This window comes from Erythranthe guttata, chromosome 11 (assembly GCF_056151865.1).
Source record: "Erythranthe guttata isolate IM_541 chromosome 11, IM_541, whole genome shotgun sequence".
Classification (NCBI taxonomy): Eukaryota; Viridiplantae; Streptophyta; class Magnoliopsida; order Lamiales; family Phrymaceae; genus Erythranthe; species Erythranthe guttata.
Window position 1 is genome coordinate 13,107,005 of NC_142543.1, and position 63,965 is coordinate 13,170,969.

Consider the following 63,965-nt stretch of genomic DNA (forward strand, 5'->3'; position numbering starts at 1 on the left):
ACTTGTTTAATTTCCTAAGGGTTGTGTTCATTAATCACAACCATTGGAAACTTATAAATAGAAACTCCACATGTTTGATTCAAAAACAACATAAAAATCAATTCAATTCTATAATTTTGTTCTATGGAATTCTTCCTTCTTTAGCCCGGAAATATTCTTTGTAGAATATTTTCTTCCGTATTCGATTCGAGAGTTTGAGACACAAAGTAACGTTCGTTGTACTCGGGATTTTAAGTGCTCATATGCCGAGTTAGCCGTTGTATCTTGGGAGACCATTGCCAAATAACCGTAAGCACCGTAGCGGGGCAATATTGTCCTAAGGAAAGAGTTTTCTCGCCTCGGCTAATCTTTTCGTATTTCGACTAATTTATTTGATCATTTTACTAAATCACTACCCGTTTTATGTATCGGGAACAACAGATTGGCATCTAACAACTACGCGTCATGATTCCCTATATACAAATGAAGTGTTTGTCAGAACCATGTGGTATAGTTCACGTACAGTACGATTTTTTCGGGTTCCTTGCGGTTCGGTTCCTAACCGGTTCGGTTCCCGGTTAGAACCGGTAGAACCGCTTATATATATTTAAAAAACTTCAATTTTTTTCATACTTATATATATATATATATATATATATATATATATATATATATATATATATATATATATATATATATATATATATATATATATATATATATATATATATATATATATATATATAGAGAGAGAGAGAGAGAGAGAGAGAGAGAGCGAGCTAGGAAACTAACCTTTTTTTTTAAACCGGTTCAAACGGTTAGAACCGCGGTTCTAATCGTCGGTTCCCGGTTCCAAAAATGAGGAACCGGAACCGAACCAGTTTTTTCGGTTCCGGTTCCAGTTCCGGTTCCGGTTTTGTTCCGGTTCTAACCAAACCGGTGGTCAGGTCCATATATATATATATATATATATATATATATATATATATATATATATATATATATATATATATATATATATATATATATATATATATATATATATAAAAGCACAATGGGGTCTTTTATTTCTATTTTTTACTATCGTCTAATTTATGTATAAAATTTTAAATTATCCCTACACACAAAAAAAAATATTTAAAAAATCTATACTTAATTTGATTACGAAATTTTTAATACTTTTTCAATTTAATTTTTTACTATTTTTAATAATATTTTAATTTCTAAACAATCAAATTAAATAAGATATATATATATATATATATATATATATATATATATATTATATATATATATATATATATATATATATATATATATATATATATATATATATATATATATATATATATATATATATATTCAAAAAAAAAAAGTGAAAAGTATGCCATTTCTACCACCACCATAAGATTCAATCTCATTTTATCTAGATAAAGAAGAACAACACCAAAAAAAATTCCACATAATTCAATGTCTCATTTATCCAAGTCTAAAAACAAGAAGGAGGGGGGAGCTTTGAACTTCAAGCTTGAAGGTAGAAGTTGATGGGGATTAGGGTTTGTGCAAGGATTTATGAGAAATTAATCAAATTACATATAAATACATTTTTAGGGACAATTTAGTCATTTCACGTGTAAAAATCAATTCTCAGCCACACTCCCAGCGAATGAGCCACACGAAAATGCACCAAGAAAGTTTATGTCTGACTAAATTTCACATGAGTTTTTTTGCTAGTTCACTATCACAAGGGTTTTTTTCGTTATTTGGTGATTATACATGGATATTTTTTGTAGTTTACTCGATAATATATTTATATCATTTATAATTATGTAAAATATTTATTTAATTAAACAAGTAAAGAGAGTTTCACTGGAACACAAAAGGAGATAGATCTACTCTCGTATATCCAAATGAGTTAAGAAGGTCTCACTAACAAGTGATAACCCCAATAATAATTTCTAACAAAAACACTTGTGTTTTCCCGTTCAAGCTATTGGGTAGTTGTGATATATTGGGCCTCCCTCTGTCAATTCATTGACACAAATAATAAATAAATGGTGAGTGAGTAGTGGTCAACCCTCAATTCTCGTGACTTAATTTATTTGGCAAATCATTATACATTTTCTTCTTCCACCTGCCCGGTCACAATTTAATCCTCTTCTCTGCAGTTTTAGCCGGCATGCCGGCTTTTATTTTTAGGGGTCATTAGCAATACACCCCTCATTTAGATAAAAACTAGTGATATGTCCATACCATAATTCTTTCTTTGTGAAAACCCCCTACAATATTTATTTCCAATCTTACCCCTCTAGTAGTGTATCACGTTTTTTTTTATAATTATCCAGTAATTTCGAAATCCCTATTAATGAGGCACCTAATCCCGCTAATTAGACTTAATTATATATTTTCCCTAATTTATCTCAATTATTCCTTTTTTCTCTCTTTCCATAACAATTTAATTCCTAATATCTGTTCCAAATTCCTAAAAAATTGCTACGAAATCAAAAAAATAAAATAAAAAAACAATCGGATTTTATTATTTTTATTTTTTATTTTTATATTATTTTTGGACTTTATTTAGTCATTTTTAATTTATTTTTAATTTTAATATTTTTTAATAAAAATATTATTTTAAATTTTTTTTAAAACTTTTTTTAAACAAAAAATTGAAATTTTTCTCTAAACAGGTTTGCAACGCCGAATATGACTATGGTTGAATATGACTATATGTGACTATAAACTGTAGTCATATTCTTTCTTTATATTGTTGTTTTTTACATTTTGAACTTAAAAGTTCCGATTATATGACATAGTCATGTTTACCAAATCATATAAAACAACGAATATTCCCTATTATTTACGAAAACTATTCAATCAACATCCACACAAAAAATCACAATTTGAATCTTGTTATTAGAAGTCAACTTGAATAGTCATATTCGAAAAATACATTAAATATGACTATAGTCATATTCGAATATGGCTATAGTCATGTTACTACTGCTGTTCAGATCTGGAAAAAAAAAATCGAAAAATACATAAATAAAGATAGAAAAATAACGAGACAGAGGGCGAGGTCTTCATACACAAAATCACCCCGGCATATCTTCACCCCAAACGACCCTCCATACTTTAACAAAGGTTGACGACATGATGTGCAGCCCTACAAAAAAAACATGAGAATGTGACTACAATGTGACTACCGAATTGTGATACTTTCACAATTTATATCCGGAGCTAGGGGGCACCAAATTCAATCTCCTCCGTACAGTATATATAAATATATACTCTGAATACTCTATCCAAATTTAGGCCACATCCAACGGTTCAATTGTACAAAAAATGCGTCCAATCTAGCTGCCATGAATTATTCAGTAACAAAAACCAGCAGCGAGTTTTAAGATCCGATCTATATTTAGAGAAGTCTGATTCCGATCTCCACCGTTCATAAGTTATATTTATGTGTTACGAATCATGTGTAAAAATATCAACCCGATCCGATGGTTAGATTTTCCGATCTGGCCTCTGCACGAAAACTGTTGCATCTCAAAAACTTGATTTTTCTCCCTTTTTTTCGTTCGCTCTTCGGAAGGACAATCAAACCCGGCGCCGGCGCCGTGTGCGGCTGAGTGGTGTCCATTGGCGAGTGATGGAGGATTATGGGCTGAAGAAGAAAAAAAAAAAAAAAAAAGAGAAGATGCGTGAGAAAGAGAGAGAGAATGAAAGAGAGATATATGGAGAGAATTAATGTAATCCTACAATCACGTGAGACGGTTATGGAAAATAAATATTGCAATTATTTTAAAAACTACTGATAAGGGTAGTTTCGTCTTATCAAAGTTGTTGAGGGGGGTTTCACTAATTAAGATTGGACTTTGGGTGTGGGCAAAAGTCTTAAAAGTCAAATGGGTTTAACTCATAATATTTATGGTTTGAGGGGGGTTTTGCATATTTCCCCTTATTTTTAATCACAAAATAACTTTTTAACGACACCTTGCAATAATTAATTTTATCCGAGTCATTCTTCTTTTCACGCATAATTTTTTTTAATACTGCAATCATAAAAAAAAAAAAAAAAAAAAAATCGAAAAATAGATGTTAAATTATCCTGAAAATTTTGGATTGGATGCAGTGGGGAGTGCAGAAATTTGGTACAGGGTGGCCTTAAATTTTCGGGGATATGGGGGCAACATTTTTTGAGTATTTTTTTGTAAATAGGAAAAGAAGAAATGGAAAAAAAAATAAACAAAAAACAAATTTTAGATTTTTTTTGTATTAATAGATTTATGACTTTTTCTGCATTAATTTGAATTTTGAGTGGGCTAATTAAAAAAAAAAACGGGGGGGCTTCTTTTGCATTAATTGAATTTTTAGGTGGGCTAATAAATAAAAAATTGGGGCTTCTTTCGCATTAATTGAAATTTTAGGTAGGCTAATTAATAAAATTTAAGTGGGCTAAATAAATATATAGTATAACATAGGGGGGATTTGTAAATTGAGGGTGGGCTTGAGTTTGCCCTTGCCAACAATTGGTCAACAACCTAATAAATTGGTTTCCAATTTTAACTTAGGATAATTACTCTCACATCCCTGAGGTATGCTAAAATAACTTTAAGGTTTATGTGGTATTCGTAATTACACTCACCCCCATCTGAAACATAGTTAGAAACTATGGGATAATTCATTGGATACGTTATTCTGATAGAATTATAACTGACTTTTAGTTTCAGGAAGTGATGGAAACAACATAGGGCTATGGGTGATTTAAGAAATGTTGTAGGAGTCATGTCACCTCGTAGTTTTATGTTGTCTCCACCACTTACTATATGTAATAGTCCGTTAGAACTTTTACCGGAATAATATATACAATGCATTGTCCCGTTCGAGTTTCTAATACTGTTTCAGGGAGTAATTGTAATTTCCGATAATACATAGACCTTATAATTATTTTAGCATACTTAAAGGGTGTAGGTGTAGTTTACACTTTAATTTAATATCGCGTGCCAATAGGACCTCAAATTCTTTGACCAGGTACGGTATGGAGTAGCTGCCAATTGTCGATTAATACAAATAAGAAGGGAAAAAGGGATAATAAAGGAACAATGGGATTTTAGTTTTAACTACCTTAGTGTGTGAAACATGTGAACTCAATAAATGACTTTGGTTTCACCAAATATGAAATAAAATCATATGACGATTTAATATAATAATTCCTTACTCAGAAAACCACAATATTTTTCATTTTCCAATAAATGACTTTCCTCATGTTTGTACTATTCGTTCATGGATCGGTTTTAACCACCAACCAATCCAATTTCAACCCATATTTTTCTACGAATGATCAACCATCAACTAGCCCATTTATGTTGGGTCGATAATATCAAACAACATATCAAAGTTGGGTCGATAATGACTTTCAATATTATCAAAGTTGGTAAGTTGGATTGAATTGGTTTAATGGTTGGTAATCAACCAACTCAACCAACGGACAGCCCTAATTAAAAGGGGTGACCATTTTTTTTCTTCTAATATCCATCTGTAATGATTATATACATAAATATTAAATTTGATACAAAATTTACATATATTTCTCTATTTTTATATAAAAACTAACATGAGATCTCAAATTTTGCAATGAATAAAAATACTAGATAAAAATATATTTTTATAAAAATAGTAATTTAAAAAAAAATCCACAACCCCTAAAATCATAGGCCCAAACTATGGGTATGTCTACGACCGGCAACAAATAAGAATTGTGTAAATTACAACCACCTCTTTGAGGTAAGTTAATTTACAAGAAAACCCCCATGTTTTAGAAATTACATTCAGACCCATGTGGTTGTAAATTTCTTTCACCTACCCCTACAAAAGGGTGCTAATGTAAGAAATTTACAAATTTGAAGGGGTAGATGTAATTATGGAAATATAAAAGTTTTTTTTTTCTTAAATAAATCTTACCTCAGAAGTACGGTTGTTATTTACCTAATAAGAATCTATAAACCGAATCCTTTTTTGAGTTTGTAATTAAGGGGTCTTTACAAATAAGTCCATCAATGGGTACTTATTTATAAAGAGATCAAGACAAAAAATTTATTTACCAATAAGTCCACACATGGTCCAGATTTTTGTAAAAGGCTTAAATAACCCCTCATACTTTAGTATGCTCCAATTTCATCATTAACTTTATTTAACCTCAATTTGACCCCAAATTTCACAAATTATTCAATTTTGACCCAAAACTTTTATTTTTTCAAAAAAAAATATTTTTTCAAAAACTTTTTTTTTCCCGCCGGATTCCGGCGTTGACTTTTCAAAAAAAAAAATTTTTTTCTTCTTCCGAATTTTTTCGCCGGTCTCCGGCGTTGACTTTTTCGATTTTTCTTTTTTCTCTCTTCTTTTCTTTCTTTCTGTAACTTTTTTTTTTTCGTTTACACAATAATATTGCTGTGATTGACAGTAATATTAACTATCTTACTGTTAAACACAGTAAAATTAACTAAACTACAGTTTAACACAGTAATATTGCTATATTAATCTCTAGCACAGTAATATTAACACAACAAAACTCATTATTATTGTGTAATAGAGTAATATTCCTATGTTGACCGTTCAACAAATGTAAACATAATAAAAAGCCAAAAGAATTAATATTATTGTGTTAAATTACTGTGAGTGACAGTAATATTACTATAACAACAATAATATTACCGTCAACCACAGTAATATTATTACGTTACTCCGTGAATAACTCAAACAAACAAGAAAATACAAACGAAATAATAATATTGATGTGGTTGACAGCAATATTACTATAACAACAGTAATATTACCGTCAACCACAGTAATATTATTGTGTTTACAGTAATATTACAATAATAGAGAGTAATATTATTACGTTACTCCGTTAATAATTCAAACAAAGCAAAAACCCCAAGAAAATAATAATATTGATGTTGTTGACAGTAATATTATTGTGTTTACAGTTAATTTACTGTCAACGACAGTAATATAATTACGTTGACTTGTCAACAAATCAAAAAAAAAAAAAAAAAAAAAAAAAAAAAAAAAATAATAATATTACGTTAATTTACTGTCAACGGCAGAACAATTACATAAAATGTATTGTCAACGGCAGTATAATTACGTTAATTAACTATCATTGACAATATAATTACGTTAATTTACTGTCAGTGACAGCACAATTACGGTCAATGTTTAGCGACGGACGTAAAAAAAAAACAAACAAACAACACAAACAAAAAAAAAAAACTTAAAAAACTCTAAAAAAAGTCAACGCCGGAAACCAGCGAAAAAATCCGGACGAAAAGAGAAGAAAAAAGAAAAGAAAAAAAAACGAAAAAGTCAACGCCGGAAACCGGCGAAAAATCCAAAAGAAAGAAAGATTTTTTTTTTTTTTTTGAAAAGTCAACGCCGGAATCCGGCTGAAAAAAAAAATTTGGAAAAAAAAAAAATTGGGGTCAAATTGAGGTTAAATTAAGTTAAGGATGAAATTGGAGCACATTAAAAATTGGGTATAAAGGATTGAGGGTAATATTGTGATATACATGAATGTTTCCTTTATTTATAATAAATATTAAAGGGATGGGCTTATTGGTGAAAGAGATATAGCCCCTAAACCTAGAATAATAAACATGCTTGGTTGGGGACTTTATCACAAAAACCCCTGTAATTAATATTGTTATTTGGAAATTATATGAACCACAAATTTCATGTGTTATATTTTATTTAAATCCATTTCCAAGAAATGGAGGACTTGTCTCACATCTTTGTCACTATGGATGCCTTTATCCTCAAATTCAATTATTTCTTATTCTTTTTTGGGGGGAATATTTGTTCCCTATATATTGATAATTCTCGTAAGGTAGTCAAATAGTGGCGTCCAACTAACAATGCCTAACTCAAGGTTCTATGTCATTACTCCATATTCCATATTTCCATTATTCTTAATAAAAAAATTCATTTTATGCAAGAAATAAAACATTATTATAAAATGCATACCGAAATGTTTCGAATGCATGATTGTTCAAGCTCGTTTTAATATTCATCAAGATTTTTTCAATTGTGTTGAAACTTGATTTGATTAGTAATTAATTAGAACTCGAACGTACTTGAGTAATTTAACTAAATGTGTGTGTGTGTGTGTTTTTATTTTTTCTAATTAAACTCAAGTTTGAGCCGAACTTCATATTCATTTTACTGAAAATAATTATGTTTTTTTTATTAAAATAAAAATTATGTTCAAACAAATCTTTTGATGATCAATTTGGAATCAAGCATCAAATAATCTGATTTAATTTTTATCCTTTATGTGTATCAATTTTTTTTTACTTAAGAGGTAATAAACAATATTTTCATAGTATTCAATTGATATAAGTAATAATTTTAACTTCGATTGACTATTTTACAATAAATCTATGCAATGTTGCACATAGGGGTGAGTCCATTCCCAAGTATAGTAGACTGAAGCCTATTCTCAATTTTTTTTTTCACTATACGATACTTTCTTTCTTTTTTAAATTAGCCACACCCATTTAAAACTCAAATTAATTATCTGATATTAAGTCGCTCAGTTTCCCATTTACCCTCTTATTTTCTTTTCACTGCATCATATTCTCAGTGCTATTACAGTTGTATGTTGTTGCCTTATTGAAATTTGTCCCTGAACGCTCGAAATTTTTATTAACAGATGTTGCCCCAAAGCCCTGAAAAATTTAAGCCTATCATATATCTTTTTGTAACTTCTTGAACATATATATTTTGTTATAATATTACATGTAATAATGCAACATATTTTTAATTTTCCAATCCTATATATTCAAAAGAAGGATTGGCAAAATTGAAGTCATTCATTGTTTATAATAAATTTAACAAATCTGAAGTTCTACGTGGAGAACTTATAATATTTTCAGAAACAAGATTGTTAAGGTAAACAGTAGGCACAGAAATAAAAAATCACCAAAATATGAACACAAAAAATTATGCGCATATTTAATTTGGGGGTATTAATAAGAATACACATATATTTAGTTAAAAACATTTAATAGTGACAATGGTAAACAAGTACTAACATCAAATACATTTATTTGGTTAAGATCAATAAATGTTCTCCCACGAGTTTATATAGTAATTCACCACCACATACAATAAATTTATAAACACTAGTATTTTTCCTTGTGCGATACAAGGAATAACATTTTTCCCCGTGCGATGCACGGGATATTACTCAAAAAAAAAAAAAAAAAATCAATTTAATATATAATAAGAAAATATAGTACATTAACATAGTAAAATTTAATAATGCAATATTACTCATATTTTATATAACATTAATTTTTTTAAATTTTACATATTAAGATTTATAATCCAAATATATAGGTTTAGATTTAACAAATCGAAATTCTATCTTTATATATTAAGAGATGAAAAATAAGAGATTGATAATTGTTGAAAATTAGTACATAAAAATATTAAAAATAAATAATTATAGAAAAATACAATTAGGGTTTTTTAGGGTTGCCCAACGTTTATTTCTTTTATATATAAGATGTTAAATCTAAGAAACCATAATAACATGTTTATAATGTTTTAAAAAAATAATTATTATTACTTTTTCATCTTTTATTTTCGGCTTAATTCTACTTTGCACCCTTGAAATATACTATTTTGTCACTTTGCATCATTGAAAAATAATAATAGCACTTTGCACATTTACAATACACCCTGAATTGAATAATAAAAAAAATATTTTTTAATTGGTTTTTTTTTCTGGGGTGCAGAATAATAAATGACATTGTTATTTTTTTCAACCTCCAACCTAATTTCGAGCGCACAAAGCGCAAAAAAAATAAAAATCACACCAGATAATTGAAAAAAATATATTTTCTCACAAAATAAAATCAAATAAACTTTTATCACTAAATTATTCGATTAGTAGATCTTTTATTGTAATTGGTGGAAATATTGGGTAGACATATTTGAAAGAAAATATGATTTTCAGATAACTTGATAATGAAATAGTTGAAGGATTTTATTTCGTAAAATATTTATTTTTATGATAAAAAATATAATTTTTAAATATCACTAAAAATATTAAATTACCTTTATTAGCTTTAAAAAATCACATGGGGTGCATTATACATGATATATTGTGTTTGGATGGTGCAAAATGTCAGAATGATATATTTCAAGGATGCAAACTAAATTAAACCTTTATTTTCCAGCCTCTTTTAATTTCCATTGCAACTCGAATAGTTTTTTTATTCCTTTTTTTTGTAAGTTTTTAAATTTCTTTGTAAATCTATCTCTTTCACATATGGTATGCAAATTTTTTTATTTTAACTATCGAGAGAGTAAAGTAAAATCTCTCAAGCTCACACACACATCAATGTGAATTTATTTTATTTTAATTAGATACCATTTTGATAATTTAAATTTCACAATTAATTATTTCTCTATTGTGTAATTTATTTTTTTAAATACAATTTAATTATCATATATTTAAATTTTCTTCTCTTTCGCAATGCTACTTATATATTTAAAAAATTGTCTTCTCTTTTGCAATGCTACATGTACATCGTACAAGGAGAATTGCTAGTAAAGTGTAAACATTATATTTATAAAAACCCTACAAAATTTATGCCAAAAAAGTCTGTGTATTGTAATTTGTAAATAATCATTATATGTAAAATTAGTATACAACGTGTTCCATATAATTATAAAATCATTGTTTTAGATTAAACTCTGAATTAAAATAAATGTGCATACATACTGCTAGGGAAGAGGGTGGGTGGGCCCCGGGGTGGCTGAGGCTGGGGTTTAAACTTTAAAACATCATGGCACGATTTTGTAAGAAACAGACAAACACACAAAACAAATACATTTTTCCTTAATTTAAAATTAAAATTAAAAAAAATAAACGATTAATATTAAATCGGAAATAAATAAAATTGCTAAAATTTAAAAAAAGAAAAACTCTCGTGACCCCCCCTTACTACCTCATTTCTCCCTCCTTCACTCTCTCTACTCCATTTTCCATCTCTCTCTAGCTGGTCAGATTATCGATTCACTTCTTTTGGTATTAATCGCTCATAGATTCCGTTACACATTGTCTCTACATTCTTGTTTATGCTTTTTATTTACTTGATTTCGCCTCTTGAACGCTGATTTGCTTTTAGTATATGTTTTTTTTGGGGTTAATTAATTCTGGGTTTCTTCTGAGCTTCAATAATTGAAGTTCGATGATGTAAATATATATATATATATATTTTTTTTTGAATTATTTGCGCTGGATCTCGTGGATTGGGGTTTATTCGCTTCTGATCTTTGCTGGAGTTTTATTTAATGTGTGAGATTTTGTGTATGGTATATTTTACTGTTTATGGCTTTATCAAATTTAGCTTTACTGTGTTAATGGCTGCATTTTCTTTTTTCGAGATTTAAATATGTTAGAATTGTTTTTAATGATACAGAATTAGTTCCACAAATTGATTGTGGTAGAAAGAGTAGAGAAACAAGAAGAAAAGATTAGTTGCAGAGAGTGGGTTTTGAATTGGGGATTTTGATGTTGTTGCTTCGTGTAAGGAAATGACGTCGGATATGGCTCAAAGCTTGAGATCAAGTAGGTCGTCGTTCGGGTCGAGTAATGGGATTGAAACCCCTTCCCACAACTCTTTTGCCACCTCAAACGGCGATGATTACGATTCCGATGGTTCCAATTTCGCACCGCCGTGAGTTTTTTCGTTAATTTTAATTTTAATTTTTGTTCTTTCTTTCTTTTTGGGGCTCGACGGGCAGTTAATGTAAACGATTTTTTTTCTTTCTAACTCACAAATTATTATGCATTTTTAGCACGCCTAATACACTGTCTTCAGTTATGCCGCCCGAACTTGCCGGTGCTATACCATTGATCGACAAATTCCAGGTGGACATTTTACGATTTTCGTTTTTAAGAAATTGCAACCGAAACACCATTAATTTTGAGTTATTAGAGAGCATTGGGTTTTAAATGATTTGTTTCTACTTTTAGGTGGAGGGATTTTTGAGGGCAATGCAGAAGCAGATTCATTCAGCTGGTAAACGTAGTTTCTTCTCTAAAAAAACAGCCGGAATGCAAGTTCGAGAGAAGTTCACCTTTGAGGATATGCTGTGTTTTCAAAAGGTTACGAGTGCGATGTTTAGTTATCCATTTTAATTTAATTTAATTTTAATTTCTAATCAAAAGTGTACCTCTTGACAGGATCCTATCCCAACTTCGTTATTGAAAATAAACAGTGATCTGGTCGGTAGAGCAGTTAAGCTATTTCAAGTTATTCTAAAGTATATCGGAGTTGATTCCTCCTCCGATCGAGTTGCTCCAACCAGCTTAGATGACCGAATCGACCTTGTTACCAAACTATACAAGCATACTCTGAAGCGCTCTGAACTTCGAGACGAACTTTTTATGCAAATTTCAAAGCAGACAAGAAATAATCTCGATAGGTATGTACGGATTGATTTTTTTACCTTTTCAAAGTCGATTCCAAAACCAACAATGTAATTAATTATTGATATTTGTTGTGAATAGGCACTCTTTGATTAAAGCGTGGGAGTTAATGTATTTATGTGCATCGTGCATGCCACCTAGCAAGGAAATTGGTGGATATATGTCCGAGTATGTACATACTGTGGCACATAACCCTAATAATGATTCCGAAGTGCAAGCGCTTGCGATGAATACATTAAATGCATTAAAGCGTTCGGGTAAGGCCGGACCAAGGCATATAATACCCGGGCGCGAGGAGATTGATGCTGTTTTGACCGGTAAAAAACTTACAACGATAGTGTTTTTCTTGGACGAGACATTTGAAGAGATTACGTATGACATGGCGACAACTGTAGCCGATGCCGTCGAGGTACTGTTTTTTAATTTTTCTTGATGTGCTTATGCGTCATTAACTTTGTAACTGTCGTTGTATTATTTTTTTTTATCTACTATCTACTATGGTCTCGTTTGGTTGCCAAGGTAAGATTAAATAATCTAATGAAACCCAATTGTACTATTGAACCTTAGAAGATCCAACAAAAACATGCCTTGAAGGCAAGATAAGCCATGATAACATAATATTTGCGGGTTGACCCGGCAAGTTATTGGGGATACCAAAGTACCAAACATCAAATAAAGTTCAATTATTTAGTTAATCATGACTAATCTCCCCAACCAAACAAGGCCTATCTATATAAAAGTCTGGATTTCTTGTAATGTTCATGTAATCTAGGTTTTCTCTCTACTTCATCTTCACAATTGTTCAATGTCACCGGGAAGTTGTTCGAATAAATGCAATTAAGTGTGTCGCATGGCATCTTTCTTTATAGAATTTAAGTACCGTTTTCGAATAATGCGAGACTTTATTAGTGCAGTGCATCTAAGGAGATCCACTAAATATCAAAAAAACGAGAGAATTTTCTGATCTGATGATAAAAAGAGGAGAACTCGACTGACTTACGTATAAATAGTTGCTCTGTTAACATAGCCTTTGGTCAATTAAATATCATTCTGAATATGATTCCTAAGTTCAAAAGCATACTCAGGTGACATGCTGTAATTTGCATGCTTAAGTTGTTGCATGCTAAATGGTCCTCTAGCTGCAATATATATAATATATATATATATATATATATATATATATATATATATATATATATATATATATATATATATATATATATATATATATATATATATATATATATATATATATATATATATATATATATATATATATATATATATATATATATATACGTTGTTTTCGACCGTCGGCTTCGTGTCTATTTATATTGATCTTAGAGAGGAATAAATGTAACACTTTACTGTTAACTTTACTTTGTTTTCTTCTATCAATTTTTTTCTGTGAGTGACTGAAACTTTGTGCGAGAGGAAACCGGGGTTTTAACTGAGTGTGAGAGTGTTCCTTTGATTGGTTGACTGTGTATGTGTTGGTGAGTTAACTCAGTGTGAGTTTAGAGTACATCTATAGTTTCTTAGGTTGAGTGGCTTGGCTTGGTGCTAGTTTCCAATTGGAGTCGTCATCATCTTGATTTTTTTTTTGAGTGCGTACCTTCTTCAGCGTCCATCCCCCTATTTATTGATAAAGAAACGAACGCCAACTATATATATATATATATATATATATATATATATATATATATATATATATATATATATATATATATATATATATATATATATATATATATATATATATATATATATATATATATATATATATATATATATATATATATATATATATATATATATATTTTTTCTTTTCCTCATGCACATATGAAATTGTTTTTTGGATATGTAATTGTATCATTGTATATTTTTTACAAAAAGTTGTTTACATTCTGAATTTACTAAGAGCTGACTATGTTTTCTTTTCCATTCACGTTGTAGAGTTGTTAACATTATGTAGTTCTAATTCAAGCATAAATCGCGTTCCGTTATTCTCGATAAAATTTCGATACAACACTTCATTAATTATTGGGTCATTGATGCTGAATACTTCAGGAGCTTGCTGGGATAATAAAATTATCAGCATTCTCTAGCTTCAGTTTGTTTGAGTGTCGCAAGGCTGTCGTTGTTTCAAAATCACCCGACATTGGAAATGGTAATTATATCAAAATACACTTCCTTCAGCTACAATTATTAATTCTTTAATCTCTTGAAACTTGCTTCAGTTTTCCTACAAATATATTAATAACGTGTTGTTACATTCCGTAGAGGAGTATATTGGTTTAGATGATAATAAATATATCGGAGATCTACTCGCCGACTTTAAGGCATCAAAGGACCGAAGTAAAGGAGAGATTTTGCACTGTAAACTCACTTTCAAAAAGAAGCTATTTAGGGAGTCCGACGAAGCTATTACAGACCCGATGTTTCTGCAGTTGTCGTATGTCCAGGTATTTATATGTCAGTTACTTTTTTTGTCTTATAACTATTCTCTCTCCTTCTCTCTCTCTCTCTCTCATCATTATTTTTTTCTTTCTTACAGCTACAACACGATTATGTGTTAGGAAATTATCCCGTTGGAAGGGATGATGCTGCACAGCTTTCTGCTTTGCAGATTCTCGTTGAAATTGGATATGTTGTTTCTCCTGAAACATGCACGTTAGTTACCTTGCTCTTTAACTTATTTAAATTTATTTTTCTGCGTTTAATCTGCAATTTTTTTGGCTTTAAATTAAATTGTTATATAGGAACTTTTGCACTCATTTATTTACTTGGATGTATTTGCATAAATATTACAGGGACTGGACATCACTTTTGGAACGATTCCTCCCCCGACAAATTGCAATTACTCGAGCCAAGAGAGACTGGGAACCGGATGTTCTTTCTCGTTATCGGTCAATGGTGAGAGACATCGAAAAATAAATACCTTATCTTTTTGCTCGTTTTCTATTTGTTCCTTTGGACAAAGATCTTAAATAACTAGATAATTAAATTAATGGCTTTGTGCTATTTTGTTGAGCTGTAGGAGAATTTGACAAAAGATGATGCTCGACAACAATTCTTGCGGATCTTGAGAACACTTCCTTACGGGAACTCAGTTTTCTTTGCCGTTCGTAAGATTGACGATCCCATTGGACTTCTGCCGGGCAAAATTGTTATAGGAATTAACAAGCGAGGGGTAAATGCCATTTTGTGAATTCCGCATTGACATTTATAGTAATCGTATTATATAAGTTGTCTAAATGTGATTGCTCTGTTTTCCCAAAAGGTTCATTTCTTCCGCCCGGTTCCAAAGGAGTATCTGCATTCAGCCGAGTTAAGGGATATAATGCAGTTTGGGAGCAGTAATACTGCCGTGTTTTTTAAGATGAGAGTTGCTGGTGTGTTGCATATTTTTCAGTTTGAAACGAAGCAGGTTAGATGATTACGATTGACAATTCTATTTAGGGTAAATTACAACCACCCCTGAGGTATGGTCAAATTACGAAAACCACCCTCTTGTTTGGGTAATTACAACCACCTTCAACTATAAATCTTCTTACACGTCCACCCTTGAGGTTTCAAATTTAGTGGAATCTTCTAGATTATATGAAATATTCTCAATTTTCGACCCGTTTTATCCCATTCGAGCCTCACATTTTGAAGTTAGATGATCATAAGATGTATTTTTGGCTTGTATATATCAGATTGTGGTGCATCGGAAACTGTATTTTTGCACAAAACGAGTACAAACTAGAGAACATTCCACGGAATCTAGATGATTATGTTGAATTTGACACCATAAGGGTGTGGAGATGTAAAAAGATTCATAGTTGAGGGGTAGATGTAATTATCCAAACAGCAGGGTTTTTTCGTAATTTGACCATACCTCAGGAGGTGGTTGTAATTTACCCTTCTATTTAAATATAACGGTCTTATATTTCTTCGTCTTATTGGTTGGTTAACATTATTATTATTTGAATTAGGGAGAAGAAATTTGTGTTGCCCTTCAAACACATATAAACGACGTAATGCTACGCCGATACTCCAAAGCACGTGCAGCTGCTAATGGTTCAGTTAGTGGACATGCTTCTGATATTGTTCGACCAACTATGGACATCAATGAAAAGCGCGTTCTTGAACTGTCGAAATCTCTTGAAGAATCAGAGAACAAAATAAATCAAGTGAGTACATGATTTTTTTAAAAGATATAACTAATTTTTAAAACACTTGTTGGAAATTTATTTCGACCACTCATGTTTGATTCTACTAAGCGCAAGTCTCGTACGCACACTCACAACTATACAACTCACTGTTGTTGCCTTTTGTTACTCAGTTGCAAGAGGATCTGCATGAAAAGCAAAAGCAAGAACTGAAATTGAAAGAAGATTTGGAGAGTTTGAAAGGCAATATGAGGTCTGAGGAAAAATACTTGGAAAATATCATTTCCGAACGCGACCAGTTGAGAAATTTCTGCAACGTAAAAGACACCACACTTCAGGTAATTGCAATCTTTAAAAAAATAAAAACTGCAATCGTTTTTCATCGGTATCTGCAAAGCTGAATATCATTATTGATTGTCTATAGGCTGTATTATTGGAGAAACAAAACATTGAGGCGAAATTTGCGAAGCTGAATAGTCAGGGATTAGAGAACAACATTAGGAAAGAGTTGGTCGAAACAAATAACCAGGTATAAATATGTTATTTTAATTTTTTCCTTTACAGTTTCTACAGGTTGATTGTATCTGATTAAAGTTTTCGTCTTCCAAAATTTTTACGAGTTCATTTTTGACCGTTACGAATAGGTTTTGCGTAATATACAAGATGAACTAAAAGCACGCACTGTAGAGTTGCATGCTGTAGAAGAATCCAAAAGGAAACTTGTAAATGAGAAAACGTCTCTTGAAGAAAGACTCTCAAGGCTTGAAAGGAAGAATGCCGATGAGGTAAAAAAATGTTTAGTTTTCTTACTTTACCCAACTATATGATATTGCTTATATCACCTCGGAATTGTTGAGATTCTTCGAATGCAGGTTTCCATTATCGAGCGAAGGTTTGAACAGGAAAACAAGATCATGAAGTTTCGTATTTTTGAACTTGAAAAAAAATTAGAAGATGCCGCAAAAAGTTTGGTTGTTGCACAATCGACTATTGCTAGTAAGGACTCGGAGTTGTCTGTGTTGCAAAATAATCTCAGGGAGTTGGAGGAGCTCAGAGAAATGAAAGAGGTTAAATCTTTGTACATGCATATATATATATATATATATATATATATATATATATATATATATTTATAATATTTTCTTTTGCTTATATGTTGTAGTACAGTTACATGTCCAAAAGCTTTTAATGTATAAATTTCTTGTTCAGGATATTGATAGAAAGAACGAGCAAACTGCTGCAATTTTGAAGATGCAAGCAGCTCAATTGGCTGAGACGGAGGCACTCTACAAGGAAGAACAAGTCATGAGAAAACGATACTTTAACATAATAGAAGGTAATATTGATACATATTTAGTTTTATTCTTTACCTGCGTACTCTCCATTAAAGACTAAGCTATATATAGATAATTCAGAAATTTGGCAGTCTCGATTATTTGTTGAATGAATTTTTGTTTTGTTTTTCTTAGACATGAAAGGGAAGATTCGAGTCTATTGTCGATTGAGGCCTTTGAGTGAGAAAGAAATACACGAGAGAGAAAAAAATGTACTGGGAAATGTAGACGAGTTCACAGTAGAGCATACATGGAGAGATGGCAAAATGAAACAACACATGTATGATCGTGTTTTTGATGGCCATGCCACTCAAGATGATATTTTTGAGGATACTAGGGTAAGTCTTCGATATCTATTTAGTGAATTTTTGAAATTGTATCTAGTCAATTTCCATTATTGGAATCAATTATGGTGTTTTTTTGTTTATTTAAAATATCATTTTCCTTTTAATGCAGTATTTGGTACAATCTGCCGTCGATGGATACAACGTTTGCATATTTGCTTACGGACAAACTGGTTCCGGGAAGACGTTTACAATTTACGGATCCGAGAACAATCCCGGGCTCACTCCTCGTGCTATTTCCGAAGTTTTTAGGATTATCAAACATGACTCTAAAAAGCTCTCGTTTTCTTTGAAGGTAATAAGATTTGTTTGTTAGGAGATCAAATTATTACTCAGCACTTCCAGTTTGATAATTGACTTTGTTATGCATTAGCTAATAATCTTAGGCCTCGTTTAGTTGGGGAGATTAGCGATGATTAACCAAATAATTGGACTTTGTTTGATGTTTGGTATCTGCAATAACTTGCCGGATCGCCCCGCAAATATTATGTTATCATGGCTTATCTTTTTATTGAACCTTCTAGGTCCAATAATATAATTGGGTTTCATTAGACTATTTAATCTTATCTTGGCAACCAAACGTGGCCTTAAGTGATATTATGAGCTGTACTGTTTAGATTGTCTTGCCCAAGCAATTTTATATGAACATATGCAGGTGTATATGGTGGAGTTATATCAAGATACTCTAATCGATCTCCTACTGCCCAAGCAAGCAAAGCGTTTGAAATTGGACATAAAGAAAGACTCTAAGGTGATTGATTGTCTTCAAGTATCGTGGACGATATAGAAATCATATCAATTATCAATATAAAATTATTGTGATTTAATTGTGCTATATATTGTACGACAGGGAATGGTGGTTGTGGAAAACGTCACAATCTTGTCGATTTCATCATACGAGGAGTTACGAAATATCATTGACAGAGGATCCGAACAACGGCATACGACCGGGACACTTATGAATGAACAAAGTTCAAGATCGCATCTGATACTCTCCATTGTTATCGAGACTACCAATCTTCAAACTCAAGCTGTTGCCAGAGGAAAGGTATGAAATTTTTTACGTGTCTATATGTGAAGCAAATCCACTTTGAGTTACCAAGATGACTAAAATTAAACATGGGTAAATTACGAAACCCCCCCTGAACTTAGGCTAAATAACAAAAAACACCCCCACCTATTCGTAATTACCAAAACCCCCCTCTGAGGTTTGTTTCCGTCTTACACCAACCCCCTTACATTGTGACTTTTCATGGATTTTTGTTGATTCGAGGGAATAAAATTTACACAATTTCAAATATTTTCTTTTATTTCTCACCTATTTAACAGACTGTACACATTTTCTGTTAAAAAACTCGATCAACAGTTAATCATTGGGGTTTTTTGGTAATTTCGAATAGGTGGGAGTGTTTTTCGTTATTTAGCTTAAGTTCAGGGTGTTTTCGTAATTTATCCATTAAGCATTGTGTCTGAATATTTTTTTTGGGGCTTAATATTTTGATCCGTGTGCAGTTAAGCTTTGTGGATCTTGCTGGATCTGAAAGAGTAAAGAAGTCAGGTTCTTCGGGTAACCAATTGAAGGAAGCACAAAGCATTAATAAGTCACTTTCAGCCATAGGTGATGTCATTGGAGCTTTATCTTCCGGAAACCAACACATCCCGTACAGAAATCACAAGTTGACCATGCTCATGAGTGATTCATTGGGTGGCAATGCTAAAACGTTGATGTTTGTCAACATATCTCCAGCTGAATCAAATCTCGACGAGACTTACAACTCTTTAACGTATGCACCCCACTCCCCCCCCCCCTCTCTCTCTCTCTCTCTCTCTCTCTCTCTCTCATATATATATATATATATATATATATATATATATATATATACATATATATTCAATGATTGCAAAGTTAACTTAATCTTTGAACGATTTCAGGTATGCATCTAGAGTCCGATCGATTGTGAACGACCCAAGTAAAAATGTGTCGTCGAAAGAAGTAGCTCGGTTAAAGAAGTTGGTGGCTTATTGGAAAGAACAGGCCGGTCAAAGAGGTGATGACGAAGAACTAGAAGAGATCCAAGATGAACGAACCCCAAAAATCAAGAACGACAGTCGTCATTCAATGTGAGGTATATTGTAAACTACGTTAATTGTTAAAAGCTTGTCCGTTGAAGGGGATTTTCTATCTCGGAAATTTAGCATTGTCCATGTTTGGTCTGGCTCCTTCGTTGGAATCCTTGTCCGAAAAATTTTGTTGTGACAAGAGGGGCGTTGCTTAGGTGAGTTCATCCGAGGTTTTTGTATAGTATGTGTAAAACCATTGAGATTAATGCCAATATGTGGAATTGATTTTTACTTTCTCTAGTCATTGAGATTTAAGCAATGTTTTGAAAACCGGACCGAACATTGACCCGAACAAGCTACTGGGTCACGGTTGGACAGGATCAACTGGGTCCAACTGGTTTTTCTATTTTTTATTTTATAATTATTTATACATAATTTTTATAGTAAATAAAGATATTTTCTTTCATGCACATTAACTGATTTCCCAATTAAAACGTAAATAACCCTTATTTTTCTTTTACACATAACATATAAACACACACATATTACACGGAATCATTTCAAATATTATAGAAATTATGATAAAAAACAATGTCTTCCAATTACCAAAAAAAAAAAATTGATTTAATTTTTTTTCAACTGGGCAGTAGAAAGACGTCGTTTTGGTCATTTTATTTGTTTATTTTTTAAGAGAAAACACAATTTTTGGCAAAAACACTCGATTTTTACTCGGGTTCCGATATTATGGTTTAACCGGTCAAACCGGACCGGATAAGGCAATGGTTCGCGGTTTAACCGGTTCAACCGGCCCAGTCTGATCCGGATTTCAAAACACTGGATTTTAGGATTGCATTTTGATGGTTGTTTACAGTGTTTTAAGACTTTTGGGTCTAGACAAAGGGATATTATGGTTTAAAACCGGACCGGACAAGGCAATGGTTCGCGGTTTAACCGGTTCAACCGGCCCAGTCCGGTCCGGATTTCAAAACACTGGATTTTAGGATTGCATTTTGATGGTTGTTTACAGTGTTTTAAGACTTTTTGGGTCTAGACAAAGGATTGGAACTGCATGGAAACTATCATTATCATTATCATTATCATTATCACTATCACTATCACTATCACTATCACTATCACTATCACTATCACTATCACTATCACTATCACTATCACTATCACTATCACTATCACTATCACTATCACTATCACTATCACTATCACTATCACTATCACTATCACTATCACTATCACTATCACTATCACTATCACTATCACTATCACTATCACTATCACTATCACTATCACTATCACTATCACTATCACTATCATTATCACTATCACTATCACTATCACTATCACTATCACTATCATTATCATTATCATCATTATTATCATCATTATTATCATCATCATTATCATCATTATTATTATCATTATTATTATTATTATTATTATTATTATTATTATTATTATTATTATTATTATTATTATTATTATTATTATTATTATTATTATTATTATTATTATTATTATTATTATTATTATTATTATTATTATTATTATTATTATTATTATTATTATTATTATTATTATTATTATTATTATTATTATTATTATTATTATTATTATTATTATTATTATTATTATTATTATTATTATTATTATTATTATTATTATTATTATTATTATTATTATTATTATTATTATTATTATTATTATTATTATTATTATTATTATTATTATTATTATTATTATTATTATTATTATTATTATTATTATTATTATTATTATTATTATTATTATTATTATTATTATTATTATTATTACTATTATTATTACTATTATTATTACTATTATTATTATTATTATTATTATTATTATTATTATTATTATTATTATTACTATTACTATTACTATTACTATTACTATTACTATTACTATTACTATTACTATTACTATTACTATTACTATTACTATTACTATTACTATTATTATTACTATTATTATTACTATTACTATTATTACTATTATTATTATTATTATTATTATTATTATTATTACTATTATTATTATTATTATTATTATTATTATTATTATTATTATTATTATTATTATTATTATTATTATTATTATTATTATTATTATTATTATTATTATTATTATTATTATTATTATTATTATTATTATTATTATTATTATTATTATTATTATTATTATTATTATTATTATTATTATTATTATTATTATTATTATTATTATTATTATTATTATTATTATTATTATTATTATTATTATTATTATTATTATTATTATTATTATTATTACTATTACTATTACTATGTAAAACGAAATCACTCACTTTAAAAAATGGCATGTAGCGCTCGTGTTGCGGCTTGTGATATCCTTTGCCCTCATTATACCCAAGATGGGGTGTGTTTATAGTATCGGCTAGTTTACCGACCACCTTCAAAACTCTGTGAAAATGACTTGAGATAGTTTCACATGAATGATTGAATAACTCTTGCAATAACCTATTATCCACACCATGAGCACAAGTCACTTAAAAATTTCCAACTTCCTTGTACAGAGACATTCCCCTTGTTGGACGGAGATCATATTTATGGGCTAACTAATGACAAAAATCCATAAATACCGATCTTGATAGACGAAAAGCTTGATAACACCTCACTTCATGTCCATTTAATATCTCTTCTATAAATGTATGACCTGTACGAATAAATGTTCGACATGGTATTTTGTGTACGTAGTTCTGATAATAAGTTAAGATGCTACGTGTTGTTATGTGGCACATAACCAACTACTCAAAGTCATCTTGAAGATGGTTTTCATCTTCAAAAGGTTCCTCGTCAACAAAAATATTTGGAAAAATCAAAGAGCAATTTGAAATATTCCACCAATCTATTTCAGCAGAATCTAAAAACCTCCATAGCTCCATTCACTGTCCAAAAAAAGATAAAGAAAAAATTATAGATCAATATATCATTAAAAACGTTTTCTTTAAACAATAACTAGCCATTTCTTATTTAAGGATCTCAATAGCAAACCTTAACACAAATTTATGTCCACAAATTGAATTAACAGCACAAACATACAAATTGAATTAACAGCACAAAGCACAAACATACAGACCAATAAAAATATATAATAACTATATTTATAAATTTAGTTATAAAGGTTCTTATAATCTTCAAACGACAAATATAAAGAAAATCATTATTTTATTGCAAAACTAAACCAAAAAACATGAGTAAAAAAATCTAGTGCATAATGTACAATTGACTAGTCTAACAAAAAAAGAAACTATTATTTCTCAAGCACTACATTTAGCGATTCTTTTTATACTCGTTAAAGTTATACTCTAGCCAACATAACCGAGCCTCGTCCGAAGGTTGATTAGCAAATATTTCTCGCATATCCTTTTTGCTCATATAATTACTAGCATAATTCCAAAGTTCACTTAACGGTGGTATTCCAAAGAGGCTATTTAACATCTTCAATGCTGTTGCAATTGTTATCTCTGTGGAGAGTGTTGAAGTGGTACTACTCTTCTTTTCCATAAATTGAAGAAGAGAATGAATATCTTCCTTTAATGAAGCTTGCCCAGATACCTGTTTCTTGACTCTATGGCTTTCTCCTATGGATTTTCTCTTGAGAGTTGAAAAGGATGGAAACACAATTTCTTTGGCAATATCATCTTCTTCTTTCATTTCGGGATTTGTATTGTATTCATCTACTCCAATATAATCATTTCATCAATATCGTCAATTTCCACATGTTCTTCGACTTCATTAAACTCCCCATTAGTTCTTTGGTTTGGTGCTCGTGCTCTTTCTCCCGTAGCAGCAATATCAGAAAATAGTTTATCATAGCGAAACCAAATTAGTGATAAATCTTTGTTCCTAAACTTGTTATAGTCTCCATTTTCCTGCAATAATCACAGGTACTACGTTATCTAAGATATTATTAATAAAATATATAAGTAATTTGTATAAGATTTGTGTTAGAAAATTACTCTAAGTTTTTGAGCCCACCACTCATCAGAAGCCTCAGTTGAATTCGTCAAAGGATTCCATCCAATTCCAATCTCCTGGTGCATTAATTTCTTAAACAAAATCCAATCTTTCTGCATAGAATCCCAATGATTGCGAAGTTGCTTATAAACATAATTTTTTCCCGTCACCTCATTGAACCTTCTAACCAAGTTTTTCCACCCACTGGAATTGAAGTGGCTGTTTGGCCTATTGCCTTTTCCAATTTCTTCCTCACATAACTCAATAAACTTAATATTCATAAATTCGTTCCACCTTGCAGAGGATCTCCCTTCACTATGCTGCTGATTTATTTTCCCGGAATTCTTACTTTTGCCTTTAGTCAAAACTGTATTATTCATGACTCCTTTGTTTATATTATCCAGATTCTCCATCTAGCAAATCTATTATCAGTAATTAAAAATAAATTAATGAATTAATAATAATAATAATAATATAATATTGATACAACTATCAACATATGGATTCTCGGTCTCGCACCAGACTTCTTCTCTGTAAACAATATAAAATATATGTAAACAATATAAAATATTTGCAGACAGATGAAGGGCAGCAAATCAATTATTTTCTAATAGGGTTTGAAAGAATATTTACCAAGAACAATCACCGAGATGCAAGAGCTTTTTTTATTTATGTTTTTAATTATTAAATATTTGTAATGAGGGTATTTTAGACAATACATAAATTATTAATGAATATATATATATATATATATATATATATATATATATAGATATATATATATATATATATATATATATATATATATATATATATATATATATATAAGTAATGAAAATTTTCAAAATTCTTAAACCCGAGAAAACTAGTCCTCCAATGCTATATATAATTGGGTCTTTCTAGGGTGAGATACCCCATGTTCTAAACTTTTATGAGATATGCATTAATCACCATTAATTTTCTAAGATTAAATCTGGACCCTAGGAAAATAACATGGCTTATGTTCTAAAAAATGAAGTACATCACCATAATATCCTTCGATTATTTTTTTTATTAAATTAATATAAAATTGATTAACATTGAATTGTCTAATTTACCCCCTACTATATTTTAATTAAATAATTAATTTAATTTCATTGTGACTGAGTTTTATTTGATAAATAATCGAAAAAAACGCATTCATTGAAAATCGAACTTGTGACCTCTTAATACATTTATCACTTCTAATCATCCAAGCACATTAACTTATTATAAAATATTTAACCATAATTGTATACATACTCTTAATGCAAATATTAATTGCAACATTCATTATTATTAAATGGTATTAAATAAATTATTAACAAATTTAATAAAATAAAGTTTGAAAAATATAAAGAATTGCAGTTCAATACGCCAAACATCTATCATTAATTATATAATATTAGAAGTATTAATAAAATCCACAATTTAAAAATGTAAAGAATGCTCAATTAAATAAAAAAAATGCATAACTTAATTCAAACTCACTTATGTTATTTAATCGATAGTGTGGCAAATCCAAATAAAAAATAAAATAATATGTTTATTTAGAAGAAGAAAAAATTATAACTCATTCCAATTAGTAGTTTTCTTACTTTAAAATAAAATTATATACTACAAATACTATATTGTGAATTTTCTTTTAATATTTAATTTAATCAACTAGTAAGATTTGAATCGATGAAGTGCAAACCCTTTCAATTAGTAAACATTATTCAAATATTTGAATCGGTTGCTTAACTATTGACATAACATGTTACAAAATTGATTTAACTATTTATAAGTAATGTCTAATATCTTTTTAATTCAATTTTGTCATAAAAATAATAAATTTAATTCCCAACACATGTAAGAACCTAATCGTAAATCATAATATTTTATCAAAGCGTAATATTTGAACTAATTAAGCTCAAGTCCTTTCAATTCGTATACATTATTTAAATATTTGAATCGATTCATTAGCGCGCTCAACTATTGACAAGAACGTCTTAATCAAATTAACTATTATTAATTAAAGTGTAATACATTTTTAATTCAATTTTATCATAAAAAAATAATTCCTAAATTACACAAGAATCAAATCATAAGATTAATTAAAGCGTATGATTTGAATCAATTAAGCGCAAATCCTTTTAATTTGTAAATATTATTCAAAAATTTGAATCGATTAAGTTCAACCACTGACAAGAACGTATTAATCGAGTTAACTATTTATAATTAAAGTCTACTATCCTTTTAATTCAATTTTAACAACAAAATAATAATTTAATTCGTAAAATCGTAAGAATCAGATTGTAAATCGTAAGATTTAATCTAACCATGAACCAATTAAATCTTACTATTTTTACCAATTAAATGTTATTATTTTTTATGATAAAATTCAATAAAAAAAGGTTACTAAACTTTAACTATACACAGATTGATTAATACGCTATTGTAAATTATTGAGTTTAACCGATTCAAATATTTGAATATTGTCTACGAATTGAAATGAGTTGAGCTTAATCGATCAAATCTTTGAATATTGTTTTTGAATTGAAAACACATGAGTTTAATTGATTCAAATATTACGATTTAATTAAATCTTACAATTTACGATTCAATTCAAACTTCAAATTCTTTCGAAATTAATTTTTAAATTACACGAGTTGAACAACATTTCCTTAGATTTTTAAATTATATTATATAAAGATTTGTTAGTATGGGATATTTTTAATATGTAATAATAATAATTATATGAGAATTAATAATTTATTTAACATTATTTATATAAGTTTTATAATCATTATAAATTGTAGCTTTGTGATATATATCCATATTGTTAGTTTATTGTCAATTATGTGTTGTGTCTTAATGGTAAGTATTTTTGTATGTTTTCAGATGGTCACAGGTTCAAATTCAGGTTGATGCAATTTTGGATGGGTGGTTTAATGATTTTTTATAAATTTTAATTCAGCAATAAATATATATTTAAAATTGCATTAAAATAGAGAGGGTAAAATTGACATTTCATTAATAATTTATAATTGCTGATTTTTTTAAAATAATAATTGTAAAAAGGGTATTTGCGACAATACATAAATGAAGAAAAAATAGGTTTTTTTGCTGGGACACGTGTCGCAATTTGAAGGGGGTATCTCATAAAAGTTTAGAACACAGGATCTGACCCTATATAATATATATGTCGTTAGAAAACATGGGAATAGTTCAACAAGGAAACAAGTATCTCTCTCTAGAAAACTTGGGAAGAGTTCAACAAGAAAAAGAAGTCCAATATATATATATATATATATATATATATATATATATATACACGGGCGCACAATTATTTGTGCACTCCCTACGTCTCTGAGAAAGAGGCTCTCTCCCTCTCAACAGAGAAAGAGATGGGAAGCAATAAACAGATAAAACTAGGGACCGAGAAAGGTGATGACACTACGACGACAGACTTTCCTGACGAACAAATCATGATCTGCTTCCCTGTGCAGATTCTGATCCGCTTCAAGACCGTATCCAAATCATGGAACAATATAATCTCTTCCCCAAGTTTCGCGAAATCGCACCTCAACAATTACGGCAAAAAAAACAACTTCTTTGCTCTCCTCGCCTTCGATTCAACCACCGAAAAGTGGAAACTATCGTTGGCCATGTTCGGCGTATCACCGTCGTCACAATTGACAACTGTAGACGAAACATTTATTGAATTATCAACCGTCGTTCACGAAGACGCATAGTCGTCCCATAGACAAAATCGTAGGGCCGTTTAATGGTTTCATCTGCATCTACGGGACCCACAGGAAGATTCAAGAAATCACCCTATGCAACCCTTGTGACCGAACAATCGAGACTCTCCCGAGCTATCCAATTTCCGACGGCGACAGTATCAGATTTATCAGCAAAAGAAGCATGGGATTAGGTCTAGATTCCGTTACCAACGAAATCAAACTAGTGCAACTTTTGTCTTATTATTGTCGGATCGATAGAGGACTTATAAACGGAATCCGCGTGGACATATACTCCCCGAGCACGAAAACATGGAGACAACTCGATGATGATGCTGCTGCCGCGGCCACATCACCTTCTTTTGTCAAGAAGGCAATTGGGTCATACAAGGATGGTTCGTGTGCTCATTGGCTGGATATTACGCAGAGTCTCGTACTCTCTTTCGACATGCAGAAAGAGGTCGTTGTGAGAACGCCCCTTCCCATTCGAATAAACAGCAGTGAAAAGAAGATTAAGATTTTTGCCAAGGAGAGCAGCTCGCTTGACCTATTCGTGTACCCGCGTAATCAAGTTTCGGAAGAAAACTACTTGTTCGAAAGATGGGAGTTGACCGGTTTGGGGGAGCAGGGAAAGCACTGGTCTTGGTTGACGCGTATCGGACCTTTTTTAGGAGTGTCTAAGCCTGTGGGAGCATTGTGGAGCCATGTAATTGTTGTGAGGGTGGGAGATAATCAGGGCCGGCCCAAGCCCAAGGCGAGCAAGGCCGTCGCCTTGGGCCTCCGAAAAATCGAAAACATTTAGGGCCTCCAATTTTTTGAAATGCGTATATATTTACTAGGCTACAAAATTTTTCTAAGAATTCTGTTTAACATAGTTGGCTAAGTATTACTCATAGATTTTTGTATGTCGCGTGTTCGAGTCCGTGACCTAACGGTTAAAAGCTTACCATTCCCTCTCTCTTTGTTTTGTTTAATTTTATTTTTAATTTCCCTCTTTTTTTTTTCTTTTTAATTTCCCTCTTTTTTTTCTTTTTTTTTTTTTTTTTTTTTTTTTAATTTCTCAAAATTTCCCTCTTTTTTCTTTCTAATTCTATTTTTAATTTCCCTCCTTTTTTCTTTTCTTCTTTGTTGAATGACAAGCTAAGAATTAATTAAGTTTATAAGTGATTATCTTGATTCTTTTATTTCTAATCCTATACTTTTTTTTACTTGATACAATGAGCAATAGAAAAGTTTGAGTTAGGATATTAAAAAAAATCACAAACGGAGCTCTTAGGTTTAAATACAGTAGAACCTCGATAAATTTTAGGTTAGTACTAATCTATCGATACAATGAGCAATAGAAAAGTTTGAGTTAGGATATTAAAAAAAATCACAAACGGAGCTCTCAGGTTTAAATACAGTAGAACCTCGATAAATTAATAACCTCGATTAAATAATATTTTCTTTCGGTCCCGACTCGGTGAAAACGTGTTAAATTATTAACTCGATAATTTAATAATTCGCTAAATTAATAGAATTTCCCTAGTCACGACCGTATTAATTTATAGAGGTTTAACTGTAAATTATCTTGCAAAAATATGTTGAAAATGAAGTTGTGGAATTATGGTTGAGGAATGAGTTGATAAGTCAAAATAAAGTTGGTAATTAAGAGGGCCTCGGGCCTCCGAGACCCTGGGACCGCCCCTGGAGATAATAAGCTGGTTTTCTATGATTAGTATAACTTATCACCTTGAGGACAACAATTACTATAATTTCACCTTGAGGACAACAATTAGTATAAGGGGACTCCGTTTTAGTCATGTATAACGATTTGCAGTGAAGAGGCATGTTCCTTACCATAGTATTTGTTGGACGAAAGATAAGAGTCCATTCTATTAGGGGTGACCCGCCCGAGAAATATTTTATTTTTTTTTTCAATTTTTAAGTTTTACCCGAGAAACATGTTATTTTTTTTTAATAACTTTTAAGTTTTACCGTAAACTATTTAGAAATTAAAATGAAGGGTCTATTAGTGAAAATCCCCTCTAGTATTAGGGTGTTAGCATATAGGTCCCTGGTGACAAAACTTATTTGAACTAAATGACAAGTCTTACTATCACAATTTATAGCTAACTATTAAAATTTCATAGTTAACTTTCACTATTTTGTAGTTACTGACACAATTCTATAGCAAACTAGTAGAATATTATAGTTGACTACTAAAGTCATTAAATTCATTAATTTAGTTGTTCACTACAATTTCGTAAATATTTCCAAACAAAAAAAAAGGTAAAAGTAAAAAAAATCGAAATATGATTAAAAAAAATTAAAGAAGAGAGAGAGAGAACGCGCACACAAATTGGTTGACCGATCCTATACTAAAGGGAGGGGGGGTCTAGTTCAAAAGAAAAATGTAAGGATAGTATTGGGATATGTAAAATGGAGGGGGTTGCACCATATTAAAAACATGTTTGGTACCTAGTTCTAATATTTTTGCTAATGAGGGGTTACGACTCATTAACCCTTAAAATAATGATTGGGTGTAGTACATATGATTGGAATTATGATTAGCATTAACATTAGTGTAAGAAAATTAGGATTAGCGTTAACGTTATGATTAGGATTAGCATTAGGATTACCAGGGGCGGAACCAGGATTAGAAAGTAGGGGGGGCTAACTAAAATTTCGGGGTTCGGGGTTCGGGGGCTAACCAGAATTTTAGGTTCACAAGACATTGCAAAAATAGGTTTATATTGCGAATTTTTAATTAGAATAACACACACACACACACACACACACACACACACTCATATATATATATATATATATATATATATATATATATATAATTTTATCATATTTCAAGCATGACAAAAAAATCTAAATTATTCTAATAATATAGCACTTAATGGGATTTATGGTACCGTCTCATATTATTTTTTAGAGACATTGATATAAAAAAAATGAAATATCGAATAAGTAAATATTCATAAATTTTGTTTAAAATAGTATAAGTTTTAACCATTTTATTTTATATTTTTATATTAAATATGATATACATCTATAATTTATATAAAATTATGGAGAATAAACAAAAAAATTAAGGGTTAAGACACATATTTACAAATCCTTTGGGGGGGCAAAAGTAATATTCAAAAACTATAATGTCAAAATAGCTAAATTTTTTTTTTTTTCTTGGGGGTCAACTGCCCCCCCTCCCCCTTAGAAGTGCCGCCACTGAGGATTACTAATAGTTATAGTATTATTATCAGATTAGTATTAGTATTACTATATTAGTATTAGTATTACTATATTAGTATTAGTATTAGCAATGAAAATGATAATGGTGACGGTAGTTGTAATGGTAATGATTGGTATTGGTATGAGTGTCGGTATCTATATCAGTATTATTATCGTAATGATAATAGCAATGATAATGGTAATGGTAACGGTAACGGTAACAGTGTTGATATTGGTATTGGTATTGATATTGGTATTGGTAATAGTAATGGCAACGGTAACGGTAATGGTAACGATGTACTCGCCTTTTGTCTACGGAAATTAAACTTTCGATATTTAGCTTTTTTCACTTATATTGGCTTAATTTGTTATTTACATGGAATATATATATATATATATATATATATATATATATATATATATATATTTACTTTGTATTGCACATTGATCTTACAATTCCGAGAACTTTTTCAAATTAAATATTTATTTTTATGATGAATAGCCCGTGAAGTATTAGTATGAAGCTAATAGTAGCCCAAAAATTCACCTCCCACAGATGTGGCATCCTGCACCAGTCCAATCACCCTGGATAGTATTGCATCATAGAATGAAAAAAAATATCTTTTAAATAATTTCTCCACAACAAACATATGAAGCTAATATTACCACTCCAATCACCCTGGATAATATCGCATCATAAAAGTCAATAATTAGGTTTTTGATTTCGTACCTGTCAAAACTTTTTCCTGAACAAACATATTTATGTCATAAAAATTTTAAAATCTACAGCACCTGTATTGGTTTTGGATGAATTTGGAAGAAGGAGAAAGGGAAGAATTTTGTAGATCGAGTAGTTATTAATCCACTTCCCTGAAGAAAAAATAGATAAACACAAGACACAAGACACATGATTTGTTTGAAAGATCTCAGCTCCATGTGTACGATCGACGGAGGCAGACAAGAAGGGGGAGGTGGCGGCGAGAGGTGCAAAACGAAGATGAGATTGAAAATTTGAAAAAACGGAACACCGCAGTTGGCAGATTAAAAGATAACCGAAGATGGCTGAGAATTATTGGAGAAAGTCAGTAATAGCGGTGACAAGGAGGATGATGAATCGATGAATTGTTCTGACAGGAATAAAAGATAAAGACAAAAGGGGGCAGGAGAAAACGACGTCGTTTTCGCGCGAAATAATTAAAAGAAAAGGAAAAAAGAAGCACACACGCTGCTTGGGAAAAAAAGGAAAAAGAAAAGAACGCGGGCAGCTCATTGGAAGAAAACAACAGAAAAAGAAAATACAAATTGCATAAAGATAAAGGAGACGGTCCCCATATATATACTTACTATATATATATATATATATATATATATATAATTAATGGAAGTTTTCAAAATTCTTAAACTAGAGAAAACAAAGTCCTCCAATACTAGATATATCTCGTTAGAAAACATGGGAAGAGTTCAACAAGAGAATAGTTAATTTATATATAGATGTTGGTTGAAATACATACACGCAAGTGCACGTATCGTACAAATAATATAGTGGACAATTAAGTTCGGATATCAAACCCACAGAGAATATTTAATTATTTAATCCTATGCGCTAAATCCTAATAATTATATCAAGCCCACCCAACCTATACAGTCGAATTTGAAAAAGATTAACTAAATTAAACTAAATTAAAAAGCAAGCAAAAACAAGAAAGCGATGTAAAACGAAGATTTAATCAGTGAAAACGAGCCTAGGATTTTATTCTTCCCCCTATGTGATTATTATTCCCCCAATTCCTTCAATTATGCAAGTAATAAACCCGGATTATTAACCTGAGATGCTAAATTAATCATAACCCGCTTCCGCGTGTATTACGATTCTAATACTCTAGATTTAATTAATGTATTCCTACGCAATTAATTCTAGAACACAACATTAAGCACAAATCTCAATAATGGCTACCTAAGAGATTAACTATATTCCTATGTTCATACCACAAAAGCTCTTCTACCACAGTTCTAATTATTAACCCGATCTTCCGATTCATGCGATTAACAATAACATAAAAGTACATAAGGTGATTAAATTCATGCACTTAATAAAACAAGTAGAAGAAATAATCCGGAATAAAAACTTGCATAAAATCATAGAAAAGGGTTCATAATTCCCACATAGGGTTCCAAATAAAATCCTAGAAATAAGAAAATTAGCTACTCATGATTAAAGTAAAAACGCAAATAAAATTAATCATAAACTATAACTCTATGCTTGGAGTCTTCGAATTCTTCGTCTTCGTTATTGCTTTGTTGCTCTTGAAATTGCGTAAAAGATGGATCCACAATTGTGTGCTTGACTTGGTCTTATATATGGTGGAAAACTTTGGGAAGAAGGTAGTTTCCTTGTGCAATTAGCATTCCTTTACTGCGCTTTTTCGTCATCTCGGACGGCCGTCCCGAATTTTGTACTAAAACTTGGACGGCCGTCTCAAAACCAGAGACTGCTTCTCAGACGGCCGTCCCAGTTTTAAGTGTATTTGTCAGACGGCCGTCCCGGGCTATATTTCTTCAGATTTTTAATTTTATCACTTTTGGCCCATATTTTCTCCAAAATTGCAGTTTTTACCCCATACTTTTCTAATTCTTCAAACTGTACCTAAAATACAATAAATCAACTTTTTAAGCACCAATTATCGTTAAAACACACCAAAAGCTCCAATTAAAAGGTACGATTAAGTGTAAAAATATACACTTAACACACTCCCAAACTTGAACTTTTACTTGTCCTCAAGTAGAATCTACTCATAAGCAAATAACTCAACTACTACATCTCATTACATAGATTGATGATCAACTTCACGTTTTCAGAACTTGTACTTATAATGATAATTCTTAGGAATTCGCAAGCTCAAAATTCAACAGCACTTAGTCACTCACCATTACCAAAAACCACAAATCATACAATGTCTTCAAGCATCCAATATTTGCAAATTAAAGATAGAAAGAATTTATACGTACATGCATATGTTTGACTCCAAATACTCACTAAATTATTCTACTCTACTAATATCGAACATTGAGCTATTGGGATCATTGGGGCTTTGTGGCTTTCAATTGTTAGGCTCTTTGGTTCGAGGTAGGAAATATGGGTATATGTGGCTATTCTTCTTGAATTGAGGTGATTACGCCAAAATTTGAAAGATAGGCGTTTGAAACATTGAATTCACCTCTAAGAACTTTAATAAACTCGATTCTTAATAGTTCAAGAGTCTCCACTTTTGCTCTTAAGACAATGGATCGAGCTTTCAAAACAATTCAACAACTAGTCCTTACTTCTCCCTTCTAGTCTCTTATTATTCTTCTTTTTTTCTTTGTTTTTCTTTTTTTTTCGAAGAAGAAGGACCTTGTAAAAATTTTCGACCAAACTACAAGGGTAAATTCTTCAAGAATCTCCACTTTTCTACCTTATACACTTTGGCTAAAAGAAAGAACACCTTTTCTCCGAGGCTCAAATCAAGGTTCTAATGATAATTTCGATAAAAAAGTCGGCTTGAAAGGCTCAAACGGTTCTAAGAAGGCCCAAATCATATCCCAAATCCCTCACTACTCAATACTTCGTATCATAAATTTCCTAAGGTGAGTTTTAAAACCGAACATAGCATGATCTAGCACAAATTAATTCCAAATTTAAAATACAAAACATTCAACCAAAGCAATGCACAAAGTGTGATTCCTAGCAATAATTCGCTTCTAAGTTCCGTTGAATCGAAATCTAACCAAACATCTAATCCTTATCACACAAAACAAGCAACTCATCATCAAACATTGATCATCTCTCATCGTCATAAATCATCGATGCATTCAACTCAAGCAATTTTTTTTTATTCCGGAAAAAACGATAAAAGCAATAAAAATAAATAAAACCTAATGCATGCAAACTAAAACAAATAAACACAAAAAACATGTTTTTCACCCCCAAACTTAAAATTTTCGTTGCCCTCAACGAAATTAGCACAAAGTTTAAGGATAGAAAACACCTGATTTAGTTGGAATCGTTGTCTTCGGGGTGTGAGAAATTGTGGGTAAGAAATCTGATTTTCCTCTTGCGAAGATGCCCTCTTTGTCTCTCGGATGACCGTCCTGATCACAATTCCGACCTTAAAAATAAGAAATCAAATAAATCAATTAGAATGCATGCCTATGAAAATAAAAATAAAACATAAAATTAAAGAAAAATATGAAAAATAGTAAAGCTCGGGTTGCCTCCCGAGAAGCGCTAAGTTTAAAGTCTTCAGCCGGACGTTGCTTCTTTATTTTCAAGCAAAAGTGACCGGAGTCACTTGGCAATCTTCACTCGCTTCCCAATACGGTTTGAGCCTGCTCCGTTTCACGTTGAACGTACGGTTTGAATCTCGCTCCTTTATCTTGACTACCTCATGTGGAAGAATTTCTTGGACAATAAATGGTGCTGGCCACTTTGATTTGCGCTTCCTTGGGAATAACCAAAGCCGGGATTTGCAAAATAACACCAATTGTCCTTTGTGCAATTTCTTTTTGACTTTATCCTTACGACCCCAATATCTTGACTCATCCTTCTCTCGTGGCTTGCTCGATTCTTTGGGTGGCAACATCTTCCTTCCGATTCTCGTTTCCGCCATCATCTCGTGCACTCAAAGATGCTTTCCCATTATCCAAGTTCAAAACATCAAATTTTTCATGATTTGTAAAATCCATAAGCTCAATAGCAAAACAATCATTATTATCACAAGGATTTTTATTCGCACTAAAAACATTGAATTTGATTGTTTGATCATGCACAGTCATTGTAAGATCACCAGTAGCACAATCAATAAGATTTTTCGACGTGGCTAAAAACGGCCTCCCTACGATAAGAGGTATTTCCCTATCCTCATCTATATCAAGTATAACGAAATCAACAGGGAAGATAAATTTATTAACTTTCACTAGCACATTCTCTAAAATACCTTTTGGGTAAACTAAAGATCTATCGGCTAATTGAAGAGTTATAGCCGTCGGTTCCATTTCTCCTAACTCAAGATTTTTAAAAGTAGAATAAGGCATAAGATTAATGCTAGCGCCTAAATCAATGAGCGATCTAAATTTTTTACCTCCTACAGTATAAGGAATAGTAAACTTACCTGGATCGCCGAGTTTTTGTGGAAGGGGCCGAGTAAGAATTGCACTAATTTGCTCCGTGAGTTGGATCATCTCGTTCCCTTGTAATTTCTTACCTTTCGTCACGAGGTCCTTGAGGAACTTCACCGACTTTGGCATCTTTTGAAGTGCTTCGATGAAAGGAATATTTATGCGAATTTCTTTCAACTTGTCGAAAAATCCTTGGTATTCGGCATCGAGATTCTTCTTTATAAACTTTTGAGGATATGGAATTGGAGGGACTTGTGAAAGCACCGTTGATGGTGGCTCTTCATGAGTTCATTCTTTTTCCTCATTCACTTTCGGCTTCTCGATTACCGTGTTTCTCTTCTCTTTTCGTGGGGCTTCCTCCAATTGCTTACCGTTCTTCAAGGAGACTACTTGGCACGTCTCGACCTCGATCTTTTTAGTTAGAAATCTTTGTGGATATGGGATTGGTTCGACCCATTCGGCTACAGTGACTTGCGACTTGATTTGAATTTCTTCCTTTTCTCGATCTTGAAATCGATAGCTTGGCACGTCTCGAACTTTTGCTTTCGAGGATCTTCCGTATTCGATGGCAATGCTCCTGCCAGACTGTTCTCTTGATTCACAACGAATTGAGCGAATTGATTCTCCAAATTCCGCAGCGAGGCTTGGGTAGCGGTCATGAATTGGGCCAATATCTCCTCCGTGTTTGACTTTTGGGCCGGTGGATTGTTGCCTTGATAGCTTTGTTGAGGAGGGGCTTGATTCTGGAATTGACCGTGACGTTGTTGATATCCTTTGCCTTGTTGATTTCCACCCTTGATTTTGGAATTGGCGAGGCACATTGTTGACGTAGTTGAGCAATTCCACATCTTGTTGGCATTGGAGCGTGTAATGATTTCCACCGCAAATTTCACAACATGGAGAATCAACAGCTTGGACTTGTTGTGGTGGATTTGCCTTTGATGTGCTATAGAAGGAGTTGATTTTGTTTAGCAATTTGGGTCACTTGAGCTTGAAGGGCCGTAATTGCATCTAACTCCAACACTCCGGGAACTTTCTTGGCTCCACTAACCGTCCTTTCGCTTGACTTGGCAAACCGATTTTGTGCAGTTTGATCCAACATGATAAATGCATCCGGTATCGATTGACTCATAAAGTTACCCCCGGTTGATGCATCTAAGACGGTTCGTGCATTCTCGTTAATCCCTTGGTAGAAGATGTGGACTTGTCGCCATTGCTCCACTCCATGTGTTGGACACTGCTGCAAAAGAGTTTTAAATCGCTCCCATGCCTCGTATAATTGCTCGCTTTGCTCTTGGACAAAATTATGAATTTCTTGTCGGATTCTCTCGTCCTTCTCGGGTGAGCTGTAAACTTTCATGAAAAGGTTGAGGAGTTGAGGCCACGACGAGATAGAGTGGGGGGCTTGGGACATCAACCACTGGCGAGCTCTTCCTTGTAAGGAGTGCTTGCAGAGAATTAATTGAAGAGCCTCTTGGGAAACGCCGTTTTGACGATGGGAATTACAGGTATCTAGAAAATCGACAATGTGAAGATGGGGATCTTCACCCGCCAATCCACTAAATAGCCCGTTATTTTGGAGCATCGTCAAGAGGCCTTGCTTGATCTCAAAATTGTGCGCCTCAATGGGTGGATATTGTATGCTTGGGCGGAATCCGTCAAGAGTCGGGATTATGTAATCTTGAAGTGCCCATGGCCTAACTGCTGGCTGTAATGGAAGTTGAGGGGGTGGGTCTTGGACTTGGTTTTCGTTGGCATTGAGTAAATTACCCTCTGCGTTTCTGCGTTCTTCGTCTTCCATTATATTGTTTGCACGTTGACGTCTTCTAGCGGCTCGAAAAGTACGTTCGATTTCGGGGTCAAACGGTTCTCTAGCAAGATCGAGTCTCCTGCGCATACACAGTACCTAAAACAAAAAATAAAATAAAACAAAAATTAAATGGGTGAATCGTGAAAATTGTTCAAATCTAGAGCTAGAATAAAATAAATAATTAAAATATTCCCCGGCAACGGCGCCCAAAACTTGTTGGTGGATAACCTACACGCAAGTGCACGTATCGTACAAGTAATATAGTGGACAATTAAGTACGGACATCGAACCCACAGAGAATATTTAATTACTTAATCCTAGGCGCTAAATCCTAACAATTATTATCAAGCCCACCCTACACAGTCGAATTTGAAAAAGATAAACTAAATTAAACTAAATTAAAAAGCAAGCTAAAACAAGAAAGCAATGTAAAACGAAGATTTGATCAGAGAAAACGAGCCTAGGATTTTATTCTTCCCCCTATGTGATTATTATTCCCCCCAATTCCTTCAATTATGCAAGTAATTAATCCGGATTATTAACCTGAGATGCTAAATTAATCATAACCCGCTTCCTCGTGTATTACGATTCTAATACTCTAGATTCAATTACTATATTCCAACACAATTAATTCTAGAACATATCATTAAGCACAAATCTCAATAATGGCTACCTAAGATATTAACTATATTCCTATGTTCAGACCACAAAAGCTCTTCTACCAATGTTCTAATTAATAACCCGATCTTCCGATTCATGCGATTAACAATAACATAAAAGCACATAAGGTGATCAAATTCATGCACTTAATAAAACAAGTAGAAGAAATAATCGGAATAAAAACTTGCATAAAATCATACAAAAGGGTTCATAAATCCCACATAGGGTTCCAAATAAAATCCTAGAAATAAGAAAATTATCTACTCATGATTAAAGTAAAAACGCAAATAAAATTAATCGTAAACGATAAGTCTATGCTTGGAGTCTTCGAATTCTTCGTCTTCGCTATTGCTATGTGACTCTTCAAAATTGCGTAAAAGATGGATCCTCAATTGTGTGTTTGGCTTGGTCTTATATAGGGTGGAAAACTTGGGGAAAAAGGTAGTTTCCTTGTGCAATTAGGATTCCTTCACTGCGGTTTTTCGTCATCTCGGGCGGCCGTCCTGAATTTTGCACTAAAACTCGGACAGCCGTCTCAAAACCAGAGACTGCTTCTGCTTCTCAGACGGCCGTCCCGGTTTTAAGTGTATTTGTCAGACGGCGGTCCCGGGCTATATTTCTTCAGATTTTTAATTTCATCACTTTTGGCCCATATTTTCTCCAAAATTGCAGTTTTTACCCCATACTTTTCCAATTCTTCAATTTGTACCTAAAATACAATAAATCAACTTTTTAAGCACCAATTATCGTTAAAACACACCCAAAGCTCCAATTAAAAGGTATGATTAAGTGTAAAAATATACACTTAACACACCCCCAAGCTTGAACTTTTATTTGTCCTCAAGTAGAATCTACTCATAAGCAAATAACTCAACTACTACATCTCATTTCATAGATCAATGATCAACTTCACGGTTTCAAAACTTGTAATTATAATGATAATTCTTAGGAATTCGCAAGCTCAAAATTCAACAGCACTTAGTCCCTCACCATTACCAAAAACCACAAATCATACAATTGCTTCAAGCATCCAATATTTGCAAATTAAAAATAGAAATAATTTATACATACATGCATATGTTTCCCTCCAAATACTCACTAAATTATTCTACTCTACTAATATCGAACATTGAGCTATTGGGATCATTGGGGCTTTGTGGATTTCAATTGTTAGGCTCTTTGGTTCAAGGTAGGAAATATGGATATATGCGGTGGTCCAATTTCCGACGGTGATGGTATCAGATTTGGCAGCAAAAGAAGCATGGGATTCAGTCTAGATTTTGTTACCAAAGAAATCAAACTAGTGCAACTCTTGTCTTTTTATTTTTGGGTCGATAGAGGATTTGTAAACGGAATCCGCGTGGACATATACTTGTTAGGATAGTAGACTAAAAGTCTCGCTTTTAGCTACATAATTTTATTATTGAATTAATAAAATTTTATTATCATTTTATGAGAATCTGCATTAGGTTATTCAATGCATTTAATTGATTGTTTGTCAATTAATTAAGAGCATAAGTCTAATATTCTAATAGTATTCGAGATGGTGTGCTACGGTGCACATAAAGATCATTTCGAAAGTTCGTTTAGAATATAAAGATAAACGTTCACAATATAGATGGAAATGGACTAACCATTGGTAAAAGATTGTAGCACAATATTTAAGTGATTGGTCTTGATCACAAGTAAACAGCGAATAACTTTTGTAGTTATTGTTTTGACTTATTGTGCTAGCACACCCGACATGTGTTGAACCGGACAAAGTGAAATAATTATTTCATCACTGTTCAAAATGAAACTGTATTATTTCTAGTTGACAGTAAATTACTTACTCTCTTAATCCCTAGATAATTAACGTACATATTTAATTGATGATCTCTACTTTGATGTCACAATGGGAGAGATTCCTATATTGAGTCAAATGGCCCCCGGTGTGTTGGGTAGAGACATTAAGAATTAATAGGTGGAAATTAATTATCGAAAGGAATCCACATCTCTGAAATATGAGATTGATAATAATCCTTGAGTAGCTTATAAGATTTGTTTATGCCAAGTCCAGGCCAGGTGGATTTCGTATCCGGCATACTCAAATAAGTTAAGCGGGTAAGACTCATGAAAATAAACCATTTAATTTATTTAGCAATGAAGAAATTATTTGGTGGTTATAGGATATCTTAATGTGGGGGAGAATCTAAGTAATGATCGACCGGAGCTCGAATGTAATATTTGAGAATATAAACGGGAGTTCAATAATTATTTGGTAGTGGAAAATAAATAATTATTTAATGATTAATTAAATGAATTCTTTTAAGAGTTTGGATTTAATTAATTATTAGTTGTCCGATTTATATTTTCTCCTTTAGTCCCTATTGTAACCCAATGGATTTTCTAATTAATCGAGAAAATAAAGTTCAACCAATGTTATATATTGGAATTAAAATAGCCGAAAATTAAGTCCCCACTGGATTGTAATTTTCGACTATATAGAGTTATAGAAGGAGTGGGATTTGTTTCCATGTAATCCTCTCTATGTTTGACTCTAATTCCTTGTGCTATATATTATAGAGATTGGGTTGATGAGAGAACATTTTAATTCTACACGCCTATTTCACGTTGGAGAGAAATATTTTTCTCTTCTTCTTTTCTCTCTAAGTTTCTCGATTATATGTTTAGATTTCTTCAAGTACAAGTACACCCTTGTAGAAGAATTATTCATCCGGATATACAATAGAAAACTATAGGTTTTAGAGCAAACTATTATTCCCGAAATTTCTGAGCAGTCCTGCGAAGAAATTCACCATAAATCAATCGTTTGTCCGATCGGCTTGATATTTATAGAGTAGCTTCCTAACCCATAGAACTATAATCCGTCCAAAGGGTTTTGTAATCAGATCAACCATCACGGAGATATCGGTGAAGCAAGACGGATGGAAATTTCTGGACAGCAGTTCTTCGAGGATTGAAGGCTTGGTGTGGATCATCGTTCGTGCCCCGAAGATAGAAACGAATCTGCTCGCGAAAACTGTAAGTTGCTAGATTAGATTTATTCCGCTTTAAACGTATCTAATTAAAGCATGTTAATAAAATTAAAACCGGCTAATTTAGAACCTCTTGCGAATTTTCATTGAATCATGGGCTTCACATCCCAACAATACTCCTTGACCACGAAAACATGGAGACAAATCGACCGAGACGCCGCCAAAACATATATTTTTGTCAAGAATGCAATTGGGTCGTACAAGGATGGTTTGTTTGCTCATTGGCTAGAATGTAAGCAAACTCATATAATATCTTTCGACATGAAGAAAGAGGTCTTTGTGCCAACGCCCCTTCCCATTCGAATACACAACACCGGAAAGAATATTAAGATTTTTGTCACATTCTTATATCCGGATGTTCAAGTTTCGAAAGGGAGTTGACCGGTTTGGGGGAGAAGGGAAAGCACCGGTCCTTGTTGACGCGTATCGGACCTTTTTTAGGAGTGTCTAAGCCTGTGGGAGCTTTGTGGAGCAGCCATGTGATTGTTGTGAAGGTTGGAGATAATAAGATGGTTTTCTACGATTACTCAACTCAACAAGTTAGAATAACTTATCACCTGGAGGACAACAATTACTATAATTTCATCAAAGTTCTCGAGTATAAGGGGACTCCGTTTTAGTCATGTATAACGATTTGCAGTGAAGAGACATGTTCCTTACCATAGTATTTGTTGGACGAAAGATAAGAGTCCATTCTATTAGGGGTGAGCCGCCGGAGAAACATGTTATTTTTTTTTTATTAATTTTTAAGTTTTACCCGAGAAACATGTTATTTTTTTTAATAATTTTTAAGTTTTACCAGAAATTATTTAGAAATTAACATGAAGGGTCTATTAGTGAGGACCCTCTCTAGCATCTTATATATAAAAGAAAGAAACGCTGTGCAACCCTAAAAACCCTAATGGTATTTCTGTAATTATTTATTTTTAATATTTTTTCTCTACTAATTTTCAACAATTATCAATCTCCTATTTTTCATCAATATATCTTAAAACTTAAGAGATAAAGATAGAAATTCGATTTGTTAAATCTAAATCTATATATTTGGACTATAAATCTTAATATGTAAGATTTAAAAAAACTAATGTTATATAAAATATGAATAATACCAGATTATAAAATTTTACTATGTTAGTGTACTATATTTTCTTATTATATATTAAATTAATTATTTTATTTTTCACTTTTGAAATAATATCCCGTGCATCGCACGGGGAAAAAATGCTAGTTATTTTAATGAGGATGAGCCCAACTCCTTTTTCTTTATTAGTGAGAGATCCATCATTTTTTTATTCTCAAATTTACCAGTCCTCTATTCACTACCTATTATACACTACTTTGATGCACTTTTTATTTTTTATATTTTAATTTTAATTTTAATTTTTGATTTATTTATTTCTTATTTAAAAAATAATATTTAAAATTTTTTTTTTTAACTTTTTATTATATGTTTTAAAAATATTTTTTACTATATTTTTTTTTCTTCAGTTAAAACAAATTTATATCATATAAAACAACTATTATTAAAAATTACTATTATTAAAAACTACGGTTATTAAAACAATTATGATTAAAACAACTATATATCTCTAACAACTTTCATTTATCAAAATCAACTATTTGTTAAGTCAACTATTTATTAAAATCAACTAAAAAGTAATAAAAACAACTATATTGCTGTAAGAAAACAACTATATATATGTAAATAACACCAACACAATGTCACCAAAATCAAACATCCATTATACTATTGATTAAACACAAAATTAGCCTTCAGTATAAGAATTCAACCAATAACTCCAAGTAAGAAAATTGAGATTCGAGAATTGGGTTAAAAAAAAAAATCAGAGAAGAAGAACAACACGAATAAAACGATGTTGGCGTGGTCCCTATTGAAATCTCATACGCAATCAACCCTAGCGCCGCTGCTCGTCATTCTCCCTGGGAAAACCCTAATGCCGTCCTTGACGAGAGAATTCCACGGGTGAAGACCACCTTCTTTTCGCGGCCGTAGAGGGAGGAACGCCGTTGGGAGAAGAGAGTAGACGGCGACACAGAGATGGAGGAGGGTTGGAGGTGGTGGCCGCGGCGGCGCAGAGATGGAAGAGGTTGGAGGCGACAGTTTGTAGAGAGAAAAGAGAGAGGGGAATAAAAGAAATAGAGAGAACGTGAAATAGATTTTGTTATTTTAAATATAACATAGAAGGGCAAATAAGATATATTAGTCACGTGAAAATACAATATTAATTAAAAAAAAATATTCAATATAAGGTGGGGGGTCTCACTATTAATGAAAATGACGTTATATCAACCTTAATATAAGTAAATTGAGTTGGGGGGTTTTCACTAATTATCTCTAAAATAAATGACCAAGCATGTGTGACCTTTTTTAATTACACTTACTTAGTAATTTAGAATATGCTAGCGGAAGACTTTTAGAAAATAATGAGTGTGGAATGCTGTTATAAAAATCACCTTCTACAAATAGAAAGTTACGCATAAATTTTTCTTTTAAAATCAGAGGAAGAGTGTCCACATTTTACCATATCATAAACACTTAACCAACTATCATAAAAGAGGCATGCATGACTAGATTATTTAAATTATCAAGAGTAAATAGAGGAATTTCGGACATATCAGGTAGATCAACTTCGAAAATTAAGTTCTCTTAATCCCTTCGTACAAGGACTTTGAAAATTTAACCACATACTCTTATATGGGTGTAACTCACTCCTTTAAAACAGTTTTAAAATATCTTTATCCATTTGAGAGAAATAATTAAACACATGCAACTGTACAGTTTGAAAGAACAAGGGAGGGAGCTTTGAGAATTCTTTATAAATTCCCCATTGTTCTAAACACTACTAAATTTTATACCAAAATAGAAAATTGAGTTAGAAACATACTCCAATTTAAATATCTTGATTTGAGTAAGAAAAACTTCACATATTGATGCATGTCCTAAAATGACTCTGCATGTGTACAGTTATAGAAAATAATTCATAATAAATTCATGGATTATCCAAATGATGCACATGACCTATCAAAAGGACCCTAACATAAAGAAATATGTCTCTGTAAAATTACATGCAATTGTAAAAACAAAATATATTTAATACGCATTATCAAACAACAGGGCATATTACAACATATAACTAACCGATAAGCATTATATAGAAGTTTTGGCAAAAAGAGGTAATTATAATCCTAATTATTATTAAATGTAATATTCTTACTAATAAGAGCCCTCGAGGGGTGGAATAGTACGATGATAGATACCTAAGACGATATCGAGAGTCTATAAAATTAAACAATATAAGTGAAACTACATAGCTAGATTAAGAGCACACAAGATCCACACGCCTTCCATATGAACACATCCCTCGATCCTCGAACTCGACTCCAACTTTACGACTCGTGTTCGGGATTGAAAGTACCTACAAGCATTTGAACACCTATATGAGTCTTTTGGACTCAATGAGAATTTCCGAAGAAATATCGAATACACATAGGCAAACAAGCATATATATATTTATGATATGTATATATGTATATATACCATCTCAAATAACACATATACACAATATAAACATTTTGATTTTACCTCAATCGTCATTTCATTGAAGAACTTTACCAATTTACCTTTACCTTCTCGGTTTACCTCTTAGACCTTCTTGTTTTACCTCTTAGACCTTTTCATCATTTCATAAGGAATAATAGTAAATCTCTTACAAGGGAATCGTCATTCTTTTTCACATACATTCATTCAAGTGCTCATACAATGTGTGAGAAAAATATTTTTGTTCGGATATCCTTTGGAAAAATCAAGTAAAACCATAGACAATAAGCCTTAATTTATTTGGAACCCTTTTCATAAGTGGAATCAAACCACACACTCTTCATCTCATTTTTTGGGTACCGGCCCCTCATACCCCGTGCTTATTCGATCTATGTTTTACAAGATTTTCCAACTTTAAAAATGTGCAAGTGATGTTAGTACATACTTTTAATTTTACGTATTCAAAATTAGCTTATACAAAAGCATATTAGTACACATATTTGCACATATTTCACAAAGTCACATAGTTTAGTCACAAAATCACAAAATCACAAAACACAAAATCAAGTAAGCGACATAACAACTCAAGCAAAGAGCATAGATCACATATTTTACACATATATCAAAAGTATCTCAAAGATTTCGGTTATTTATAGTTACTACCACCATGTTTCATTAATTAAAGTTCAAGCCCTCTTTCTCAAGAGACTTGAAGTTTTCTTTCAAAGTAGCACCAAATTTCCAATTAGTTTATTTTCTTTCTAGATCTTCACATGCAAGATAAGATTAAGAGTTTTTAATACTCATTCTTGTAATTATTACATGCATTAGCAATTTAAACATTTTCCTCAAAGTCTTTCCAAAAACATTCGAACAATGTTCAATCCAATCACACAAAATTCCATTTCTTGGTTTTTATCTTCGTATACTATCTTATTACTCATAGATCATAAACCATGGATTACAAGCTTCCTCGACCCGAAGGGAGTACACTTACAACCTCGTAGGTCGATATATATACACATAGAAACATATACTTATATATAGCACATATAGATTGTAAATAAACCATGGATCAAGTACTTTCTTCGACCACGCAGGTTTACGAAACCATGGATCGAAGTTTCCTTAAGATTACGCAGGTCTAGTATATATATATATATATATATATATATATATATATATATATATATATATATATATATATATATATATATATATATATACACACACACACACACACACACACACATAAAACTAAAATTACAATATTATTCTTAGTTCTTCAAGATTATATCATTTAAAGCTTAGATTCTTACATGCATGGATGATCAAAGCATAAATTCAACACAAAATTTTATTTTCTTCCTCCTTTAGTTTTCGGCCATCACAAGAACATTAACAAGAAATTAAAGAGAAGAAAAATACTATTGGTGGTGAAGCACTTGTAGCAAGAATTCGAAAATTTTCACCTTGTCTTCTTAGAAAATTTGGAAGTTAGTTCGTTCCTTTCTACAAGGAGAAGAAGAAGAAGTTTTAGAGAGAGAGGAAGAAGAAGCTTAGCTTTTTGAAATATTCGAAAATGAAGAAAGAAAGAAGAGGAAGAAGACTTACTCCTTTGGCCAAGAATTTTACTCGAAAATGAAGGAGAGATTTTAGGGCTTTCCTACACACTAATTTCGAAAATTGGGAGAAGAGATTTTGGTTTTGGTCTTTAGGATGTGAAGAGAAGATGAAGAAACATATGAAGGCGTGGGTTCTATTTATAGAGTAGTGGGGACTTGCATGCTTAATGATTAAGAATGGGGGAGTGGCCTTTTTGCAATTTAGGCAAACTTAGGAAATATCTAGAGGGACTTCTTTGCAATTTCATTTAATTATCCAAAAAGAAATTAAAAAAGGAAAATCTTAATGCACATGGGCTCACCTAGAGAAGGGTTGTACTCAAGGAAAATTTTTGGTCTTGTGTTGTACCATGGTCAAATTGAGGGATGAATAAAAGGAATTTTCCATTTTTCTTCAAATAATATAATTCAACAAAAAAAGAAAATTTTGATTTTCAATTAAGCAAATATGTGATTTAAATTCTCCTAATAAATAAGTTCTAGCGAACAAAGGAGTATGATTAATTTCTAGATTAATAATTAACTAATATGATCAATTAAAATTTGTCCAAAATTATTTTGGACTAATGCATTCTATATGAAATTTTACCGGTTATCACATAAATAAAGTCTTAAACTAATAAACGCACATAAGAGATAAAATCATGTTAACTAAATATATGCTAATTAATGGAAATTAATTTATCGGAGACGCGGGGTGTTACAACACAATTTAGTAGGGGTTCCAGTTTCCGTTCCATGAAAATTGGAATTCAAAAATCCATTCCGATCGCGGAATGCCTAGAAATCGGCGAAATCTCGAAATTTTTGAAAATTGCATTAAGTTATATTTTGTTTTGTCCAAATTCGAAAATGATCCGATATTTGAATTTTTTTCGGAATTTTTTGGTATTTTTTTATTTAATATCTCACACAATTGTAATAATAAACTACAAGTGTAACAAACAAAAGAGTTGCGGTTTGAGTTAAGGGCTCGTTGAGAAAATCCCCTCAAATCTTTCATTAATATGGAGAGACCCAAACTATTTTTCACTTTTTGAGATAAACCCATATTCCTTTCACCTTCTCTCTAATTCCAAAATTGCCCTTCCACTATCATCTTCCACCTACTCCCATCCCCATTTTTCGTTGTTCCTTCTTTTTTTATAAAATTAATTTTCGTTTTTTTGTTCTTTCTATTTTTTTTTTAAAATGGTTTTCTATCATTTTTTGACTTTTTTTTCTCGCTATCAGGTGTATTAATCGACTATCAACTAAGGCATAGTCGATTAATGAACTGACTACTAAAATTGTTGTTGAATAATGAAATTGCCTACTCAATGTAACAAAAACAACCCTAATATTGTCAATGAAACCCAACACGATTCAACAAAAAAGAATCCAACCAACTAACCGCAGAAATAACAAAAACAACTACAAAAAAAAGTAACAGAAACCAACTATGTTTTACAAAAACAACAAATATACAAAATTTGTATTGATTTATACAAATCGGATGATGTATTGACAACGGCAGAACAAAAACACACCACCGATATGCCCTAAGTTCAACTACACGTTGCAAAATAGGGAATCAATATCCAAAAATCCAAACACGAATTAAAAAAGCATAGCAATTAACCTTAATCGACTACTGAACATATTCGATTAAACCTTAATCGATTACTGAACGAAGTCGATTATAGGTCCACCCTGTGTGAATTTTCTCCGCCAGCGCCGTCATCGTTCATTATACAAAAAAACCCCTAGATCTATTCCCCACCGTTACCACACTGTTGCCACACCACACCATTACCATCCCCACACGATCCCGTCCGTCTTCAATCTCTGGCACCACCGCCTATTCTCCCCTGTCACCGTACAACCATGGTCTCTGCCGTCAACAATCAGTTCGCGAGCCAAATGTCGCCGCCGTGTCGTCACCATAGCCTCCACCGCAAACTTCTGGAAGTTTCTCGTGATTTAGGCCATGATGGTGGTGGAGTGGAGTGGAGAGAGGTAATAAACGACATATCTAGAGAAGATAAAAGAGGAAGAGAGAACGACGCAAGAGGGAGAGAAAAAAAAGCTGGAGAAGTGGGAAGGGATTAAGGCTAAGAGAGTTATAATAAATTAAGGGTCATATTGAAATTTAATGTTTAAAAATTATCTAGACTATAACGTAAGGGGGTTTCCTCAAATTTTTAATTTAAGAAGGTTCTACCTCACATGATTTTTCCATATGAGGGGGTCTTACTAATTTTTCCTTGAGTTAATTGGCAAAAGATGATACAAAATGGGCTAGCTTGGTTTTAGTTGATTGGGCCTTGAGTAATTATATATTTTGTATAATATATATCATTAAATCATATTATGTAATTATAAAATATATAATAATAAAATATAATTTATTTTGTTAGTAAATTGAAATATTCGAAACTGAAATCGGATCGGGAAAATCGGAATAATCATGAATTATATATACATTTCTTATTTCGTTAAAAGTTGAAAGTATCACAAGTCAGAACTTCAGAAATCGGAATGGAAAAAATGGTTCCAAATTCAAATTTTTTTGGATCGAAATCGACGAAATTCAAAAATTACGTTCCGATTTCCACCCCCTACTATTTAGTTTGTTAGCTGTTTAGATTTGTAGGATTTGTTTATATTCCGCTAGTTGAGGATTTATTTAGATAGCTTTCAATGTTTTAGTTGTATCTTAAAATAGTTGGTAATTCAATGTCCTCGCAACTTCTACTGTTGACGTAACAACACTTCAAGCAACGAAACATCAATTTCATCCTTCCGGAAAGCGTCAACCCCTTTTATATAACCATTGGAACAAACATGGTCACACTCTTTCTACAAGCACTAGATCCATGGCTTTCTTTACAAACATGTGGAGAAATCAAGGCCGCCACCACCATCTAATCCCGCTCATGTTGCTACTCAACTCACAGCTGCACAGTACGACAATCTTTTAACGCTTCTCGCCAAAAAGAATGTGGTGGATCTTCAGTCCATGTAGAAGGTAAAACTCAATTTTTTTTTACATCATGTTGGATTATTGACTCTGGTGTTCTAATCATATATTCAAGGCTTTTTCATTTTTAATTCATATTTTCCTACTAGTAAAAATATATTTGTTCAATTGGCTGATGGTTCTAAAGCGCCTATAATTCTATTATTCGCCCAAATATTTTCCCAGTCCATATTTCAAATTCAATTTGTTATCCGTTTTTCAATTGACGAAGTAAATTATGATAACAAATTTTCTTCTTCTAAATTTATATTTCATGACTAGTTAACGAAGAAGAAGATTGGTCGGGGTAGCGTTCACAATGGTATCTTTTTTTATCTAGATCCAAATTTAGATTTGGATTCTGCATTTTCTTTTCAGTTATGTAATAAATTTGATCTATGGCATTTTCGCCTTGATCATCCATCTAGGATTCATTTTGATTTTATTGTTAAGATTTTTTCCAATATTATTGCAAATAAGGATTTTTTTTTGTGAAGTTTCTCCACGTGCTAAACAACCACGTCTTTTACCAATGGTTAGTCCATTTCCATCTAGATTGTGAACGTTTATCTTTATATTCTAAACGAACTTTCGAAATGATCTTTCTGTGGGCCGTAGCACACCATCTCGAATACTATTAGAATATTAGACTTATGATTTTAATTAATTGACAAACAATCAATTAAATGCATTGAATACCCTAGTGCATATTCTCATAAAATGATAATATACTATTTTATTAATTCAATAATAAAATTATGTAGCTAAAAGCGAGACTTTTAGTCTACTATCCTAACAGTTAAAACAACTTACAACAAGACGAAATTCATGTTGTAGATTTTTTTTTTAATGTTAGTAGAAACGACAAAATGCGCCGCGACTTATCGTTTCGTTTATTCATTATATTAAAAAGATGGGCTCCTTAGGTCAAGAGTTCGAAACTCTCTCCCCCCAATCGTAGGTTGTTCCTTAAAAAAAAACCGACCACGACTTTCCAATCTTCATATATGTCGTGCCCCTGCCAATCTTATAATTCATCGGTTTTCCTCTTTTCTTTTCTCTGGAGAAGGGTTTTCAATTGAACAAAAGGGGCTTCATCTCCCTATTGAACAAGAAGAAGAAGAACATTGTACCTTTTTTTGCCCTCCCAATCGTTAAATTTAATAAATAAAATATCAATCTCTTGAATCTCGTTCTTTTGTATAGATATATGTTTTAGGATTACCGATACTCCATGGATTTTATTTTTAAAGGTTCATCAATTTCCCTCTTTTTTCTATGACAAAAGATTTTCAATTGAAGATAAGGGACTTCATCTTCCCTTCGAAAGAAAAATAACATGGTAATTTTATCTTCCCCTCTCCCAATTGTTAATTTTAATTTTCTAAGAACCCTAACTTGGAGGATTTTTTTTCTTCTTAAAATTGTAGTAAGTATCAATCTATGAAATATCTCTTCCTTTTGTGGATAGTGAATATATGGTTTTAGAAAAGATTCCGTAAACCACTTTTGCTACACTATGATGACTTACTAAAGAAAATATTTTTTATTTTATTTCAGGAATATCCTAGGATCAAGCCTCTGTAATCAATCCCTTGAGGTCGGAGGACTTGACAAGCATAAACTAGCAAACTAACAAATTTTGGTAATAATTTATTTTAGGGTTAATATGCTAAGAGTCCCTCAACATAAACCTAATTTGAAGTGGATGACAACCTCAAATGAAATATATTAACTAAATCCTTAATTCAAAATAAAATTTGACCCACACCCTTTTATTTTTGTTTAACCCAAAAATACCCTTAATATAAATAATAATAAATTAGGTTTTTCTCTCATTAATCTCTCTCCCCTCTTTTCTTTTTCCCAGCCACCCCCACCGCAATCGTGTGTCTCGTCTTTTCAACCGTTTCAATCCTTTCTCTACTTCTCTCTTATTTTTGCAAACTAAAGATTTCGGTGCCGTCGAAATTTGAGGACCCAACAAGATCTGTCACGGAGGAGTAGAGAAGGCTGAAGAGGGAGATGTGGAGATCTGGGTTTCAACTCTTTCTCGACTCCTCTCATATATTTGCAATCTGAGGATTTTGGTGCCGTCGAAATTTGAGGACCCAATCCAGATCTGCCACGGAGGAGTAGATAAGGCTGAAGGGGAGATGCGGAGATCTAAAAATTTTGAGGTTCTAGGAGACCTCGGCGGTGATGCGGCAAAGGGGGTGGGCGTAGAAGGGGACAACGGAGGTGACAATGACGATGGTGGTCGTGTTCACAGAGGTGATTATTATGGTGGAGACGGTGGTTGAGATTAGATCGATGGTGGAAGGTGGTTGCATTAATCTAGGATTTTTTAACGCGTTAGGATTTTTGTTGACGGCTAGGATTTTGTCGATAGGAGTTGACGGCGGCTGCAAGTTGTTTGCTTCTAGGGTTTTGGCGGCAGGTGAGAGTTTGTTTTGCTGCTCGGGTTTGCAATGGTACGCCGTAGTAAACCATAGTACGCTGTAGTATATCATAGTATACCAGTATATCATAGTACACCAGTATATCATAGTACATCATAGTATATCATAGGCTACTACAGTATTAACAGCAGATAAAATAAAAAAAATATAACAAAATACGTAAATTAAATTAAAAAAAATGAAAAACATATTTTTTTTTTGTAATTTTCAATATTACATAGAAAAAAAATTTACTTGTTTTACAAATTAAAAAGATGATAAATGCAGTTGAATTTTAATTAATGCAGAATTCGAATTTGTGTATTGAAGGGTATTTTTGGAACGAATTTTATAAAGGATGTGTAGCAAATGTTTAATTAAGCTTGTCATTTAGTTCTAATAAGTTTTGTCACTAGGGACTTATATCTTAATGCCCCTTTATTTTATTCACGGAAGAGAGGTTGGTATCAAATCTGCTAATTGGGTTTTGCTTTGACTATTGTTATGTTCCTTTTAGTAGATTTTTTTTCTCATAGTCAACAGTTCCGTACTTTAATCAGTCTATAGTATTTGACTTTCGAGATTCTGATTTTATTAGAAGAGTTGATGCCGAATTCGGAAATTACTACTTCAATTATAGCAGTGTGGTAAGAATTAGTACATAAACTTTTGGTCTTCATCAAACATAATCTTGCTCACCAATCTAAAAAGATTATAATCATTTATTTCTGAAATTGTATACCAAATGTAAAAAAAGAGACCATCTTTTACATCATGGCTTATGATCCAAGTGTTGCAGCTAGGTAACAACAAAAGATAAGAACTTCTCTTTGTCTCTGTCTCCCTCTTGTTTGTGAATTCCTCTTATTAATAATTTTCATTTTTTTTCTTATAGTACAAGGGTGTTGAACGAGTGAGCAAAACATCCTAAGTTTTTATTCATGACAGGAAGGTTGGCATTGATGTCAGGTGGTAGATAGAGAGGTTGACATCAATGTCCTCTACAAGAGCTCTTAATCAAACAAAATGAACGTTGGTTTTCTTATTCTTTGATCTTTTTATTTTCAGTTGTAGAAGGCTTGACACTAGTATAGATGAGTTTATTACTGTTGAAAATAATGGAGAATTTATTATAATGAATAATTATTTTAAGAAATGATATTTTTTCTATTTTCTATGGATAATTATTATTTATAATATTTGTATTTTAAATATTTTTTGTGTGTGAAAATAAGTAAAAACTACAACATGCATATAATGTTGTTAAAACTCTATCACAAGATGCACCGGTGTGTGGTGGTAATACAAGACACAACATGCGTACGAATGTTGTAATGCTATATCGCAACATAAGGTGCATGCTGTTGAAATGCCTTTCACCACTTGCATCACACGTTGTTATTATCTCGTCACTTTTAACAACATGTTGGTCCACCACGTGCGCATGTACGTGGTCGAAATGGTTAGACAACTTGATCCCGTATTGTTAAAAAGACTTTTTCTTGTTATGATTGTTAGTGATCGCATCATCCTAAACTGGGGGTCTATCATACATTAAGGATGATGCATCCCCTCACCTCTCTACATTAATTGGACGAAACACCTACATCATCTACTTAATACAAGTTTAGTTATTACGAGCGATTCGTTCCCTACTTGTTTATTTACCTTCGTCTCAAGTTGGCTTGTAACCTTCACATTTTCAAGTAATGAGTTAAATCGTTATTTAGGCTTGTCGATTGGGTTGAGGTTAATTTGTTGGGCCCAAACCTTATTCGAAGGTGATTGAACTTTCGTAATGTTGTTCTTCTAAATCGGGCTCGTGGCCCAGTAGATAGACACGACCACGGGCCGGTTCGGGCCGGTTCCGGGCCGGTTCAAACCGGTTCACGGTTCACATTTTCCGGAACCGGAACCGGCCCGTAGTATGGGCGGTTCAGCGGGCCGGGTCGGCCCGCCGGTTCGGGCCAGTTCCGGGCCTATCTGGGCCGGTTCCGGGTCGGCCCGGAAATTTTGAATTTTTTTTTTTTGAAATATTTTATGAATAAGTAAATTAAAAGAAGTACTTTTAAATAGAAAAAGGAAAAGGAAATAAATGAAAAGACTTGAACTTAATTTTAAATTCAAAATTTTAAAGATTTCGAATTTAATATGATTTTTTGAAATATTTTATGAATAAGTAAATTAAAAGAAATACTTTTAAATAGAAAAAGGAAAAGGAAAAAAAATTGGGGTGGGAAAAAAAATTGGGTTGGGGTGTGAGGGTATTTATAGGAAAAATTGGGGGGGGAAAAAAATTCAAAAAAAAGTAAATAACAGCCGGTTCACCCGGGCCGGTTCGGGCCGGTTCACTAGCCGTTATTTGCTTTTTTTTTTTGAATTTTTTTGAATTTTTTTTTTTTTTTTTTTTTTTTTAAATCCGGGTGAACCGCCGGGCCGGCCTGGCGGTTCACGGTTCACCATTTTTCAGAACCGGGCCCGTCCTGGGTAGGACGGGCCGGTCCACGGGTCCGAGCCGGTTCACTCGGTCAACGGGCCGGTTTGGGCCGTCAACGGGCCGGTTCGGGCCGGTTCCGGGCCCAAAACTGGCCCGTGGCCGTGTCTACCAGTGGATAGAGAAATTGTAAGCTTACTGGGTTGGCCCAATTAAGCATATAAAAAATAAAGAAAAATTGAAGTAATAGACGTGGATGATCAAAACTATTTTAAATTTTGAGGTCAAAGAAAGAAAGTAAATATAAGGATGTATACATATAATAGACAAAATGGAGGTCAATATAGTTTATTCAAGGTTTGGCCAGGGTAAAAACATAATTTTGAAAATGTAAATGATGAAATGAGTAAAGTTTTAGTTACTATCCAAATTCGAGGGAGATGTGCATATTTTTCAAATTAGAAGCAATCTAGTTGTAGTTACCAAACATTATGGCCCTGTTGTAGTAAATTTTCTAAGGAAGTTGTTGGTAAATTTGACCAGAGTGATCATAATATACGAGTAACAAAAAAAAAAAAAAAAAGACTTAATTGTTTCAAACAATATTTATGTAGAGAAATTCAAGATAATGAATATTGTCAACTATCACAATAAAATAAGAGAAATTTTAATGTGAGCATTTTCCATGCATAAATTAATATACAGTTTATTTTAGTTATTTTCTTTTGGTTTTTTATTATTATTGATTTCAATTTTAGAATAATTTTATTTCATCATACATTTTGATATATAAGTAGAACATAAAGTTTTGTACCTATTTGATTCTATTTAAAGTTTTTTTTTTTTTTTTTTTTGTAAAATCTAATATGTAACTTTTATTAATTAATCATAAGTTATATGTTAAGTAAAATGATATATAATCACGTGCAACACACGTGGGGCTTGCTAGTCCTTAGAAAACCGGATATCTCATTTACTGAGAATAATCTTGCTCAATTCATGTAATCACCTTCTCAAAGACATTGGACAACAACAAAATGTCTTCTACAACACCTAAAACATGCATTGCATTTACAATGGGCTTCATTTGAAACGAAAGCAACCTCTCTCTCTCTTCATGCATTCACCAAAGCTGTCTGGGCTGGAACCACTTCAGCATATCTTATGTACTTAGGTGGAAACCTCATCTCCTGGTCATCTAAGATAATCGGTAGCCCGGCGGAGTATCAATTGGTTGCTTCTACTACAGTAGAGCTCTCATTGATACTCTCTTTTTGTCAAGAACGTGGTGCGACCCCATCACAACTCCCCCTACTATCCACTATGACAACATGGTGGCAACAAAGCTATGCTCCAATCATGTGTTTCACTCGCAAATGAATCACATTTAACTACCATTTTGTGCGAGACTAAGTTTCTTCTGGTAAGCTTTGAGTCTAGCATGTTCCTTCTCAAGACTAGTTTGGCTGACCTACATACCAAAGCATTATCCAGGCAATATCATGAACAACTTCGAAAACAGATTTGTTTCTCAAATGGATCCACTATCTTGTGGAGGCATGTTAGAAATAATCGTTGAATATATCGAAAAGATAACGTGCATCCTTGATTTATTTGATTTCCAGTAGGTATAGGACTTATCAAGTTGCTATTATAGATTTTACGTAAAAAAAAATTGAATTGCGTTTATGTAGTAACTGCTATGTATATATATTCGGCTAATTGCCCCAGTTAATAAAACGAAGTGTGTGTTTGTACTAATACACGTTATGAGGTTGTGAAAGTGGTGAAATTGGAAATTTGTTTGATTTCAAGCTTTTTACATAAAATTCTCGCAGCAAATTCATTTACACATATATTCACATAATATAAAAATTAAACACTATTGCTTGGGATATTTTTATATGACCATCTTAAGTTTTTACACATTTTAGGCAGTAGGATAGGAAGCTTGCATGGCAATGCCACAAAGACCTTCAGCAGCATGGATATCCCTTTGCATTCTAATATATCCATTTTCACCCCAACTAGTTCCCCACGAGTTTTTAACCAACCAATACTTCGTTCCATCATTAGTTGCTCCATAACCAACCGCAGTCACACCATGGTCAAGTTCAGTTCCACATTGTCCAGTAAATACTCCAGTAGAGTAGAACTGAATATCAGGTCCACTAGCATCAATTGCAACAGATATTGGTTGGTTAGCCACAGCCTTGAGCAGTGCTGACTCACTGTTTGAAGGAACATCCTCGTACCCTGTAATCCTGGCCGCATGAGAAGATTCCTTCTTAGAGTTGCATGTTCCATCTACTCCTTCGTACGGGTAATTGGATTCAGTTGTGAGTCCATTATTACTTATAATGAACTCGAATGCATTGTCCATTAGACCACCGTTGCAACCCTGATCTTCGCTTGTGTCACAATCCACAAGTTCTTGTTCGGATAATGAAACCAGATTCCCCGTTGTGAGTTGGTTTATTCCTTCTGTGGCTGCAACAGCTGAAAAAGCCCAGCAACATCCTGTATTTTTTTTAGTTGATGATAATTAGTCTCTGTAATGCTACAATTTCTCAAAAAAAAAAGAAAAAAAGAAGAAGTAAATATTAGATGTAGATATGGCTTATTTTGACTTAATTACCACATTGCCCCTGGTCTTTAACAGGAGTTACAGCTCCCTTCTTTGTCCAGTCCATGCTTGGTGGAACTCCACTGACATTTGCGTACCTGAACGATAAAACTTTAGATGATGATTTTGATTGAGATCTCATTTTGTATCCATTTCGAGATGCTTGAAATTCTTCATGTTTTAAATCAGCAAATTTGTTGATGGCGAGTTTGTAAGTCCGAGTTTCAGCTTCATTGACGGACTGAATGTACTCCACATTGTCCTTGAAAATATTGAATCTGTTGGCTTTCTCTGCATCATTTTTGTAAGTACGGCCATATTGAACCATCCATTGCTCGTGTCTTTCAACCATTGATGTGTCGGGCAGTGTGCGGGCAGTGGCTTGAGAAGCCCATATTTGCAATACTAATACTGCAGCTAAAATAAACCTCCAATTCGGTGTGATCGAGACCATTTTCCTTTTTCTAGCTGGATATGGTAATTTATAAAATGTATTGGAATATTTACGATGAGAAAGTATTGCTGTGTGAATCCTTGTATAAGAAATGAGATACTTATAGTTACACAACTCATGATTCAGTTAATTCTTCTCCTTAGAAAATACGGCAAGTTAAAGATGACAACGAAAATCAAAAAGTTGCGTAGAGGCTGCTCCATTTTGAATGAATTTCATATTTTATCATTAATGTTTTGGAGTTTAGTCAAGTGTTTCAGATCATTACAAGTTAAATTAAAAGTATTGCATATGATACCCTTGTTTGTCCTATCCATTATAATATTCTTGTATGAATCTTTGAAAACCCATTATATTTTGCCATTTCTTGGAAATCCGTACATCCCAAAACCCAATTTAGATGGCTGAACGTAAGTGCTTTTACATTTACATATTAATAATAAATAGTTATTTTATTTCTAGGCAAAAAGAGAAAAATTTCTAGACAAAACGCAATATTTGCATCAGCCGGGAATCAAACCCGGGTCTGTACCGTGGCAGGGTACTATTCTACCACTAGACCACTGATGCTTATTGCTGCTGTTTCTTTACATTTGTTATACATAAAAAAACGATAAAAAAAAGAACAACTCCAATTTAATATTTGTCCAAAGGAAAATACAGTTTTTTTCAATTATTTCAGTGAATTCATTTAATTCCATATCTAATTACACTAAAGACTTATTCAATCTTATATAATATACTAGTTAGTACCACGTGTAATGCACGTGATTCTTACTATTTTAGTCAATAATTTACACTATTTAAGATTTAATTGTTTAAAATTGAATATTATTAATTGCTTTATAAATCAATAAAATTATATATGATTATTTTTTATATAAAATAAGTTGCTAGTTATTGTGTAGTATGAATGATCAAATAAAATATTGGAATAAGATTCAATAAATTTAAGGTGTAATATGCTAAGAACTCCTCAATCAAACCTAATTTGAACTAAATGACAACCTTAAATTTAATCTTTTAATTAAATCCCTACCTTTAAATAATATATGAGCCACATTCTTTAATTTTTTTTAATCCCTAGTTTGCGCTTATACCCTAAATATAATATCTATATTCACGTTTCTCCAACTTATCAGATCTATTTCTCTTATTTTGTTTTTTTCTCTGCTTATCTCTCGTTCTCTCCCTCTCGTTCTTTCCCTCTCTCAATCTCTATCTCTCCACATCTCTCTCGCCGCTCAGTAATGGTTGAGATGGTGACGGCGCCTATTGCGGTGGCTATGGTCGGTGGGCTATGGTGGCGGAGAACAACAGATCTGCAAATTCCGATGGTGGATCGAGAGAGCTTGGTGGAGGCGGCGGCGGCGGGTGGAGGTGAGGTGGGGGCTGTGTGGGCGGGGGCTGTAATTATGGTTGAGATGTTATGGAAAGTATATTTTGACTAATCAATTGGATCTAATTTCCTTATGTTTTAAGTTTTTTCCTTGATTTGGGTTGTTCAAATGTCAGATCTAGGTATTTTCAAGGTTGGTAGGTGACTACAGTCGCGGAGGCTACGAGTGTGGGTTGCTAGGGTTGGCGGCGGCTGCGGCTGCTAGGGTTTGCGACGGCTAGGAGTTTTTGGTGGCTAGGGTTTGGTAGTAAAACATAGTAAACCGTAGTATACTATACTACTCCGTAGTATATCATAGTACACCACTACACTATAGTATACTACAGTACGTCGTAATATACCATAGTCTACTAAAGAAAAATTGAAAAAAATAAAAAAAATAGCATGTCTTTTTTTTTTTTTTTTTTTTTAATTCTCAATATTAGAAAAAAAAGGAAAAAAATAAAGAAATTTTTATAATAGTGTATAAAATGCTAAAATGAATAAAGAAAAAAAGGAAGACAAACGGATATTATGAAGAAACAAAATATTAGATGGAAATATTAAAATATTAAATGCATAATAAATAAAATGATATATGCAGTTTGGAATCTACTTAATGAATATTTCGAATTTGTGGGTGGAGGGGCATTTTTGGAATAAATTTTATAAAGGATGTGAAGCAAATGTTTAGTTAGAGTCCATAGCCTAATTTCAGTGTTTTCTGTCCTGAGGTTCTTCTGCAGGGAGTTCAGAACGCATAGTAGGGTAATCATCAAGCTAATTATATTTTCCATTGAAATCCATGGTGAACTTTCACCAAAATCTAACGAATTCAACATTTGACTGTATTCAGTTCCATTATATGTTTTGTGTGTGTGTTTGTGCCTGTTAATCGAAGGGAAATCTCATATCCAAAAACTTATATAAGAATTGATGATTAACCCAATTGATGATTAAAAAAAATATATTTTTGGTTTATTAGAATTGATAATTTACCCAATTGTTTAGGTTTTTTTTTTTCCTATAATAAATTGCTTAATGGATTATTTTCCTTGAGTTGGGCGACGGAGAAGAACGGTGGTGGGAGGTTTTGGTTTTTTTAGTTTGTATATATGTTGATTTGTATATATTTACTGCATTTATATGATGAAAATTAATCATTCGTTCGTATATGAATTTTACAAACATGGTTTACTATTTTTTTTTGCTGTAGTACGGTTCATAATGGTTTACTGCTTTTTTTTTGTTGGTGTAGATGAATTTTATATATATATATATATATATATATATATATATATATATATATATATATATATATATATTCACATGTAGTCAGTCATATATAGTCACATGTATTAAACAAGAAGGAACATAACTACATGTAACTATAGTTGACTACATGAGATTATAGTTCACTAAAGTAGATTTAGCAAAAGAAATGTATTTCATTGTTTTTGTATTTTAAAACCACTATAAAGTTATCGAAACCAGAGCCTGACATTATGAAAATCACTCTGTATAAATAAGCTCTACTAACATGAAAATCACTATATATACACAACTATATGAACATGAAAACCACTCAATATAAACAACTATATAAACATAAAAACCACTCAGTATAAACAACTATATAAACATAAAAACCACTATGTATAAACAACTATATAAACATGAAACCACTATGTATACACAACTATATAAACATCGAAAACTACTATGAATTTTCGTTAAAGCACTATGAAATTAACGTGAAAATTCAAACAAAATCCACTATAAATTATCGAAAACCACTATGAGATCCACAAGACACTCGTCGAAATTCACTATAAAATTTATCGAAAACTATTAAAGGATCATAAAAGCATCAAAAGCTTCTGATTTCGTTTGAAAACAACCAACCAAAAGTCTTAAGATTGATGATGACTAAAACCAACCAAAACACGTCCTCCTCCTCCTGATCAAGTAACTCTTCAGTTGACATATCAGAATCTTCAAATTCATTGCTCTGCTTTCATCTTCATACACTCACCAAGTTCTAGTATCTTCAAAAATGAAAGTCAAATTAAAAAAAACAAAAGAAAAAGAAAAAGAAAAAAACAGATTATCAAATTATCAAAAAACAGATTATAAAAAAAACAGAAAAAGAAAATTAATTGGACTAACAAAACAACAAACAAGACAAGATCTTGTAGTCAATCAATTTAATCATACAAGATATTTCACCGTAAGAATGGATATAACTAATTCAATGAATTGACTTATTCAACATATGTTACTGTTGTTTGGTAAGAATAGTAACATTCGGGACATGAAAAATGAAAACTGGACAATGACCAATTTAATTCAAGAAATTTACACAAAAAAAAGAAAGGAAATAAAAGATAATTGCGAATAAACATCGGAGAAGACGAACAAGCGATTAAAAATTAAAATCGAAGACAAACCAAATGGCGTGAAATTGAATAGTTGTTATTCAATTTCTTCGAAGACCCGCCACCGGTGGCAGAAGCGTGGCGGCACCGCCCTATGGTTTCTTGGCTTTCTTTTGAGCAACAACTGTTAAAATCAAGGTATAATCGAAAAGCTTTGCAGGGTCAAAAAGCCATGAGAAACTCCTAGAAGCCATTCTTTTAATTTCTTCTTCTTCATCCGCGTCATAGAGGGGCGAACGGGGGCTGGGATAGAGGATGAGGCGGTAGACATGGAAGGGGAGACGGTGTTGGTAGAGAAGAGGGCGGAGTGGGTGGTTACAGATCTGGTTGGAGAGCGTGTTATAATTTAATATTAAATTATATCAAAAATGGAAAATAAATTAAATTTATAAAATAAGGATTGATACAAGGGTATAATAGTGAAACTTAATTATTTTTTATTAATTAACAATATTTTGGATTTACCTTAAAAATCTGATTTTTTTTTGGATTTATTGTAATTACACATGTCTAGTGAGGGAGTTTTGTCAAATTATCCATATATATATATATATATATATATATATATATATATATATATATATATATATATATATATATATATATATATATATATATATATAAATAATAATAATAATAATAATAATAATAATAATAATAATAATAATAATAATAATAATAATAATAAAAAAATAAACATTTATATTTTTTTATTAAAAAAATCTGTAAAAATGAAATAGCTGGTCCAAAAATGCTAAATGCAATTGGCCATAATACTGAATGCAGTTGGTGAAATCAATGAATGTAGTTAGGCGGAAATTGCACGTGAGGGCACAATAGTACTTTTGCATCTCTAGGGCGAATCTCAAAGGAACATTTTAGGGGTGGACCTATCCCTATTTATTTTTCATATTAGAGGTGTATATCAAATGTACACCCCTAAATTATTTTTTTGAGAGGCAAAAGTTCTATTATCCTTTATGTGCAATTTTCGCCCAACCCCATTCAATAATTTCGCCAACTGCATTTATCATTTTTATAGATTTTTTTAATAAAAATTTATAGATTTTTATTATTTTATTATTATTTTTATATATACCCTTTTTGTATTTTCTTATTATTCTATTTTTATTAATTTTTTTTTTAATTTTTTATATTATTTTTTTTAATTTAAAAAAAAATAAATTTTCAATAAGTTTCGTGCACATAAATTGGCTACAAATGGCTATAATATACTACATATTCTATCGTCACGTATAGTTATATGTAGTGATTTACCTTCTTTTTACCCGAAATATATACCAAACAAATTTCATCCACACCAACAACAAAGTTGACAATTTGAATCATGATATTATAAATCAATTAGCCAACAAAAATTGGAAAAAGACACATGCATATGTTCTTCAAACAAGAACAATCATCAGTATTACTATACATTACAATTTCCAAAAAACACATAGCTTACGTATACTTATATGTTACTATATGTGAGTATAATTATGTATAGTTATGTATAGTTAGTTATCTATAGCATGAATCTCCATTCACACCACACTCCTCTCCATCATTCGTTACTTAAGTAGTAAAAACAACAAAACCTGTGATAAAAAAAAAATACAGAGTAAAAGAAAACCATGATAAAAACTTGGGTATTTGACAAATGACAAGGGGAATGGGGATGATATTTATTCTATTTAGTGTTGTTGAATTAAGATTTGATCTTGTGCTCTGTCTAGGTAGTCTTGAGTTTAGTATTTCTATCAACGAGTAATTATGAATTTTCTTTTCCCAAATTTTAGCAAATATGATATAGGTTATATTAACCGGAAATTTGCAAGAAATCCTCCATCTAGGTAATGTTGTTAAGGAAAATTCTCTTTCGACAAATAATTAGAGAAAACCACCTTAGTTAATATTCGGCTCAGTCAAGAGTTCGGCTGAAGCTGAAACGAAGATTATATACAAATA

The 63,965-nt window shown here is 32.0% G+C and overlaps 3 protein-coding genes, 1 non-coding gene and 1 pseudogene across 5 annotated transcripts; 2 read left to right on the top strand and 3 right to left on the bottom strand.

The window, feature by feature from the left end:
• Positions 1–10,858: 10,858 nt before the first annotated feature.
• On the top strand, positions 10,859–20,678 carry ZWI (kinesin-like calmodulin-binding protein (ZWICHEL)). Of its 2 annotated transcripts, none has more exons than XM_012995986.2 (24): positions 10,859–11,077; positions 11,472–11,729; positions 11,851–11,923; positions 12,029–12,160; positions 12,239–12,480; positions 12,566–12,893; positions 14,555–14,654; positions 14,768–14,949; positions 15,042–15,157; positions 15,298–15,400; positions 15,525–15,677; positions 15,768–15,914; positions 16,465–16,662; positions 16,815–16,979; positions 17,066–17,170; positions 17,286–17,426; positions 17,514–17,708; positions 17,851–17,977; positions 18,111–18,313; positions 18,432–18,614; positions 18,975–19,070; positions 19,170–19,367; positions 19,832–20,103; positions 20,252–20,678. In XM_012995986.2, the coding sequence occupies exons 2-24, from the start codon at positions 11,587–11,589 to the stop codon at positions 20,442–20,444; spliced, it is 3,795 nt and encodes a 1,264-aa protein (XP_012851440.1). In that variant the 5' UTR covers positions 10,859–11,077; positions 11,472–11,586; the 3' UTR covers positions 20,445–20,678. The 2 variants fall into 2 exon arrangements, with proteins under 2 accessions (XP_012851440.1, XP_088681872.1); XM_088825746.1 differs by having other exon boundaries at positions 10,859–11,051.
• Positions 20,679–23,716: 3,038 nt separating this feature from the next.
• Positions 23,717–24,864, bottom strand: LOC105966383 (uncharacterized; annotated as a pseudogene).
• A 3,474-nt stretch (positions 24,865–28,338) lies between these two features.
• On the top strand, positions 28,339–28,956 carry LOC105971116 (uncharacterized). The gene has a single exon (XM_012995963.1). It carries the CDS (start codon positions 28,339–28,341, stop codon positions 28,954–28,956), a length of 618 nt encoding a protein of 205 aa, XP_012851417.1.
• Positions 28,957–57,028: 28,072 nt separating this feature from the next.
• Positions 57,029–58,178, bottom strand: LOC105971137 (senescence-specific cysteine protease SAG39). Its single transcript, XM_012995981.2, has 2 exons — positions 57,737–58,178; positions 57,029–57,618 (listed from the first exon to the last, which is right to left on the bottom strand). The coding sequence occupies exons 1-2, from the start codon at positions 58,176–58,178 to the stop codon at positions 57,029–57,031; spliced, it is 1,032 nt and encodes a 343-aa protein (XP_012851435.1).
• Positions 58,179–58,677: 499 nt separating this feature from the next.
• Positions 58,678–58,748, bottom strand: TRNAG-GCC (transfer RNA glycine (anticodon GCC)). Its single transcript has one exon. It is a non-coding gene; the product is annotated as a tRNA-Gly (tRNA).
• Positions 58,749–63,965: the final 5,217 nt, after the last annotated feature.

Excerpts from the sequence above, each read along its gene's own strand:
- LOC105971137 (XM_012995981.2), bottom strand. The coding sequence starts at position 58,178 with ATGGTCTCGATCACACCGAATTGGAGGTTTATTTTAGCTGCAGTATTA. Across the intron at positions 57,619-57,736 it reads TAAAGACCAGGGGCAATGTG|GATGTTGCTGGGCTTTTTCA; the intron begins GTAATTAAGTCA and ends AAAAAAATACAG.
- ZWI (XM_012995986.2), top strand. The coding sequence starts at position 11,587 with ATGACGTCGGATATGGCTCAAAGCTTGAGATCAAGTAGGTCGTCGTTC. Across the intron at positions 15,678-15,767 it reads TAGGAATTAACAAGCGAGGG|GTTCATTTCTTCCGCCCGGT; the intron begins GTAAATGCCATT and ends TTTTCCCAAAAG. Across the intron at positions 17,978-18,110 it reads ATACTTTAACATAATAGAAG|ACATGAAAGGGAAGATTCGA; the intron begins GTAATATTGATA and ends TGTTTTTCTTAG.
- LOC105971116 (XM_012995963.1), top strand. The coding sequence starts at position 28,339 with ATGGGATTAGGTCTAGATTCCGTTACCAACGAAATCAAACTAGTGCAA.